Source organism: Mya arenaria, chromosome 2 (assembly GCF_026914265.1).
Source record: "Mya arenaria isolate MELC-2E11 chromosome 2, ASM2691426v1".
NCBI classification, from domain to species: Eukaryota; Metazoa; Mollusca; class Bivalvia; order Myida; family Myidae; genus Mya; species Mya arenaria.
Genome location: NC_069123.1, coordinates 6,389,364 through 6,461,452, shown reverse-complemented (window position 1 = coordinate 6,461,452; position 72,089 = coordinate 6,389,364). Strand labels below are relative to the sequence as shown.

At 33.4% G+C, this 72,089-nt stretch overlaps 1 protein-coding gene across 1 annotated transcript; it reads left to right on the top strand.

Moving 5' to 3' along the window:
* Nucleotides 1-49,855: 49,855 nt before the first annotated feature.
* Nucleotides 49,856-60,021, top strand: LOC128225259 (uncharacterized). The gene is made up of 3 exons (XM_052935366.1): nucleotides 49,856-50,034; nucleotides 53,741-53,854; nucleotides 59,130-60,021. Exons 2-3 carry the CDS (start codon nucleotides 53,755-53,757, stop codon nucleotides 59,456-59,458), a joined length of 429 nt encoding a protein of 142 aa, XP_052791326.1. The 5' UTR covers nucleotides 49,856-50,034; nucleotides 53,741-53,754; the 3' UTR covers nucleotides 59,459-60,021.
* Nucleotides 60,022-72,089: the final 12,068 nt, after the last annotated feature.

Genomic DNA, 72,089 nt, shown 5'->3' with positions numbered 1-72,089 from the left:
ACATAGGAAAACGACCACACTCGCCTAATACAGCAACATTTGTAGTTTTTAGTGGTAAACTCATATAGCGCTTACATGCATTAATGTGGACTTGTTCTACCACACATAATCGTTCTACACCCTAAATCTCTGAGCCATATAACAATACTGGTGCAACTTTGCTATCATATATCTTAAAAAATGAAGATTTAGATAATTGGCCATACTCATATAGTTTTGACAAAATAGATATTAGAATTCGTTTTGATTTGTTTGCTTGTTCCCCTGCCATTTTCGGTAGAGATAACTGCCTCGTAAAGGTGACGCCGACATATGTAAAACTGTTTACAACCTCTATTGATTCACCGCGATAATACCATTTTTCGGCTTTTGATAGTATGCCCCCATTTTTAAAAACCATAATTTTACTCTTTTTGGTGTTAACGAATAGTTTATATTCGACACAAAAGTCACAGAGTGCATTTAATAAACGCTGGAGACCACATGGGGTATCTGCTAGGATAGCAAGATCGTCCGCAAAGAATAAAGAATTTATAAGTGTTCTGTCTGGAAAAAATTGTATTCCGTTGTATTTTGGTGGTTGTATAAGGCTTATAAAGTCATTTATAAACAATATAAAGAGTATAGGAGAGGCCATGCATCCTTGTTTTAAACCTTGGGGACAATCAAAACTGTCTGATATATCACCTGTTGGAGAGCGAACTCGGGCTTTCACACATTTGTACATTGAAGTAATTGCATAATATAGTCGTCCGGCAATGCCATTTCTTAACAATATATTAAATAGGCGTATTCTATCAACAAAATCGAAAGCTTTTTGAAAATCAACAAATGCCACATAAAGCTTTCTGCCCTTCTTAGATAACTGACGTTGTGCCAATGCATATAGAATAAAAGCATTGTCCGTAGTGCGATATCCCTCTCTAAATTCGGCCTGAGACACGGAAATCTGGTTGTAAATATTTACATAAAAAGTAATACGTTTACATAAAATACTAGTATATATTTTACTTAGTACGTTTAACAACGAAATGCCCCTGTAGTTATCAGTAGAGTTTGTATCACCTTTTTTAAATATAGGGATTATAACAGCTTCGCACCATTGATTCGGGTATACTCCAGTAATAAATATCCTGTTAAAAAGATTACTCAACAATGGAAGAATATGATGTATACTGTGTATGAAGCATTCTGGCACCAAACCATCATTTCCGCCACTTTTACCAGTTTTAAGCCCTTTTATGGCTCGAATAATTTCGTCATCTCCAATGCTTGCATTTAAGATTGTGTCTGTTATTTCATTAGTTTCAATGTCTGTTACTTCTGGAAATGTCTTTTCCGTCGTATCAGTGTCTTTAAATAAATTTTCAAAGTGCGTTTTCCACTCTGCAATAGATATATTATTTTCAGTTCGTCGAGTGCTGAATAGACGCTTAAATTTAAACCAGAAAGATTTAGTGTCATTGCAGTTATCTATCCAATCGTTTAGTACAGATTCATTAAAATCTCTTTTTCTTTTGTCACAATGATCTTTATAATCCTTTCTTGCTATTACCTAAGCTTGCAAATTTATATCTGACCTATCGCTCCTAAATTTACGTAGCATTTTCTGTTTATGATACTTAAGCGATTTGCATGATTTATCAAACCACTTTGTCTTTCGAGTGTTAGTAAATACAAAAGTACGTTCACAAACTTCACTACATGCACTAGATGCACAGCAGGGGATGATCATGCCAAACATTCCTTAAACTAGGCCTTAAATGCCAGTATTTTGGCTTTCCTTTTTGTATAATGTTTCTCTCAATTATGAAGAACACTTTTGTAATAAAAAAATATATATAAAAGCGTTTTACAGAACTGAAGTGCAGATTGTCGGAGGTCATGGCGAATAGCAACGGGCAACGGATAAGCCACGCCTTATTGGGACGCTGATTGATCAGTGAATCGTTTGATTGACAGCACGCGGCATGTCAATTAGTGACATGATCATTTGCTAGCAAAAACCACATGGCCAGTGGGTCATAAAACGATGCAAAATACAGCATAAACACACACGCACGCACGCACGCACGAACGCACACACGCACGCACGCACACACAACCACACACATTTTAAAAATTATTAATTTATTTGACTGACATCAGGAAATTTTATGACCGAATGATATATAAATTGAAATAATGGAAAAAATATCCAGCATCTTTTGCTCACTAATTATTGTATTTAAACAACTGTGAGTGACATATGTACTGAAGAATGCCGATTAAATCCGCTCTGAGATCATATCTAAATGAAGAGGCATCTGTTTTAAAGAGACTGATAACTAATTAAAATCAAGAACAATATTCATTAATTTAAAGTTTTCTAATTGCATGGTATTGAAAGTTCTAAATTGGAACTTTTTCGTTCATTTTCGAAAATAATAAATCAAAATTAAATAAGCAGCTAATAAGATTTGTTTTCAACTCCTAAATTTAAAACGGCTTTTTTGTTGGCTTACTTTTTCATTGTTTGTTTCCCATTATTAACTTTATGTTTATTGATAGTGGTCGACCCTAACCCAATCATTGGTATATTCGGTTAGTGCAGTGGTAGGCGCATCCGCTTAACACCAAGACGACCCGGGTTCGAATATCGGCCTGGGCGCATGTGAGTTTGGTTAGTGGTCACCAAGCTGGACAAGTGGGTTTTCTCCGGGTACTCCGGTTTTCCCCACAACACCAGACCACACTCTCGCGCAACATCGTGCCAACGAAAGTGACTTAGTATAAGCTATCATAGTTTCCTTCACAAACGTATTACACACTGTAGCTTTCTGTTTCCGAATTACACACTACAGTGTGTGTATACCACGTGTCATATAATTATGCTACGATCGAAGGCAACATTTTGCTTAAAATTAAGACTAAAAACAAAGGTAGCTTTTGTCTTACTACACCATTTTAAATCAAACAAAGCGCAGTATATGATGCGTAAAGAGCCCCGCCTTCGTTTTACTACCGAAGTTTGATAAGGTGATTAGTTTCATCAATCACTTTCCTCGTTTTCCCATATAAGTTATTAAATTTTGCTTTTTGAACGGCGTTTGTCCTTTTGTTATAACAATACAAGCTGTCGGATCGACCTCTTTGATATGCAGCCATGGACCCAAAGTTGCTTGCGGTAAGAATTAAAGTGTCGCATCGTGCAAGTATCTGTTGTTCAAGTACTGCCGTGTAATATCCTTCACACGAAACGTTTCTCTGCATACTGTCAAATTTGTCCACGTGCACAATTTTCTTTTGGAGTGTTACTATGTTTTTAAAGAAAAAAGTGCTAGCATTCTTTATTTCATCTGAGTCCGAGGCAATGTAGATTATGTATCCTGGTTTGTCATATTTTGCTAGAAAAGAAAACACTGTTGTAATGTTTAAATGCCTGAGGCTTTTGTCAGTATCTGTTGGTATCGATGGGTTTCTGCCTACCCTCATGTGAGCACCGACCACGTGGCCTGCATGCGATGTATTAAAGAATGCATCTACAGCTTTTGTCATGCGATCGATTGGCTTAAATAGTACGTCTAAAACTATTCTTATAACGTCCTCATCACTTACGTCTTTCAACAAGTTGAGGTTCTTTGTCGAGTTATTTTGCCGTATTTCGGTAAAGGCTAACCAATTTAGTCTTATATTAACGACAGTTTGTTTCCAGTTACTAAAGTCAAGATCAGGAAGCGTCCTTCTAAACTTGCGGCCATCCATTAGTGTAAGCTCCATTATCTTGTCTCGACGGACGTTTGATGCATACGTCTTACAATGCAACCAGTTGTACTTATTTGGTTCCATAATAGTTTCAAGTTCACACGGATAAGTATTATCGATAATAAAAGTCCTGTTGGTAAGCAAGGCAAAGAGAAAAGCTGTGATAATACCCCTCTGTCTGTCTCCGAGCCCACCACACACACCCCCCTTACAGCTGTAGATAAGGTAACGCCGTTTAGCACAAGAAATGGAAACACCGTGCTCCTGTATGTAATTACTTAGATATATTTCAAAATTTGAGTTAAAAGTATGTTTATATAATGGTTGGTCGAAACCGTTTTTTACGGGGCGGTACGACGCACTTTTGCCACTGAATTTCCATTGTGATTGCAAACTGACGTCGAAATTCCATAGTTTAGAATATGATGTTAGCATAAATATCATCAAGATCACCTGAAATGATAAATGAACAAGGTTTGAAACAACTGCAATACTTAAATTAACATATGCAATATAATAACATATTATTTAGCAAAATTTGAAAATAAGTTTTAGAATATTACACCAGGAGTCTCAGCACAGATGAAAAATCAACACTTGATCTGATTGATTTTATCTTATCAACGATATTTATTTTGTTTACATATGCGACATTCATGTTTACTTTATAACATATATTTTGAGCTGTGGAAAGTTTAAACAATTGTTGATGAATGTACGATTGCCAATGTACGTAAGGGCATAAATGCCATTTTCGACACAATTCGATTATGACATCTTTTTTTTTTGTTAGATACAATCAAAATTTTGAGCTGGGGATAGCGATTTTCTTTTGTCTTCAAATTTGCACAATACTTCGGTACCATGGGCAACACACCGCATACATTTATTAAAAACCAACAAGAAGTTAAGATAACAGAAGCAAATTGCACAGCATGCATCGCACTTTCTTCACAATTTGTTTATAATATGTGAACTACCAACCTCTGTAAAAAATAAAGCTAATCAACTCGATTGTGACCCCGATATTAAATTATGGTGATGAGATAATTGGATTCCACGAGTAAAATATAGAAGTTATAAAAACTAAATACTACCGGAAATTATTATATGAAAAAAAATCAACAAACTTAGAGGCTCTATACTGAGAACTACATTAAATGTCATTATTTAATATGGTATACACAATGTATACATTGTGATAAGCCCACGTGACTTGTGACGTCATTTTCTGCTTCTGAGTCAAGCAAATTAAACGTAGGATTAAAATAGTAAACTTTTATTAAAGTCGAATCGATGGGCTGTTTGCTCGACGCAGTAGCAGAAAATGACGTCACAAGTCATGTGGGTTTACACCACTGAATGATGTTAATGATACAATATTGGTCCCGACTACTAATTTTAAAAGTCGAATCCAGATTAAATGTTCAAGGCTTAGATCTGTAGTTGATAATGGATCAACAAACGCTGACAAGACAACGCGTTGCAGATAAAAAAATACTCTTGACCCGCAAGTGCTGAGTGCCTAGAGCCTAGCCCCTTTCAGAACCTAACCTCAAATGATTTGTTAAAATAAAATCCATCTCCTCATGCTTAAATTTAACAAAAATCAATTTAACTCCAAATATTATATTATAACCAGCTCGATAAATAATTATTAACTCGTTCTTAATATATAATCTTGATTTTTCTTTTTTCGAAATAACAAGGATATGGTAAAATCAACAATAAGTTATAAATTAAACAAACCTTTATCGTCAACTTATCCACATGTATAATACCAGTGTCAGATTGTAAAACTTTATTTTATTTATAGAAGAAATTGAAAGTCGATCAAGTATTTAGTTTCTATACAGAGATGTTAATCAATGAAATGAAGTAATATAAAGTTACATCGATTACTTCTGTATTTTGTTAATTAAAAATGTAATTAATAGCATTGGAAACGATTTTTGTAAATCGGTTACCGTAATATGCTTCAACGAAACAAAATCAATAAGAACAATCCGGTCTTGAAGTGATGCTAGTTTCAACTTATACTTACAGTTATAATTACAATATACAATCCCTTTTTTAAATTAGTTACTATCATTTTCTTTAGTTTAATATATCCAGAATTATATGAAAGTACTTTATCATACTAATTAACTTTGATATTTTAAAGTATAAACAGTACGACAGCCAACAAAACAAGACACTCATATCTTGACCATCGAAAATCGATTTGCCTAGGGTGTTTTTCACACATACATCTGATTTTTATCTAAAGGTTCATGGCGCGGGCGTAGCGCAAAACGGTTGTAACAGACATTTTTTTTACGAAAGTGATATTTTCAGTTTTTTAACCAAATGTACATGGCTCTTTCTTATCCAAAAAATATTAGCTCTGTAGTCTAAGGATAAATGTTTTTAAGTCATAATTGTCAATGATTGCTTCTTAAAACGCCCAATAAAATGAAAAAAAAATGCTTGGTAAAACATAATAATTACGATCAATATCTCACGTTTTATCCCTTAAATCCTATTTATTCATTTATATAAATATTTTATGTTTTTAATTGTTCAAAACTTTGTTAGAAAAAATATAAACATATCTTTTTGGATTTAAGTATAATTGTAAGGACAGTTATTGTCAAAACAATGGTTTTCGGCGGCCATCTTGAACGGCATCTTGGATAGCAATGTTGTACCACTGTTTTCACAACTGCAACATGCATTTTCATAAATTACAGGCTTAGTCCGTTTCATTGATATAAAGAAACCCTTGTTAACATACACAAGAAATATGCCATATATTCTTATCCATTTGCAGCACTATGTTCCTAAGTGCTTCAACCGTGACAATATTATTTTTACAATATTTGTGTTTTAATATGATATACCTGCATACAAACTCTTTTTCTTGGTGCATGGGAAAAAACATTGATCTGAATAAAAATAAATGCATATACAATGTAGGATAAACTTTATATTTAGAATTTCAAATTGAACAAGTTATTTCATTTTATTAAGAATTTCTAATAACAGATAGCCTGCAGAAAACTACATATGATGAAACAATATGATAATGAAAGTTCATTTATCACAATTATGATAAGCAAATTAATATCTACATTTACTGTACAGGGCACTGTATTGGTTTTGACAAAACGTCTTGATAAAAATCATAAATGTGTCCAACCTTAATTAAAGTGACACTCGTATTTAAAACCAATGCATACACATGTTTATCAAACACGCATTTTGAGTGATTAACCTTAAACTACTTACTAAATAATGCATATAAATATTGAATTGATAACAAGATTGTAACAGTGCATTTAAAAGCTGAGAACACGCAAATATTAAATGATTTGTGAGGGCTAAAAGAGTAACAGTGATCAACTCTCATCTCATAATGCAGAAATACCGTGTTGTCTGCACCTTTTATTCAAATTAAACACAGCATCCTTCATGAGAACCATTTGTTTTTATTTTTAGTAATCTTTTTCAGTAAACTAAAACATTTGTATCAATTGTGGTGCATTTTATTTGGAATTAAGAGTGCATCTTTGAACTGAAAAGATCTTTTGGAAAAACACTCTGCGACTGATATAATAATAATTACCGATTCGTAGATATAAAATATAATCGATTATCAGATTTAGAACGTTCATCTGAAGCTTCCAGCGACGGTGACGACCTTTAGACTGCGGTTATCGCTTTGTGCTGTTTGTCGGCATTGCTGGCTGTCGGTTTAATCGCCTAAGCTGTGTATGCTTTCGTCATCAAGGGCATAGGTATTCTCCAGTTTCTCGAGCAATCATCAGCGAGAACATATTTCTCGCTTGAAATTATTTTATCCGATTATCATGATACGGTAGTTTTGAGACTGTGTCTATATTTCAAAACGTTTTAAATATAAATCAACAAACAATAAACAGCTGTGTATATAGACTATTCACGAGTTTCCTTTTGAAAAATGGAGTTAAATAATCTCATAATAAGGAAGGAAATGGTTGTCAAGACAACCCATCTAGCGCTTCACGGATCACTTTGAAATTGACGTTTTCTGAAAATTGTTCACAATTCAAATATACTACTCCGTCTGAATAAAAGAAGCCAAAACGTCACGTCAAAACATAATACGACAGTATGACGTCAGCTGCATCACTGCGCAAATTATTAACGCAATCTAACCTGTAAACATGGTTGTAACGATCAGCGGAAGTAGAGAGGTATTTCGAAGATGTCGGAAAACAATCCAACGTTGACGTCACGCACGGAGCAGCGCGCTATGATCAAACACTGTGTTCGCAGCCGGATAATTCCTACAAATACTTATATGTTTCTAACACGGGATATATAAAAGCCAGCATGTTTAAGGGCTTTGATAATTATTTCGCTGACATGGACGGTTCAGTGACGGGCATGGAAATGTGTGCGATTTAAAGCGGAGCGGCAGACCGTCAGTCGTGAGTGAAAGTGACGCAAATTAAGTACGGGACATGTTACAAGAAGACCGGCGGAGGACAGTGAGGGAAATTGGCGAATCCGTTGAGCTAAAAAGGACATCTGTTCATAATATCAAAAAAGAGTGGAACAGACAGATATTTAAGTAATGGGTTGATTGTCACCGTATGTGTGTACGTGCAGAAGGAGCTTATTTTGAAAAACTGTAAATGACGTGACGCAAAGGGACAACAAAGTGCTCCGTGGCTTGTAAAATGTACTTTTTATTATGATTGTTGTACACATTCACTTCGTGGTACATTGTTGAAACTTTCAGGATTTGTTTATATGAGATACAATTGACAGCTGATAAAATTTCAAATGCATCCTATGAGTGATAAGGTTTTTATGAATGCAGTCTCAACACTTTCCGGACAACCCTCGTATAGTTACGATAGTCAAAATATTTAAAGAAAAGCACTCAGTACGTTCCGTATTGTAATGCGCTATTTTAAAAGTATATTTAACACACAACTAACTTTAAAGTTTACCGGTGGTTTAAAAAAGGTACGTTCTGTTTTTATAACAAAAACACCATCAGCGGCTTGTTTTTTTTTTGCAAAATCAGACATTTAATTCTTGGTATTTATTTATAAGTGCAATATTAGAGGCTTACAGCCGGTTCCCAGATTTCATTTGTGTTAAATTCAACTTCAGTAGCCGTGGCCAAAGTCTTAAACCACCGTCTTCCGCTAATATTTTATCCCTTAACTTAAGCTTTATCCTACAATTTAGAGAAACTATCAACACTCTTGAGCAATTCCCCGTGTTTTCCTTCCTCTCAGCAGCAAACAAATACTTTATAAACACAATTATTGTATGTATTATTGTAAGAATTTTTATGCTTTATTGACGGCAATTCTTTTGTAAAGTTACATATACGATATGTTTCCAAATTTTGTGTCCACGTAGTGAATACATATTTTTATATATGTAATTATTTTATTGACGTTTTTATTCGAAAAAGTCCACATCATATTTCCTCATTCCCTTCTTTAAAAAATCAACAAAGCTACAACCTGCTTATTTTTCACGTGATTAGTAGTTTGTACATGTAGTATTATTAAAGCCGGCTTCTGCAAAGTGGATAAAGTTCGAGCCCCGGCCAAAACCCCAGCCTTCCCCATCTCCAGGGCTCGAGTGGATCACTCCCAACACGTGATGGACATTCGGATCCTTCCGACGCCCTTACACTCAGAAAACACAATGTCCCTCAGGTAATGTTCAATGTATTTGATCATTGCTCAGACTTAAAGTAGTTTGTGGCTAAAACATAAAGCGTTAAATAATAACACGTTTTTGGGAGGCTTAAAAGTATGTGAAGCTGACAAACTCTTTCTAGACTCAAACATTTATTTTTATCAAAGCCGGCCGGTCCAAAATACCGATTAATAAAGTGTTTTGTATAAACTAATATTGACCGTCCTGGACGCGATGATATTGGTTCGCTACGACATAACGGAAAAAAGAAACGTAAGATACAATTTATGACAAAGCGACTTTAACAGGACAACTCAGGCAACTGCTTCAACAGCGATCAAGATATTTCAAATACATGTACTAATCGCTCAATGACAAGCGTGCTATCTGTAGTACCGGAATCCGCAGACGAGTAAAAGACGGTCGAAGTGCAACGGAATATACGTCATATAGCTAAAAGCAGTAATGGGAAGAGAAGAACAGAATTATCTATTCTAATGCACAAACCTTCAAAGGAGTCGGTGTCAAGTCATGTTTTAGCCATGGAAACTGAAGATCTCCGTCACACGCCACGTTCTGGTCTCATTCCATCCGTTCAGTAACTGGCGTTATAATATATTAATTCACGATCGACGATAAGTTGGTTCCTTATTCCTTATTTCTTTTCATTTATTCGAAAAGGAATTATATGCATAAAATCACTGTTTCGTATTTTCATAACAATAAAACTACTTTGTGAATAAAATAATGCACGGAAATATAAAAAGAAAATCGAATAGTTCCCTATTCATTATTCATATTCGAATGAGGAATAGAAACTTTTTCAGTAATTCATTTTGTTCAAATAAATATGCAAAAGTGGTGTACATAAAAAGTTTTCAGAAAATCATTGTCTATTCAAGAGAGTTTTAGTTCTTAAAGTACTTTAAAAACGCTCCAAAATCCGAATAAGGAACAGAATTCTCGAAAACTACTCAATTTTCAAGTGCTTCATATAAAATTATGCTCATTTTTTTGACATAATTGAACATTGATCTTATCAAATAAATGAATAAATGCGTTGTTTTATTCAGCGTGATGAAGTGTTTCAAGTACTTGATAGCACACAATTAGTCGAATAAGAAATAAGGAACTAGGACCCTATTTCTTATTCGAACTCGAATAAAGAACAGAAACGGTGAATTTTCAACTTTTTAAGAAGGTCATCTTGTAATAAAAAAACTATACAGAAATGGTCTACATAAAAAGTTAACAGAAATGCATTGTCAATTCAAAAGAGTTTTTGTAGTTTTAAGTGGTTTAAAAACGTACCAAACTCCGAATAAGGAGCAGAAATCTTGAAAACGTCAAAACAAATCCCTTACAAGTTTTATCACCTTTCGACAAAATAACTATGCAGACGTGGTCTATATTAAAAGTTTATAGAAATGCATTGTCTATTCAAGAGTGTTTTAGTGCTTAAAGTGTTTTAAAAACGCTCCAAAATCCGAATCACGAACAGAATTCTCGAAAAATACTCAATTTCCAAGTGCTTCGTATGCTTAATTTTTTTAAATATCAATTGCATATTGATGTTATCAAATAATTTGAATAAATGCGTTGTCTTATTTAGCGGTATGGAGCGTTTCAAGTACTTTATAACTCACAATGAGTCGAATAAGGAATAAGAAACTAGACCATTTCTGCATAGTTATTTGATCAAAAATATATTTTACTTGAAAAGTTGAATATTCAACGTTCTGTTCCTTATTCGAGTTTAAATAAGGAATAGGGAACTAGTTAAATATCACTTTGACTGCAACGTTGATGTTACTTTGAAAGCAAGCCAAAGAATGTTAGTTAAATCTTGGTGAGGAACAGGGGGGGGGACTATATTAGTATAATAAGATAATTACATAGAAAATTTAAATTTGTTGACTAAAATACCCTGCCTTATTTGAGCTTCTTCAAATTGTCGAAACGTCCTCGGCGAATATCGGGTTTCCTTCTATTAGAATTACATTAGCAATAGACTTGCAAGATGAAAGCAATGCTCATATATTTTAATACACATATGTTTATCGCTAACTGTTATGATACTACCTAATTGTTTTAAAGTTCATTAATTTACACTACCCTTTGGCAATGACAGGCACTTATCAGTTACAGTTTGCTGCCACTGAAATACTTTTTGGATTAAAAAGTGTTAAAAGCACCGTGTTGATAGACTTGGTAGTCGACTCTCAAACGGACACCCAACCGCCTCTAGAAGGTCAAGGTCAGCAATCAAACGAGCCGAGTGCCTCAGCAGAAGCGTCTAGTGGTACGACAGACTAGTGGTACGCCGGGAAACGGCTATAAAAACATTGACAATAGTCATAAACAGCCGAGTAATGTTAGAAATAAAAATAATGCTAGCTTTTTCACATTGAACAAGGTACAAAATGATTTCAAATTATTGTCACTAAATGTTTGTGGCCTTGCGACTAAACTTTTATGTCCTGACTTTGTATCTTTTCTCCAAGGTTATGACATTATTGGCTTACAAGAAACTAAAACGGATGATTCAGATGATATACATGTGCCGGGCTTTGAAGCACATATTTTCAATAGAAAAAAGTTGACACGCTACCGCTCTGGTGGTATTGCAATATTAGTAAAGGAGAAAATATCTAAATATGTAACTATAGATAAAAATAGTCATTCGGATGTTATTAAATTTTTCACCATATCACATAATCTGTACCGAGACATTTGCAGTAAATGAGCCTTATTTTTAAATGCAAAATGAAATATTTCGTTTCTATGGAGCTGATAAAAATATATTATTATTTGGAGACTTTAACTCTAGATGTGGTAGTATAAATGACTTTACTATGCTCGATGATTTTATATCTGAACTTTTTGATCTAGAAATTATTCAAGATGAAGAAGCAGAAATTGTACAGAATTTTGATGTATGTGATATACCAATTACTAGAAACTGTATAGATCAGAATGTAAACAATTATGGGAACCAAATGATTGAATTTTGTAAAAATAATAACACTTTCATATTAAATGGCAGAATCAACCCAGATTATGATAACCCAAAACATACCTGTAAAAATGCAAGTACAGTAGATTACTTTATATCTACATCTGATGTATTTCAAAATGTTATTGAGCTCAAAATTCTAGATTTTTGTTCCCTTCTTTCCGATGTACACTGCCCAGTAGAGCTTAAGCTTAAATCTAAATATACCAACAGCCCAGATACACATACGAAAGCCAACAAAGACTCAACAACTAAAATTGAATACTGGGACCAGGAAAAATCAGAACTATGTAGCATCAATATAGATCTGACAAAAGTAGCTGAAATGGAGATGAAACTTGATAATTTAGGAACTATACAAAATATTGATCAGACATCAGTTAATAACATCACAGATGATATTGCACATTTATATACAGATTGTTCCAAGGTAACATTTGGCACAGTGAAAACTAAGATTGCTAAAGAAAACACATATAACTATAGAAATCCGTGGTTTGACTCAACATGTATAAATACCAGAAATAAGTACCACAAAACAAAAAGAGCATACAATAAATACAAAACACAGGCACTAAAGGAGTTATTGAAATCAGTAAGCAAGGAATACAAATGCTATCTCAGAAAAGCAAGAAACAAACACAGCAAAACAAAGGTAGAAAGATTGAGGAAACTTAAAACTAAAAACCCGAAACAATATTGGAAAATACTTAACAGTGGAAACAAGGGCAAATCACCAACAGCTTCCTTAGATATGTTTTTACAATTTCTTTAAAACACTTAATGAAACAGATAGTTATACAAACACACACAATGAAAATAAAACTACGGAAGAAGACACAATCACAAAAAAACAACAACAACAATATCAACAACATCAATTATGAAATCAACAACCCCATCAATGAGGATGAGATCCGAAAAACGGTCCGACAACTTAAGAATAGTAAAGCCCTTGGCATTGATAACATAGTAAATGATAGTGGTTTGACCGATTAGCGCTAGGTCGGCGACATCGGTCACTTGAGCCCATGTCGGCGATAATCGAGTGTTATTTCTGACATCGCCGACGTGTCGTTGGTCGCCTTTTCGGTAGTTAGCTACTTGGAGTACTTGCACTAGTTTTTTCTCTTTCGTGTTATTAAATTAGCTCAAAGGAAAAAGGAGACAACTCTTGCAAGCAAGCATGGCTGCACCAGATTCGCCAACGAGTGCCGCCAGCGAAGAATTGTTGCCAGAATTGTTTGCATACCCGGGGGGCAAAACCAAGTCCATTGCATGGAAATATTTTAAATTTAGGAAACAGGAGAACGGCGATCTTGAACTGCGAAAGGCGGTGTGCGTTGTGTGTGGAAAAGAATACGCCAACAAAGGTTTGTGTACTGCGTTGAAGTGGGTGGGGTATTTCCCGGTATGTGTCAGAGAGAATCTTATTACTAGGCATCAAAACTACCCAAATCACGATATATTTTGAAAGCATATATCAAATGTACATTGTATGTTTAATGAAAATATTTATTTTTTAAAAATGTGAATTTGATAAGCATTTTTTAGACCGAAAGTTCAGCCCCTATATGCTTATCCAAATCCAGGCATTTTCCTTTTATTGCGGGACAAACATACTCATATCTAGTTAAATATCGCAAATATTGATTATTATATCAAATAATATGGACTAGGAGTTTTCAGATCTGGGACTACAATGTTTGCAACTTAACTTTTGATTTTTTCTATTGCAAAAATTTTCATATTTTTCTCCAGACTATTCTCTTGTGGATTAGTCTTAAAACAGCTTGTGAAGTGAAGGATTAACCTTTTCCTCCACAAGCTACTTTAGGACAAACTCTGATGAAAATATTGAAAATCTATGCAAAGGAAAAAATACATATTTGATTTGCATTGAACTCATAGTAGGAAATGGAGTTCACTTGTATGGAATAAATGCTTCATTTCGTACAATATTTTCAATAACAATCAGTTACAGAGGCGCTCAATGGCGCTTCCGTGGAGGAAATGGTTAAATCTTTGCATACGCTAGAAGCTCACAAACATATTTTTGAATCCGAAAGGCTCAACCGATTAATAATCGATGTCTAATCGGTTAGTCTTCCGATTAAGTCCGATTAATCGATTTTAGTTTTTCCAGCCGATTCCAATCACTAGTAAATGAACACATCAAATGTTCACTAGACATCATGATCCCTATATATGTAAAACTTTTCAACATTATACTTGATACAGGAATCATTCCCGAAAACTGGACAATAGGACTAATAAAACCAATATATAAAAATAAGGGAAACCCACAGCTACCTGAAAACTATCGACCAATCTCATTATTAAGCTCATTTGGAAAACTATTCACATGCGTCATAAATATCAGACTAAATAAATACGCTGAAAATCACAACACTATTCATGAAACGCAGGCTGGATTTCGAAAGAACTTTTCAACAGTAGACAACATTTTTATACTCAAAAGTCTCATTGATTTAGTCCATGCAGAAAAGAAGAAATTATTCTGCTGCTATGTTGATTTTAAACAAGCATTCGACTCTGTTTGGAGAATAGGACTGTGGCAAAAAATCGCAAATGAAAACATAAATGGAAAATGCTTTAATGTTATTCGTAGTATGTACAAAAATATAAAGTCAAAAATAATCACTTCAGAAGGCTCATCAGCATTTTTAACTGTATGGTTGGAGTACGACAGGGTGAAAATTTATCACCGTTCCTATTCAGCATATTTCTGAATGATCTCCATAACTTCCGTGAATATAAAGGAGTGAATGGTATACAAGTACATAATGGAGCAGACATATACTTGAAACTATTTATCTTACTTTATGCGGACGACACTGTCATATTCAGTAATAATCAATCGGACCTATAAAATGCTCTCGACAGTTTTAAAGACTATTGCAAAGATTGGAAATTAAATATAAATGTAAATAAAACAAAAATTATGATCATTTCGAAAGGACGCAAACCGAAAAATATGTCATTTAAAATAAGCCCAGAAGTGGTTGAAATTGTTGATGAATATAAATATTTAGGACTATATTTTACCAGATCTGGAAGCTTTGTTAAGACAAAACGCTATATTGCTGACCAAGCAACCAAAGCCATGTTTGGCCTACTTAGCAAAATCAAAACACACTGGTTACCATATGATATACAAATTGAACTCTTTGACAAAACAATAAAACCAATACTCCTATATGGCAGTGAAATATGGGGCATTGGAAACTGTGATATAATTGAGAGAGTACAGCTTAAATTTTACAAATACATATTTGCGCTGAAAAAATCCACACCTTCATACATGATATACGGAGAGTTAGGTTTAACACCTTTGACAGTTGATATTCAAAGTAGAATGGTATCTTATTGGACACGAGACATGGACAATATCAACAATAATAGTACCACAAAACTATCATCAAAACTCTACCAGGTCTTGCACCACTATCATTCAACAAATCACTTAAAAATATCCTGGATAGAAAACATCAAAACTATACTTTGTCATAGTGGATACTCAGGAATATGGTACAGCCAAAGCTTTATTAGCAGTAAATGGTTAATCAAATCTTCAGCACAAAAATTAAAAGACATATCTATCCAACGTTGGTATAGTGACATTGAAAGATCAACACAAACACAAATATATACAAACATTTAAAAACTGAATTTAATAGAGAAAAAATATATAGATATACTACCAGCACACTTGTTAAATTAATACAGATGCTTAAAATACATGATTCCGAATTAAGAAATGTAGCAATTTTCTGCAGCAAACTAATACAATACAAACAATAGTAAATTGACTAATTACTCTGTATACGTTAAATACGAAATGGAATTGCAAACTTACTTGTGCATACAATCATACCATTGTTTGATTTTTTATGATGCTCTCTTAATCTTCTATGAGTTTGATGAATAGCATGTCCACACCTTAAGATTTGTATTTACATGTATATATGTATACTCCCAAGATGAGAACTGCAACCTGAAAATAGAAAAAAATATGAACTGTTTATAGTCATATGTATGTTTTGCAACTATACAATTCATCTATTGTATTTGTCGAATAATTTGTTACTATGTTTGTAATGTATAAAGTTAAAAAAATATATATATATATTTTATGACAAAAGCCTCTGTGACGATGATATATGTTGTACCATGTCTAACTGTTTAATGATTGTACATGTGTATAAAGTTAATTATTTATATATAACTTGTAGTTATACAGCACTTGATATTGTAGATACATGTAATTGGTTATTATTTAATGATTGAAACGTCTGTGACGATGATATATGTTGTGTCTAACTGTTTAATGATTGTACAGGTATAAAGTTAATTAGATATAATTCGATATTCTACAAAAGAAAAAAAAATAAAAATAAAATAATAATAATAAAAAATAATAATAATAATAATGATAATAATAACAATAATACAAAATTTATATATATAATATATTTAAAGATACAAACAAACAAAAAATCGAAATCAAATTAAAATTTATATTATTAATAAAATTTGGCATGTCAACAATTGTAATCAGACATGGTGACGCAATCTTCATGGGCAGGCTGCCAAACTATTTAGAAATTTGATTTGTGGAACAGTATAGCGGTAAAAACACAAGAAAACAAATAAAAGAAAACTTACCTTTTTGTTAACCTCTTCTAAAGATCAACCGGATTAATCCTTTAACGGTTAATCCTTGTAGTTCAATCAATTTTCATTCACACGTAAAATAACATGTTTTTCTAAATCGGATTTCCTGTACTCAAATATGATGCCGCATCAAATCTGGTTACACTCAACTAAATTGAGGAGATTAGTATTTTTTTTTTTTTTTTAGTGAGCCAAAGTTGTTGCCCTTTTATAAATTGTTCGAAACATACATTTATTTTTATTTTTTTTATATTTTTATTTGTCTTCTACATGTACGGTACTCTATTACTACAATATCCTTTTCCAAATTTATTTTAATTTGTTAAAGTATAACAAACAAAAAATAAATAAACACCTAATAAATAAAATAGTCGTACCCTATGTGTGAGCACGTGAACGTAATATTGTATATTTTTTGTGTATATGCTAATGCTGCCCTATATTGGGCCTTATGCTTATAAGAAATAAAAGTTTGAAAAAGTTTGAAGTTTGGATTCGATTCGTTATGCCTGTGAACAAAATTAAAAAAGAGTAAAATCAGGTTTATCGTGCCGACAGCCTTTCAACGCTTTAAGCTCCTTTATATTTTTTGTTAAATTGTCTCTTTAGACAATACATTGGCGCTTCTTGATTAAATGGGGATTTTTGCCAATGATATCGGAATGGAAAGTAACGGAATGGGTAAACCGTGGGTATCCGGCGATGCTCAAAATGTTAACCTTTAATTATAGCATTTTCCAATGAAATCGTGTTATAATAATGCTGCATTAACGAATGAAAGGAAATAAAAGTCATTTATCTTTATTTCACACTTATCATTCACAGAATCTAACTGCATTTATTAAACATTTAAATTATATCATTGGATTTTATGACATTTTCCAGTTTTCCTGTTTTGTTTATACAGTTTGTTGGGAATGTTTATATATTTTCGCAACGTCCTTTAGAATGCTCAATAACAATATCAAGGAAAAGTTTAACCATGTTTTTATTACCTTACACAAACGAATATCAGCGTCAGAATTTGCTTGGATATAATCGATGCCTGGATTATACCATTTGAAACCATATTTAAAAAAAGGCCAAATGTACAATTACTGTCAGTGAAAGACAATGGGAGAGGGTTTGGTTGGGATAAAAGGATCAAACTTGTATTAGATACTATCAGAGCGGGAGGCTGCCTGAACCAGTACAAAGCACCGACCGTGTAAAACGCTATGGGCATTAACTGGTTTAAAAGCTGCAAATTCAACATTTGATTTCGGAGTGGAAAATGGTTCATCTTTAAGACATAAAGTCCTGAGTTTGCTGTTGTTTTTTAGGTTAAGATGATTGACCACGCTAAAATGTCATTTCAAAAGCAACTAGTTAATTCCATTGACAGTCGGTATCTTACCATGCAGTTTTCCTTCTCAAATCTATAATAAAAAAAAAAAAAATCGTACTTTAGTTTGCAGTTGGTTTTATTCCCGATGGAAATGCATGTGCAAAACATAGACAAACTTCATTAAAAGTTTTCAAAAACTGTCATCTAGGAAATAATAAATCATTAAAGCATCACACAGTTCGATCTTAATTGAACGTAACATTTAATCAAGAAATTTAGATCAATTTACTTAATATGCATGGCTGGCTTTTAGCTGTTTGTGTTTTACACAGCAGATTCGTATTTCCGGTGAAAATGGCAAGTCTGAAATTTTCCGTCTGTCACCAAGGCCCCAGCCCTCATACATGATGAGTCACGCAACACCTCATATCTATATTCTTTTGAAGTTAAAATCCGGCTTCCGCTCGTGCTATCGGGCTGATTTTTTTAAAATCATGACAGTTATAAACTAGTCAGTAGGTAACTTAATGCAAGTGTCCAATAAATAAGCTTTACATGTGATACAAATACGTATGTGCTAAATCTTGTAAATTAGTTCGTTCTTGCACAATTGGTATGTATTTATTGCTAATTTACATATTGAACTCTACACAATAGTTTAGAGATCAGGGGTTCGTTTCATTATAAATAATACGGGCTATTTCGAAAGTAAATAATCTATGCTTGGATTTTTTATTAAACATGTCCAAAAGGTTCTAGCAATTTCCTTGATTTAAGGACACAAGCTTTTCCTGATATTACTTTGTGGTCCAGAAATCCGCATAATCACATAAATGCCTGTGTATACAAATGCAGTAATTGTGTTATTACCTTCATTGTACCTTTTGATCTCGTCCCAAAGACAAATTAGGTTTACAATTGTGTCGTCCGCCAGACAAGTAGTATATATCGGACATTTTGTACGCTTCATTTGCAATGCACAACAGTAAACAGAAAGGCAACGTTTTCTTTGCCTTTTCTTTATATAATAGTTATTTTCATCAGTATGCATTCCTTTTTTTGGCAACCATTATCACGTTATGTTGTCTGCCCTCTAATCAAAACGATTATAATTTATGATGGATATTTTTTCATTCAAGTACAAATACGTGAAATAATACTAAAGCCCCAAGCATCAGCTTAATTCGTATATCACATAATCACTTAGAACTATTGAACTGTTCTGAAAATTAGAAAAACAAATACCACACGGTGTGCACTAGGGCATTTAAAAAGAGTTACAAAAGTTTCCATTGTAAGCAGAATGTTGACAGACAGGAACACTATATGACCTCAACGTTTTAAAATACACATTGCTTTATTCAACAGATACATATTTAGATATCCAATAAACTTGAACTTATTTAAGGGATAAACACGATTTTTAAAAATTGTGTTGGTATTGGATCTTATAACAAAAATGTGTACAGACACTCTCCTAACTAGCATGAGTTATTTATACTTTGCCGATCGTTTGCGCGTGCACTGCCTATTTAGAGAGAATATTAACAGCAAGAATGATCCTAAACGATATCATCTATAAACCTACTATTGGAAGAGCATTCCACAGATCAACAAAACATCAATATTTGTAAAAGATTCCTTAACAAGGCAGACTTGGAGAAAACAGCAATAAATTGTCGGCGCTCGGAAAGACGACAGTAAATGTTACTTTTGCTTCATGATATTGGCGTTTTTGTCTCTGAAACGTGTTAACTTACACGCTTTTAAGGTTTCTGATACAGTTTGTTAGACATGTGGAATACAATATCACTACATCCGTTAACATGATAATGAAGAATACAAGATAATAGCTATAGCGGTTTTATTATATCTTTAGTTAAGTTATTTCGTTTCCTTTACTGTGTTTATATGTGTTCATATATCATTGACAGATCTTAACTGTTAATTGCATGGTTGGGCGTTTCATTCCTTAAATGGAATATCTCAAGGATTGCCAAATAGCCACTCTCGAAACATATATTTCCTCGACTGAATGCAATATTAATAAGTAGTAGTCGTAAAACCATATTTTAGGAAGCTTGCACCATGCACTAATTTTGAATGATTATCAAAATCAGTCTTTGAATATTTCAACTTTGAACAGTGTAACTAAGGCATTTGGGATAAGAAAACAACACCAACAGGCTGTTCATTTGTATGCCAACATTACAGAAATAGGGGTGGGCATCAACCTAAATCACAATCTGACAATCTTTCTTGTTTGCGGTAAGATTTTGCCCTAACGTACTGAACGCAGAATTATAATTGATCTGGATTTCCAAAGAAACCATTTTTAGCTCAGCCCATATATATGTCAGATACACGCTATACACAACTGTGTACAGTATGTTAAACCGCAGTTTATTCCATTCCAAAATTAATTACAGTCGGCACCATTTTTATACGCTTACCTTAATTGACTGACAAAACATATTTTTTATGATTTATTAAAATCGGATGTGCGAAGGTGAAGTTTCTAACATACGAAGCACAGGTTCGTTTGTTCTTAGTTCGACCGATGTACCCATAGGCAATTCCGACTTAATAAAATTTAAATAAAGTCTAAAAAATAAATCTCCAACACAAGTTAGAAACGAATCGGCTTAAATTGTTTGCATTTCTGTTTACGATATAGTAAAAATAGGCCTCCGATCGAATGACAGAAAAGTCATATGAAGATGACCTCTTTCGAGTAAACTTCAGATCTTAATACCAGCGTGTATATGGATACATTTTTAATAAGATAATGCTAATTCATCATGTTCATTGTGCCAGAAATGCATGCTTTTAACAACATTGAAATATAAGCAACCGTTTGTTTTCACTTAATGTCTCATGCCTCTGTGTTTTATTTTTGTACAAAATGTGAACTTATAACGAGTGTTATGAGCATAGACTGTAAAAATGAGCATTGGCAGCCTACCATTAGCCTAAAAACTTCACAAAAGTATAGGTAAAAGATTGTGCATATTCTTCTCCTAACATTAAAAGCTATGAATGGTACTTCTAGTTATTATGGGGGGTACCAAAAATCCTAATTTCTTCTTTCAGTGATTGAATACCTTTACACTTTTGCAACCATGATTTTGTATAAAACGAATGAAGAATTACTAGATCTTATGGTATATCATATACGGAAAATCGTTTTCTAAAATACGTATTAGTAATGTAGTAGGAAATCCAGCGCCGTCAAGTTTTACTAGGTTAATTGTAGGCTGTACGACTGTATTCATACATTGATTTTATTCATGTTACCGTTAAGTTTTTTTAGCAAATGGTAATTTATATAAGATTATATATTATAATTAACGTTCAAATTGTTAACAATATGTAAACCGTACCTTTGACTGTGTCCGTGACAAGGTGAAAAAAGAGATGCTTCTAATCTATTAGTCTTCATTTTTTATTTATACCTTTATTTCTTTCACAGCGATAATCAGTCAGGAATAAAAGCAATTGGATATAAAAAATCTTATAATAAGAATGTTCTACAAAAAGGTTCTGAAAACTGTTGAAATATTTATTACCTTCTTTTTGAGTATACAAATGACGAAGTAAGTTTCTTCGAGAGGGAGTAGCCCTTCTGGCACCTAACCAATCATAGCGCCCCTACCTACTTAAAGTGTTCCCCTTACGTAGTTGGCATAATGCTGTATCTGGATGATTAGAAGGTTATCACATCATTTTAAATTAATCAATATTAAAGTGCTTTTAAAAAGAGCTCTATCAGGAGCAAGCAATGTAGGAAGTAAATTGAATGGTAGCAAATCCCTTGTAATATAAGGCCTTTGTAAAATTGAAACAAGAAGCATACTAGAACGCATATCACTTTAAAGCATTGTATAAAAATGCTGTTTCATACATAGAATACCACTTTGTATTTTTTTTCATTTTCTTCTGTTGCTTATTAGATGTCCTATTTCTCAACGCTTAAATTTATCTATGATGATTTGTGTTTTTAAAATATGTGTTATAGATTTAATTAAAACATTACGACATATAATAAGTAAAAGGTAATGAAATTGTTGTTACCGACTAGCTTACTCAAAATATGCTGCCCTGCTCTTCGCTATATTTCTCATATAAACGCACTTGTAACACTACTTTTTACGTTTGTTTTGGTAATATTCCGCACTCGTGAAGTCTTTTTTCACAAAGGTTTCTTAAATTGCTGGCCGCTGTCAAATGACTAATTTCGCTTCATTATATTGCAAGTGAAATAATTTATAGGCATTAAAGGCGAAAAAAGATGCTTTTTTGTACTTTCAAGCTTTAAATTAAGTAGAAACAACATATTGAACAAACACATAAAATTATGATAATCAATTGCAATTTCTTTTTAAGAACCTTGGTGTTTTAGTACATATCAGTCACGTTTCCAAAGTCTCTTATACCTTTGTGTCAAAAAACTAGGAAAATATAAAACAAAAAGAGATCTGATTGATAATGCTTAACAATTATTAAGTAATGCAATTAAACAATATCGATAGTAAACTCGTTTAGAAAGATAATAACAAGTCAAAGTTAAACAATCTTAATGTGACTTTGCCATCAAAGGAAGACTGACGATCTGCTCTGATTTCAGAATTGTAATTAGGAATTGTGTCCGTCATTGAATTAAAAATTAATCAAATGTTCTATTAAAATAACGTCGACTTAAGCATATTTATAACTTCAGCTCACACATATTTCATAACTCTGTTTCTTGAAATATTTTTGTATAAGATTGTGTATGAACATGCCTATGGTTTTTGATTAGCTCTTTTACAAACTAAATTCCTAAGTGTTAACTGACCGTGCAAAAACGGTAAACCCGAGATATAAATGGTAATTTTGGAAATAAAGATACGTTACAATCATACAGATTTTAATTCGTTGGTACCAGATGTTACCACAAGCGAATAAAATCTTGCACTTCATTCAGATTGCTATCTAAACTTGACCTTTTACATTGATGCGCTCTTATTTCCCTGTCAATTGATGTAGAACATGGTTGCGTTATAACTGAAAGAAAATTGGTCATTAATTAAAGATAACAAGGGGAAATATGTTTATGGAATCGTTACAACTTTTATGTCCTCAAAGAGCATTATTATATTTAGCTTTAACACATGTTAAATGCTTAGAGTTAACGCTTTTTATTTAGACTGTTGATTAACAAAACGACTTATGTTTCAGCAATGCTTACAAACAGTAGAGCCTAACCACTTGCAGTATTTCACGAGGAAGTTTTAACAGAGTTATAGTTATATTTGCTTGCACGGCCTTCAAGTGTTGTTTTCTTATCACAATCGCGTGAGGAACACAGCTCAAAGTCGACAATTCTAAGACAGATTTTGATAAGTATAGACATTTCGTGCATTGTTTCGGAATTGTAGTTTTACCTCTACTGCTAACTATTTTCAACAACTTTATTCGGTCTAGGAAATACTTTTTTTCCGAAAGTGGCTATTTGGCCATCCATAGTAGAGTCTCTTAAAAAGTGAATCACTTAAATATGCAATCCATAGTCGAGAACTGTTAACCTTTAATCAACGCCGAATAATAAGACCCGTATAAAAAAAACTTGAATAAAACAAATATTGTCGTTTGCTGATGTAATGATATCGTATTCAGCATTGCCAATAAGCTGTATAAGACACCGTAAAAGTGAAGAAGTTAACAAGCGCCAGAGACAAAACCGCAATACTACGAAGCCACAGTAACATTTGCTGTCATCTTACCAAGCGCCTATATTTCTGTTTCGAACTCTGCTGTGTCAGGAAATCTATAACAAGTATTGATGTTTTCTTGGAACTTGAAAATGCAACAGTAAGCAAACATAGACTTATTCAATATCATTTTTAAGTAAGTATCCCTCGATGGTATTATTCGGGACTATTCTTGTTTTTGATATTTTCTCTAAAAAGGCAGTAAACGCACATGCTTCCAGCTAATTTAAACAGTTTGTTCCTGTGCAGAGTGGTACTTGTGCTATTGCTGATACAATATTAAAAGCATATGTCTGGAAAACATGATAGAACGAGCAAAAACACCATTTCAACCCATTATAAAAAATGAAGTCTGTGTTTTGACATGATGAATACTATACACGATTATTAAAAAGCTTTCCTGATGCAAATGTAAGTGCAGCGTAGAAGATGAACAAAAGCTAATTGATTGTGGCAATCTAACGAAAAATCAGCCAGTATCATATAGCCAGCGTGAATCCTATAATGAATCATACATGGACGTGAAAAACGATATTTGTGCTGAGGTGACACGTTTATTTGCTATGCATGGCTCGTTTCAACTACATATTTGCCTGTCTGTTTGAGCATTCATATCAATTATTTGAAAGTTTGAGATGTTCAAACCTAGCGAAATTGCTGATTTATTTATTTTGCTCACCTAAAGGTAAACGACAATGGTCTATTCAAATGTGTAAACAAATGTTAAAGCAGTGCTGAATTTAAAGAATGATAGTAGGCTGACCAAAATCTTAGCCGATTGGACTGGTCAATTATTCTCAAAACACTGGAAGAATCTATCGAATAAGCGTTACGTATGGTACACACGATATTTCGCCTCGGACGAATAAGACAAACTGACGAGAATATGGCCATTCTTAACAAAACTTCACTGTAAGGCGTTAAGGAAACGTTATGGGTCGATATTACAAAATCAATTTGGAACATTATGCACACATGTATAATCGTTTTATAGTGTTTTATGTAATTGGTCCACGTTGTTATTCTTTGTTCTTTATTGTCTTGTCCACCGACGTCAATATGTTCTTGAAACTCGATGGTGGGAAAGGTATTGGATACTCATGTACTTCTGAAGTGTCACCCCTCAAGGAATTACTTCAAATGTTTCACAATATTTAACGCGACCAAAGAGCTCCTTAGTACATATAGAATAGACGGTAATGGTGGTATTATCCAAGATATTTTAGAGTCCTTTGTTCAAGGGTGACATGCTTCATTTATTGATACCCATTAGTATTTCTATTTTGGCAACTTCTATTGGTTGATTTAGTACGTGTTAACCGACTTGTTCAAGATTTTTAGCATAATAAATATATTTTAAGATTTTGTTTATGTTTCCAAACACCAACATTAATAGTGCATTATTATGCGGCACCATAAGTCAGTCAAGGACATCAAAAGAATCATTAAATTAATGATAAATTCAGTAAAGTAGTTTACTAATATGTGTGTAAAGGTTTCGTTTAAGTACTTTACTTTGCTATTACTTTGTTTATATATTCCGATGGCAAGTTTTTGGTCTCAAATTTAAAGATAATTGTACAAGTAAGAGTTGTATAGGTTGCACATGAGAGGAGCGTAAACCTATGCAATTTATAAAAAAACATTCAAATACACTTAATCTTAAGGATTTATGGGTAAAGGGTTATCTCCTTACAAAGAAAATTGCTCATCAAATTTTTTTTATTAACATTGCTCAAATTATTTTAAAGTCGACTTATATTTTTAACAATGATGCAAATTTTGATATATATTAAAAGCGGTGGCCATGTTAGGTTTCTAAGGGTCATAACCTCATTTATGAGCGAACATAATAGGTTGCTTTGTTTTTTCAACATATCTGAATTGCTTTCATTGTTTCATCTGTGATAAAATCATTCAATAAACATTGAAATTATTTGTACATAAATGGCAATCTTGTTGACCGGCCTTACCGGATCATTAATCATTCAAGGTTGGTAGCGGTAAGGGCGCCCGCGTTTATCCATTTCCCGTTAAGCTTTAGTTTAATGATAAATTAAATGAGTATTTTGTAAACACACAACTCATGTTTTTACTGGCTTTACAACGTTAAGCCATGCGATTTTGGTGTTGATATATTTGCTCCCATATACGTATTTTTCCGATAATTTATCGTGGACTGCAAATGGTTTGTATGATATAATTTGAATGCAGATAGCTCTACTTCATTTTAGGGGAATGCTTACCGGTTAAGAGAACCTTTTACCTAAAACTTATAATGATATTACCGAAATAAAAATAATTGTATTGTGTTCAATGAGAAAAAGTGTTTTCATATATTACTTTTTTGCAAAATATATTGATGCAAAATTTTGCCTTTCAAAACTTTTATCTCTTCTGGTACTGTGTAACATGTTCTCTCTTCAACTCTATATTATTTCGCGTTTTATTTTCAGATCAAAATTGTGACGACATTTTTCTATTTCCTTTAGAAACTAAAGGATCCCAAAGGTCCATTTTACTCAATGTCTCCTTAATGTAAGTCTGATTGAAATGTCAAACGAAACATCAGGTGCATATTTATACATATTAGTCAATTTTCCTACCAAGCATTAGGGGTATGGGTCTTCTAATTTGATCTAAAGTAGATACATGGTTTTTTGACCATTCTTTTCCATGCTTAAGGTCAGTGAAATGTCAACCAAAACATCAGGTGCCTATTTCAACATATTAGCCAATTTTCCTACCAAGCATTAAGGGTATGGGCCTTCTATTTTGATCTGAATGAGATACATGGTTTTCAGACCATTCTTTACAATGCTAAAGGTCAGTGAAATGTCAACCAAAACATCAGGTGCCTATTTCAACATATTAGCCAATTTTCCTACCAAGCGTTATGAGTGTGGGTCTTCCATTTTGAGCCAAATGAGATACGGGGTTTTCAGACAAATTTTTACAATGTTAAAGGTCGATGAAATGTCAATCAAACACCAGGTTCACAACTTCTTATGTTTCTTCAAAAGGTAAATGGGTGTATGCATTATACTTTCGGGGTACAAATTATGAGATACATCGGTTTCAAATTATTTTGTACAACGTCAAAAGCTAAGGATATGTCAAACAAACACTAGGAAAAGATCTCTTCTTTTGTTGATCATTTCTTAACTTGTTTTATGAGTCACTATGTAGGTTTTATATTCGAAGCGATACATTAGTTTTCAGACCACTTTCACGAACATCATATGCCTTTCTATAGTTAAGGCGACTTTCTGACATGTGGGATTTTTATTGGCATTTGATTGTTGAAAATATAAGAAACCAACCCAAATACACTTAGATTCATTACACAAGTATGTCAAGTTTAGATGCCTGGTAACTTCATAATATCTTGACACATTTTATGTTATACATGAATGCATCATCCCGACAGCAGCGAATGAGATAAATGGACAGTATACAGGTTAGAGAGTAGGCAATTATAGCAAGAAATGTAGGTCATCGGTTTATCGTATTGCGAACGTATGAGGCAATTACTCCGAATAATAATCGGTTATGTGACCAGTGCTTACACCAAATGTACGATAAGTCATATGCGACAACATTCCGAATTAAATATATTCATAAATACTTCTATGCAAATACAATTATGACATTTCAAAACAGCAAATTCAAATAAAAGTTGTTTAAACGAATGTGAATTACATCAACATTAGTATTCAAAATTATTAGAAATACCATGTTCGGTTGAAAATGTTGAGGTCATTCATATTATTGCGCGTCATGACGTCACTAAACAACTACGAAAGCGTGTTTTGGTACGATGTTCAAAATTATGTTTCTAAATTTTTATAATATTTGAAAGTTTAAGATATGCAAGAAAAACTTATCAATGGAAACATGTATAAATGAATATCTCCGAACTTCGGTAACGTTGTAATCAATGTTTGCACGTGGGTCATTTTTTATCCGTGCCAAAACACATGACCTGTACTTATCTGCTACTTCTGTTTGTTTACATATTTGTACATGATCACTTATTTTAAATTTGTAAACGCCTAAGACCTTTACATATCACTTCACATTCTACGCTTACATTTCTTTATGAGTGTATTCCTTAGGGAAGATTGAGCACAAGAACAATTAACAAGGAACACAAGTAAGAACATTATATTACCGAAATTAAAGATGTATAGGCCGTTATTCATTTTTGGTATCATTGCATTATAACTTTATTCTTCTAAATTGATTCCAATTTTGATAAGCGTTCTTAAAGCTGCACCGTCACAGATTCACCTTTTTAAATTTTGTCTTGGAATAAGCAATTTTTTTTGGTAAATATCTGCAAACCAGTGTTTCAAGACTGCTGACAAAAGATCTAATTGCAGATTTACATATTTCCGTCTGAAAAATAGTGTTTTATGGCTAAAAGCGTTGCTAGCGATTTAAGAAAAATGCATAAAAAATCAATTTTTGAACATAAATGTCTGCAGTCTATTTTTGTCAACAGTCTTATATGACTGGGTTCCATGCATGTTCTTATAAATTAGCACGTTCTAAGGCAAAAAATAAAAAAAAGAAGTTGTCAAAATGTTCAATCTGTGAGAGTGCAGCTTTACCCCTGAGAAATATTTATGAACAGTTCAAGAAATATTCTAGAATTGTTCTGGAACAAAGTTCCATGAACTGCTCATGAACTGCTCAAGAACAGTTCAAGTACATTCAAAGAAATGTTAAATGGAACAAATCTTTAAAAACATAATGTTCTTAAAGTGTTCCTGAAAAAAGTTTCAAGAACTGTTGTTGAACAGTTATTCTTAAAAAGTACTAACTGTTCTTGAACAGTTCTTTTTAAAATGTTCAAGAACTGTTCTTGAACAGTTATTCTTAAAACGTTCAAGAACCTGTTCTTGAACAGTTCTTCTTAAAACGTTCTTCAACATTTTAAGAACATATCAAGAACTTATCATGAACATATAAAGTAAATTTTGAGAAACACCTTTCTAGAGTTGTCCTAGAACAGTTCATGAACAGTTCGTAAACTGAGGTTTAAGGACTGTTCATGAACTGTTCTAGGACAGCTCTACAACAGTGTTTCTCAAAATGCACTTAAAATGTTCTTTACAGTACTTGAAATGTTCTTAAGCATACAAATTATTCCTAAAGGGCAGATGTAATAGCAAATACATATACAAATTGTGCCTTACATGGAGAAGTGTCAAGTCAAAACACATATCTTATAGTTATAGTTAAATATTTCCCTTTTAATATCATCTGCTTAGCGCAAGTATAGAGTTACAATACATTTTATACAGCTCTAAATGTCTGCATTTGGTAACATCTGTGACATTAATTAGAAGCAATATCCATATAACATGTCACAGGGTTACAGAACACAATCTAACAGAACTAAAACATTTGGAAGATATTAAAAAACTAAGTTATGCGATTAAACACACATTAATCTATAATACCAATTCACTACATCTTTTATAATGGTTTAAGAAGTTCTAATGAAACAAGACCAACCATTACAAAATATGACAGTTCTATGATTTTGTCAGGAAGTCCAGAGTCCAATTATAACAGTTCCACTTTTTATGACACATAACATTGCCAAGTGATTCAATCATTTTAGATAATGATGTTTCTTCTTCTTAAGGTCTTTTTTGTAAGTTTCAAATTAATTTAAATCATTGCAACTTGCAAATGTTTTAAGCATCTAGTTTGAGTTAACCTTCACTATACAGGAACAGTTTTCACTTCTTCTTAAGTTAACATGGCGTAACTAATTTTTTGAACAGTTTCCAAAATGCATCTGTATCAATATCGAGGCCCACAGCAACTCAAATGGAGTTGGTACGATAATTTGATTCTAGAAATGCAGTGAGGATATATGTATCTCCCATTTCCTCCTTAATTCTTTCTCAAATGGCGGTTGTCTTCCTCCATTTTAGTCTGTTTTCCCTGAAAAATATATGACATTGAATTTAGATATTGATAATAAGCAGCAAGTTTAAAATATATAATTAAAGTCTTGAGTCATATGACTGCTACGAAGTTTACAGTTAAAGCGCATTGCTCTCGGAGTTGAATGGCAATGTTTAAGAGAAATGGGTCCTTCCGGGGAAAAAATAAATGTATGACTTTGTATTAACATCTACACTCACTTTTGTCAAATAAATATGGTATTTTTCCATTGAGATCCACTATGACGCTTTCATGACAAGAATAAACTTCATAAATTTTAAAATCTCTTAACTAAAACCCTTACCGGTAACTCTTGTGTCATGAACAAGTGAGCACCTGCAGAAACTGTACAGGACATGTTGGTGGGTTCGGGCTCTGTAGGGTGGCAAAGTCAATAGGGGTCAGGCGTACCGGTAACGGAGAAAGTTGACAGAGACAATTATTCTGGTGAATATCATGAGGAATTATGAGTAAGACATGTTTTCTTCACCCAATCACCCAAGAACATTAAATGAATACAGACACATATCATAAATTATAAACTGTCATATATTTTCGCGACTTCTTTAAATTGTCTCTTTTCCGATGAAATGAAAGTATTACACAATTAAAACAATTACAAAGTGATGAAGCAATACAATAAGCACTCATGTTTTTTGTAAATAGAAAATGTAATTTAAAATAAGAATTTGCAAAATGACTATTGACATGCTCTATCCCGAAATCACAGTTGCTTGGTATTGTCATTGAATAATGTTGTACATTAAGGAGTCAAGTGATAGCTAAAAACTCACAAATTCGTCACCGTGGTCAAATTACCTACTCAAAAATTGAAAGGTTCATACATTATCGTCTGCAGAAAGGAACTTCCGGTTCAAATCAAAATGGCGGCTTACTGTTGTCTTTCAGCTGTGTTCGCAAATTTTGTCAGTGTTGAAGACACTTAATGGACTTTGAATTGCTCTAGAGGATATAAATCACATACATTAATATATCATACCAGCTATCAGCCTATGTGCTACATTTTCACACTGTCTAATAGTGGAGATTAAAACTACTGTTTGGCACATTGACGTCATCGCAGACCAAAGTAATAATAATGACACCAGACATTTGCTTAATTTTATAGTTAATTAACTGTGAAAATTAACAAACATATACACGACTACGAATGCCTATCAATTATATATGTACAGCATGGTTACTAAAATAGAGGTTGTATGAGAAAACTATTTCTTACACCAATACAAAAATATTTCAGAACCAGTTGTTTGGGTTCATGAGAAATTCTTCTTTTGTTTTTCAACACCTCTTGAGAAACATATGACTGATCAGGTCCGTTAAAAGTTCATCATTAGTTCTTTAACTAAATCTTCTTTTTAAAACAAAACAAAACGCCCTGTTTATGAACTGCTCTTCGATGGTTCATGAACCTATGTTCTTGAACATTTGTGCATCAAACTAGCCTACTATTATTCATTCACAACCAATATTTTTTATGAAGTTTATCTTTTTATTTCTGGTCTACCACGGACCTGGGGGCGTGGTTACAATTGCCCGAATGGTGCATTAACAGCTAGAAAAAATATTTTTAAATGCAATCTTCAAACTAAAAATGCTTAATTCCCACGAGCTTCAAGAGGGAAAGTCCCCATATGCCTATAAACAGAGTAAAGTCCTGAAGCCAAGGGTTCTACTGTGTCCCCCGTGGACCCACAGAATAGCATGTATTAATAATGTAACCAGAATCCAAACTAACCCTTATGCCTTTTCATACCTTTTGAACTAAACTTGATTTAATTTCATTCATTATCTTAATTTTCTTAATCCAGTCGTATTCCACTGACATTTTTACTGGGGGCCGGTACTGGATAATACAATTCAATAAACAAATCCGTAATGTTCTCAAACTGTTCCTGAAATACTTGGAAAACATTTCAAGAACATAAGTTTTCAAATGTTATTTCTAAACTGTTCTTAAATATATTCACGGTCATTTGTAGAACATTTAAAGAACATAATTGTCTTGAACTTCCCTTAAATTGTTCTTAAAATAAGTTAAGAACAGTTGTGGAATATTTAAGGGACATACATTTAATTTCATGAACTGTTCCTAAAATGTTCAATGAACATTTCAAGGATTATTTAAGAACTTTTTTGTGTTCTTAATAGATGCAAGAACTGTGCTTAAACTGTTTTCTTGAGCAAATCAAGTACAAATGTTCTTGAACAACCAACATGCACAATTCTGGAACTGTTCTTATTGTTCTAGAATGGTTCAAGAACAGTTCTTAATAATAAGAACTGTGTTTCGCAGGGGTAATGTTAACTTTAAAATAATAAAATATTAGGACTAAGTATTTGCAAGGATCATAAATCGTTTAGAGTCGGGATAAATAAAAAACGATTGATAAAAACTATCTTATATTTCCAGTGACGCTGAATTTATGTATTAAAAAAACTCTAATAGAAAGTATACGTTTTCTGGTATCATTCGTAGGAGCGTGGACCAAACACCTAAGAACCCGTAAACGAGGATAAAACAGTAATTGAGAGCTCACCGTTCGATCTAAGACAAAAGAGAAATTTGGTTTATAACGTTCTTCAGCCAGACAAAGTCGAGCAACTTATTTTAATTTTGTTTCAGAGAATTTTCAAAGCTAGAAAGCTAACCGTCAATGCCATTTAGGAGATGATATTGATTTGTACAAATTATTTTCTTAAATGGAATATTATGTTGTCCTTTCAAATAACTGATAGATAAGTATGTATTGAAACTATGTCAGTATCTTTTCAGAAACTTTTAAATAGAACCGTAAAAGGCGATTAATAATCATAGCACTTGCTTTATAATCAATAAAATAATACAAACTAATGCTATAAAGGTCTGGATATGTAGTCACGGTTTACACTGTGACCATTTTTTCCCGAACATGGTGGTTAAAACATTTTGTTCTTAGTGTGTTTTTTAGCCGAGAGATCATAATTATGCAAGTAATGTTCAAAAACATCGTAGTAAAGGATTGCACTGAAAGAAGATAAACAACTTACAAAAAAAACACTTTCCCAAATTATTTCATGAGTCGGTGAATTCCATTTCTTCAAAGCTCTCCGTTAATCCCGCAGTGCATTTCCGTTTTTGTTTTTCTTCAATCAACAAACCCGCTAAGTCTGTTTGCACAAAGGACTCGTAAAATGCTTGATTTTTTAACTTGAAAGTGATTTAGATTGCTTCATTAGATTGCAAGTGTAATGATTACACCAAGGAAATTACGATGAAGGTATTCTCTGTATTTTCAGGGTTTTAACAATTACGTGCTGGTCAAACAGATCATCCGAAATGATCATAAACAAATGAAAAACAGGATGCTGCATGCAAAATAACGCGAGTAATTAATTTCTGAAAGGGAGACCTAATACCTACACGTACGACATCCACGTCCAAAACTTGCAAACAGCTAATGTTTTACATAAACAAATAAGTTTTAAAGTTAGCATCTGCTTTTAAGTCAACGAAAAACAAACAAAAAATGATAGTTTAAGGTATAGTTCTAAAGTCACGCATAACAATGTGACTTGCGTTTTATCAATGAGTTGGGTAAATCATACTGTGTTTGTGAAAGAACGTTACCATGCAGATCAAATGCAAAACGTAAGAATTTAGAATTGGACAGAAAAGCGGTGAAAAAATCATAAAAAATCATTTCAAAGTGTGCTCAATTTCATTTCTTCGTAGTTCTGCCTAACTCCCACTGGTCGCTGTGCATTTCCGTTTTCGTCTACAATCAACAACCCCCAACTGTGTTTGCACAAAGGACTCGTTAATTGCTTGATTTTTTTTACTTTGAAAATGATTTGTTTTTCTTCATCAATTTAAAAGTAAAATGAATTACACACATTATATTAAGATGAAGGTTTTTTATGTGCAGGGTTTCAATTCAATACAAACATCATGCTGAACAAACAAATCATGTGCAAATAATCATAAAAATAATCCAATAATGCGCAAATGATATCTAGAGAATCAATATATCATGGAAGTGGGATTAATATAATGCACCTACGCCATCCACATGCAAAGCTTGCAAAGAGCAATCTCTATTGGAATAAATCTGGGTTTTTTTTAATAAAATGACCATTGCAAAACGTTCACACCCCCGCTATCAGCTTATGTGGTATGTATTTTTATTTTAAGAGTCATATACATATACTCAAAGATCTCGAACTCACCGAAAATAAAGATAACTACAAGAAGAAAGTCAGTAAAATAATTGACAGCATGTTCTAGAAATATGATTATAATGACTTTGAAAAGGTCCCGTGAGAAACAGCTCGTTTAAACACGGTCAATTATCAACTACCTATCTCAATAAATATTGTTATTTATACTATAATAATTGATTTTAACAATATCATCGGCCGGATAGTTACCCTCTAAGGTTTGTTTACAGACAGAGCATACCAGAGTTCAATTCGTTTTCACAGAATCATTGCAGATTCAGTCAAAGAAAACCGCAACACCTCAACATTTCGTCAGAAGACAGTAACTATTATTATGACTTCAAAGTATTTGTTATGTTGAATTGGTCACGTTTTAACGTATACCAGTATGGTTTCTTAAACACTTATATGAAATGTAACTACATCCACAAGCATACCTTATAAGAAAAAAGTGATAGAATAGCTTTAACATGTCGGCAAAATTATTTATTTCGCTGATGGAATATTTCTTTACGCCGAAGAAACACATGCACATATTTTATTGTTTATTATGTTTAGGTAATTATTGTCAACTGAAGTAATAGGTAATTTGTTTTTCAAATTATATTCAGGGCTTTGCAAGAATTATGTTAAATTTTAGTTTTAGTAATTGTATATGTTTATACGTGTTGATTTCAACTATGACAGATCTTAACTCATTGGATGAATTCATCCACTTCCAAGGATTGCCAAATAGCAAGTCATGGAAAAGAATGTTTTTCCGGATCATTTCGGGAAAGCTACATTTCCGAAGGCGTGCAACTTGTAAAATATGACTATACGTACCAATGTTTTTAAATACTTATGAAGAGTATTTTCAACTGTGTTACTAACGCGATTGGATAACAAAAGTATATGGCCCGCACGTGCATACAAACAAAGCTTCTTCATTATGAGTACTTTCATGTGACAACACTACCAGTAGATGCGTTATCATGTTTGAAAAAGGCTTCCCGATGAATGTTTGCTAGCATGGTTGGATCATTGGTTAAGTTTGGCCACAATTATTTATACTATATTATTATTGTTATCATTTTATTGTTATTATATTATTAATACTGTTGTTTTACCACAGTGTTCATATCTTAAGAAAATTCAGTCACATAGCAAGAATGATAATGATAATAATGACAGTAATTAATAATAATAATAATAACATCTTTATTTTAAGAAGGTAACATATTATGACAAAATTACAGTGTCAAATATAAAACATCATATTTTTCAATATGGCCTTCTAAAACAAAACATAATTATCTTTACACGATTCACACATGTATACATACTATTATTGAAATATCATCAAATACGATAAACAACAAGTCATATAAAGCATTAATGCATAGTAAAACATGTTAATTATGTTAAACACATGTATACAATTTATACATGTATACTATCATTAAAATAGTAAAAAGGATAACAACACATCATCATATAAAGCAGTAATGAATAATAAACCGTGGTCAACACACGAAATTCATGCCCTTACCGCCAAACACCCAATTATTTTACAATAAGTGAGGAATATAATAATGAATATAACGTTTAAACAAATTGCTTACACATATTCAGTCGGAGTACAAGGCTTTACTACAATGTTTTAATGATTATTCAAAATTTAAGTTTTATACTTAAATTTGAACGTTGCCAATTTATGGACATTTCTTACTTCTATTGGTATTTATTCCATACGTGCAAACTGTAATATGAAAAGGAATCCTTGAGATAATTCGTTCTAGGCAACATATTGCCAATAAGGTTCTTTTTGAAACTGATGTTAGGGTATAGTATTCATCATTTGAAAAAAGTTAAAAGCTCTGACATGTGTGTTAACCGATTGCAAGATAATGCAGTTGATTATTGCCGACCTAAATCTTAAACGACCGATTGACGACAATAATGAAGAGGATGGTTGATTTGTTTCAGTGTATATGAGCAACAAAAATAATTTTCACGAAGTCATAGCAAGGCATATGGAAAGTTTACAGTGTTGCACTTTTCAATGTAGTTGTAATTCTAAAGTGTCACTCCTCCGTACTTCAAAAATAGCTCACAATAATGTACGCGACTAAGGAACAGCTTCATACATTAAAAAAAGAAAAATGAAGAATTTGTGTGATTATATCCTTGTTATTCCTTACCACTGAACAGTTGATATCAGAGAAAAATGAAATTTGGATTCATTTAGGGTTTTACAAGGCCAGAAACCTACTGTTTAATTAATGTAATTCCTTTTACAAATATGATATTCATTTATGGTATACCAAATTATATTTATTTTTGGCATATCAAACTGATGCAATATATATGCAAAAAGCTACAGAAACATGCTCAGTAGCAAACTTGTGTGCCTTAACCTATATGTGCAAACTTTGAATCGTCATTAAGAAATTGAAGGGTTTTAATATAGGTTTTAAACGAAAGCATTATACATAATACAAACATGAAAACATATCCGAATTCGAAGCATTGTTAGCATAATGTACATTAAAGAACATGCTTTTTTGCAACCATTTTCACGCGACGTGTTTATTCCCAATACGGTGATATTCATTTCCCGCTATATCTCCTTTTATCCTACTCATTATAATGCTTTTTGTTTTATTTCAATCTGCCAACCTGCTAAGTCTGTTTCCACAAAGGACTCATAAATTTTTGTAAAATTGTCACGTGAAAGTTATTTATTTCGAAACAAGTGAAACAAATGAGGCGCATAAAATGCGGATGAAGGTGGATTTTTTTTAATTGCAGGCTTCAAATTCCAAAGAAACGTATTGCATAAACACGTTTAAATGATAATTAAACCGTGTCTTTTAGGAATTTCGGTGCTTGCGCAAATGATAATTTATTCTAAGAAACCAAGGGCATCTACTGGATGTTTAAGAAACATAACTTAGTGGGTAATCAAGAATATCGAGAAGATCTAGGTAAAATATTTGAAGCAAAATATCATCCCTTCGCAAGAATTATTTTGCTTATGTTGCCACTTACAGTTGTCTTGGAGATGTGTACATGTGCATACAGTTGTCTTGGAGTTGTGTACATGCGCAAACAGTTGTCTTGGAGATGTGTACATGCGCATACAGTTGTCTTGGGGATGTGTACATGCACATATAGTTGTCTTGGGGATGTGTACATGCGCATACAGTTGTCTTGGAGATGTGTACATACGCATACAGTTGTCGTGGAGATGTTTACATGCGCATACAGTTGTCTAGGAGATGTGTACGTGCGCATACAGTTGTCTTGGAGATGTGTACATGCGCATACAGTTGTCTTGGAGATGTGTACATGCGCATACAGTTGTCTTGGAGATGTTTACATGCGCATACAGTTGTCTTGGAGATGTGTACGTGCGCATACAGTTGTCTTGGAGATGTGCACATGCGCATACAGTTGTCTTGGAGATGTGTACATGTGCAAACAGTTTTCTTGGAGATGCGTACATGTGCATACAGTTGTCTTGGAGATGTGTACATTCGCATACAGTTTTCTTGGAAATGGGTAAAGTGTTGATAAATAATTCAAACCTTAAAGGAATTATCGTAAATCGAAGTCAAGTTGACGACTAATTGCCAGCTAAAATGTTACTAAACAATTATTTTTACTACATTTTTTCATGTTGTTTTTCTGTCGCATTTTTATGTTTCACGTCATCGCCGAAATTTATGAAAATCATCCATTTAAATATTAATAAATAAATGGTCGTTCAAAATAAGTGTATTTGAAATAAATGGGACGTTGATTTTATTCATATGAGGTTCATTTCGCTGGGGAGAGACTACAAATACTTACACAATTATGTGCGACGGTTTTCGAGTTAACCTAACCTTTTTAAATTACGTCTAAACACCTTTGACTTTCTTCCTGAACGGGTCGGACAAAGAGTCTGACAAACGTCATTTATCTTTTCACTTTGCACCAAGTTTGCCCTACAACAACGGAACATTACTGTTTGTATGATAATCTGAATAAATAGATATCTAATTAATGCGATTTGCCCCCTCCCCATTATACAGATAATGATAAATAACAAAATACTATCAAAACGGTTAAACAGCTATTTTACCGGTATCAAATGAAACTCACTTAAACTGAACTGGTTGATATTAGCTAGGCATCAGTGAAGCCTTTCCTCTCATGTTCTGATTATGTAAACTAGTGTATAAACCAATTCCAATAAACTGTATAAGAAACCATATATCAGTGTAAGTCATCACGTCACAGAGACAACGAAACAACACAGCAAATACCATGAAGCCCAAGTAACATTAGCTGTCATTTCAACCAAGCGCCAAAAATTTATTGCTGTTTTACCATGAAGTCAAAGTAATATACATTGTGTACTGTCATCGTAATCAAGCGCCGATAAGTTATTACTGTTTATCGAGAACCCTGCTGTGTTAAGAAATATATAACAACTATTGATATTTTCTGGGACTTCAACAGTAATGCCCGGCGAACAAAGATTGACCTTTTGAATCTTCTCCTATAAATACGTCTAAGGAAATTCTCGCCTCGGTGGTTTTTCAGAATACAAATTATTATGCAGATTCCTATAAATCGACAGTTCACGGAAATGCCATCGGTAAATTACAACCAACCTTTAGTGAAATAGGGTCATTAAGTAGATTTTTGTAAAATATAAACTGATTTAAAATACTTCAATAACGACTCCTTGTCCTTTGAAACCAACTATTATATTTAAACATGTGAAAAAACCAATTGCAATTGTTGAAAATAAGTTTCTATGGAATAAATGAAGGCTTGTGGCTAGCGTTGAGTCTTTAAATTCTCTTTATAAGGCTACGCATGTTTACAGACGTATACTGGAACAAAAGGAGGTAATATTTTTCAAAACACTTTCAAATAGCTATCTAAAGCGTGGTGTTTACATGTACATTAATCAACAATCGTTGTATCTCGTTTACGATTATTTGCAAAGGTGTGGGTTGGTCTACGCGACATTTTAGTGTTATAGAAATCTTTGTATTTATGATCTTATAATGAGTTGCGTTCTAATGAAGCAAAATATCACTTTCCTTGTAGAAATGAAGGAGCAAGACATTTGAAACAACATAGTACCAGATGCTTGTATAAAAATCAGTCAGTAGTAACTTTTACGATATATTTGAGTGTGTGTGTGTGTGTGCGTGCGTGCGTGCGTGCAGTGCGTGCGTGCGTGCGTGCGTGTGTTTCTTTTAGTTTTTGTTATTGGTGCATTAACTTACAAATCAATAAGTGCCATGCAGATAAACAACATCACTTTTCCAATATTTGCACATTCCTAATTGCACAGAACAGTCACTGTACCAAATATACATAACACGCGATTCTAGCTTTTGTATGATTTCAAAAATACGAATAGTGGGTACGGTAACTATCATCAGTAAATTGTAATATAACAAGGCATTTTATTCTGATATTGTACTCAAGAAAAATCTTTTTCAGGATACAAATCTCTTACATCTACCTTAGGTATGCACATGTTCTTTAAACTGCGATTGATATGCATATTGTATTTGTCTAATAATGTGTAACCATTCATTTCTGTGTGTAAAATTGTAATGGAAGACGCATAAAGCTTTATTTTGTCCCTAATCCATTGAAAGTTAAAAAGTAGAATTCATGAAGAGTGCCTATTTATTTGACATCATACGTTGAACATGTTTTCGGCTAATGATACTGGTATTCAATTGCCGATTATACCTTTTAACTTCTGTTGGGATGAATATTTGTGAAATGGATATAGCTTCACATCACTGCAAGCTTTTTTGTTTAAAATGGATCATTCAATATAAGTTGTTGTTTGTTTCAAAATATTCATGTTTAATAAATCTTTTTCCAAGGTTACATGTGATCCAGTGGCTGTCTCATTGTCTGCAAAAGCTGATACATTCGCCATTCTGCACAAACGTTTAACATCGTTGAAACATAGTCCACATCTTATCAGAGGCAATAAACACATGTATGCCTATGATGTCCGAATTCAAAATTTACTGATTGGAGACTCATGACTGACTGGCAAATAGATTTCTCCCTAAACTTACTTGCTTTAACATATTATAAGAACGAATCATTTCAAATTAACTCTTACAATAGAAAGGAACGATAGAAAGTCGTTGGAGATGGTCACAACTACTAAGCAGTTCCCATCGAAAGCCCATTGAAGGTCTCATTTCATAGTATCTATACGCCACTGGCATTGCAAAAATGTTCAAGATATTGCATGATGGTGTCCTTTAGCAAAGATTGCATACAGGATTGAAGAACTTACACAAGTAAGAACATTATATCACCAAAATTAAATTTTGTGTCGAACGAATAAAGGTTGGTCATGAAATTGGTTAACTTCATAATCATTTAGCAGATATAACCTCCGAGTAAATTCGATCAAATTTTGTGTAAATAATCAAAAGAACAGAGTATAACTGGAGCATTGCAAGGGCCAATAGTTTGTCCATTATCCATGAATGTGCTTCTTAAGCATGAGTTCCACAATCTTAAAATATCAAAAACCTTCCTGAAAGATAATAATAATTTTGATGTTATGAGCGAGGCAAAAACCATTTATATATTTTTAGAAACCTTAATTTTGACCCAAAACCCTTACAAACGCCTCAAGCTAGCTATTCAATAAGCTACCTATGAGTCATGTTTCATCACTATCAATCAATGCCAGCTTAAGTACTTGGGCGGAAACCAAATGTTTAACAAAACGACTTCTTAACGGAGAGTTTCCCCTTTACGGTTTCTAACATTAATTACTATTTTAAACTCACCTGTGTATATTCAAGTGTGCCCTGCTGTGGTAAATCTGTTTTGAGCACAAATAATCTATTCCCGTTCGGGTATGTATTTTTCCATGCTTCCGTAGATTGGAAATTCATGCAAAGACCTTGCGACAATATCGGCTTATCAGTGTTGTAGACGCTCAATCTAAACGATATAACACACATGTTATACCAAAGCATTCATTTTTTAAAAAATCATTACAAATCGTGAGGTTGTCTGACTAAATTATCTTGATAAATCATCGGCTAAACGAGAATTCGAGTCCTGATAGGATGAAGGGGGGAAGGGGCGATAACTATACATTGTTTGGATGAAGAGGGTAAGTATTCATCACAGAAAGAGATCATACGGTATGCAATGTTTAGGAATTCAGTTTGCAAATATACCACAATTACTGCAAAGCCTTATCGTAGTTTGTTCTGGTAAACAAAATGGTATATTTAGTATCTAAAACTATTGTGAACTACGTTTTAAAGGAAACTTTGTGTCTGTTGTGATGTGTCTATCCGAAGCACCAGATACATCCCGTTGTGTCCCGTTGAACAAAGCATTCCTCATGTTTAAAACAGCCCACTAAAGGGTCACATAGTTTGGTTAGAAATCTTGGATATTGGAGATTCAAGAAAAAAGAGTTCCTTTATCTCACTCATGTATAAGAAACAATGAACGCTGTACACTACAGGGTCTATCACATAGTTGAGTTAAGAATCGTAGACATTGGGGATTCTAGAAAAAAGGGTTTCACGTAACCATACCGCTTAACGTTCATCCATTCGGGGTTTATCGAAAACAACCTCGGGTGTACGCCGGTACATCAGTAGAAGTAGTTCGTAAAATTTGAACTATATCATTAATTAAATGTAGTGTTTAAGCTTGTATTTGTTGATCTAAGTTTAAATTGATTGCCACTAAGTGTATTATTGCAAACATAATTAAGAATCCCAAGAGTAAAGTTAAGTTCAACTGCTAAATTTAATAACTACGTAACCTACTAACAGCGAACTTAAAATGTACAGATTTCTGACACTGTAAACCGTCCAAATACATCATAGATTGTTTTCAATAAAAATGGCCGAGGAGCTTCAAACGAACGCTCATCAAAGGGCTGTTGGGAATAATTAAACTGATAAATCAGTCTGACAAAATGTTCGAAACGTATGTCTGTCGTTTCTATAATAAACAAATGAGGCGACAAACAGCCATGATACCGGTTTCAAATCAAAACAAGCTCAGCTTATGTGGTATATTTGAATCGTTTTTTTACAATCCATTTGATGGCATTGGATGATAGGTATTATCGTTTTCTCCGCATGCTTGCGGATGTCGTAACAATGTGATCAACAATACCAATAAATTGTATAAGAAACTGTAGAACCGTGTCAGTAACAAGACTTTATGACAGAAACAACGAAACAATACAGCAATTAGCATGAAACTTAAGTAATATTTACTGTCATCTTTCCAAGCGCAGATAATTTATTGCCTGCACTGTTAAAGTATCTGTTACAAGTAATGGTGTGCTAAGGAAGTTAATTAAGTATGCTCCAGTTAGCAAAAATCTTATTTTATAAACACGCTTAAGAAAAAGGTTCAACTCGATGATGTTTTAAAGAAATATATTTATCTTGCATTTATGCAATACATGAGCAGTACACGAACAAGCAATAGAAAAATTCGGCGTATAATTTTTTCAGGTTTCAATCCCAAAAAATAGGATAGGTTGGTCGGAAATTATTTTTGTTCTAGTATTGATTGTTTTATTTTTAGGCAAATTGTTTCTTGAGATTTTTCTGTCACTCAAAACAGTAAATTATATTTTATATCATCATAATTAGTAAAACTGGTACTGCTTCAAGCCAAAACACATCATTTTTATTTTTTAAAAGAAAAAAAATCAAACAATTGATACAAAATAGTTTTCATGGCAATTAAATGGTTAGGGTCGGGGCAAAACATTTGTTATGTTGGGAAAACTGAAACAAACATTATCTTCACGCCATATTAACAACTTTTGGTGAAAGGGAAATCAAATCAAATAAAAAAATAATCAAGAAAATTCAAATTGAAAAATACCAACTCAGTTATCATAAACGAGGAACCTTCAAAATGTTATGTTTAATCGTAAATACCATACAAACTAAAAATCGCAAAATTAACAAGACATTGCATTGACGAAACGCACAAAATACACCCCACTGTGCAAAGAATCATATACAAATTATGTAGTCGTGTTATGTGTCATCGAAGGGCTTCAGAGTGCTCTCCCTTAAAAACTTACTTAAGGCACTGACACATTACGCTGCTTAAGACATTTCTAGTATATGTCTCCGCCCTGAAGGGCGTTTGAGACTAATAATAATACAAAGTAACAAGGACCTATATCTTGTAGACCAGAACTATCAAATTATCAATTATGTGTCGAAAGACTGACAATGCCACCTTAATTAACTTTGCTGGAAAATCGTCGTGGAACATTATTAGATTTGTATATGTGATTTCTTCTGAAATCCCAATTTTACAAGCAATATCGCAAACTACTTATAGGTTATCATGCTCAAGGAGGCAACATCTTTTACATATGAATGGGTTTAAGTCTTCCCGCACAGTGGACTTCTTTAAAGCTGCATTCTCACAGATTGACAGTTTTGTATTCTTAACAGTGAACATATAAGAAAAACTGCCAATGTCTGAGAGTACAGCTTAAATACTTGACAGACCAGCTTTAAATATCTACTCATATTTTTTTTAATGAAAGTCTATTTATATCGGTTAGCTCATCATAGTCGTCAATTGCTTCAATTAACACACTTAATTTCTAATATAATGATTTAAAATGGATTTTTTCTTCATTTCTACATTAATATTTACCATTTACTCGGGTAACCTAAATAAGGTTTTACAAAAACGTCACCCAGTGACAAACGTTAGGCATGAACATGTAAAAACCATGTATTATATTTCGCTAATCTAGCAAACGTTTGACCCATATTAACATATATCAATAGATGCTATATGTAATAATATGTCAGAATACTGGTCTTCATGTTGTTTTGAACATTTTATAGATATGTGTCACCTACTAGGTCACTAGATCAACTCATTGGAAAAGTTGTTTTTTTCCTTGTCGTAAGGTCAATACCTTTCAGCCAGTTGCTATGAAACTTTGTCAGAATACTTGTCTTCATGATGTCTTAAATATTTGTGAATATGGGTCGTATGTGCATGAATGTTATTTATATACTAAACAGATATCGGAACAATTGGAAATCATTCCTATGTCATTTGCAATTGATCTCTGAAACTACTAATGATAAAGATTGCAATTGTAGTCCTTTCGAAATTTTATGAACTGGGGCCGTATTCAATACGCAACTTAGACTGAACTTAAATCTAAGCTTAAAAACTAAGTGTTTTGATTGGTCTATATTTTAAGCTGACAAATATGCTAAATGGAATCACTGAGACATGTCTAAAGATAGGAATATATTCAATATTAAATACTGGCCCTGCACTATGATATCTTCAACTTTTAGGTCGCTTTCTTACCTCGTTTTGATTTGAGAGACTCAAACATAAAATCTATACACATGCATTGAATAAATCACATTTACTGTATATGTACACTGTACATGTATAGTGTGTTGGCTAGGCCAACTAAACTATTTAGTTTCTCGGCCATTGCTGCATTTATATTTTTATGAAAATATGTATCCGTTGTTCGTTTTTATCCAAATTAAGAAAATTAAAGAAAGAAGGTTGCAATAAATAGTTTTGAGGAAAATCACATACATAGCAATTTTACTTTACAAACTATGTCAAATATGGTGAGAAAAACATTCTTCTGGCTATTCTCACATACTTAAAACATTCAATTTATTCAGTTTTGAAATAAAACAAAAAATCTTATAACAAAAAATCACCGATACCTCCCGTTTTATGCCTAGAAAACTTAGCATTAGATACGCTTGTCCTAGGCCATACTATAGCGTATGTGAAATTGAATAACACCTGTTAAATGCATGTAATGATTACCTAAATTAACACTAAGAAAGGACCATGTTTCTTTTGGTTATACTGTATGCTTTTCATAGTACTCTATGATGTCCTTAACAAAGTTCTGTTCTGAGAGCTAAGCAAAGGTTGTATCTATAGGATTTATATATATTGGGTTCTTATGAGCATTAAAAAGACATATTTTAAAAAAGTGTATTTTCCCCTCTAAACAAAACTTTAAAATGCCCCATCTTCATATAGTTGTACATTATAAACGAAATATTATTTAAAATATGTATTCATATTTCCATGAACTAGACATACACTTTCGATAAGCTGATCGATGCGCTACCTTAAGACATGACCAATATTTCTTGAACATACTTTTCGAAGCAAGTATGGCAAATCATTTGTATCAGAACATTTTGAAGTTCCCTTGTTCATCAATTAAGTTACATTTATTGCAATTTATTACCGTATATCTTTATGGGACAAGAGGGTATATGCTTCTATTTATGCTCGCGCTCGAGCGAGGCAAATTCGGAGCATACGATTTTCAATTGAATCAGATTCCTATTCGTGTATATAAGCTTTCTGCAATGTAAATATAACACAATTGATAGGGACTCTGGATGGAGAAAGCGTAGTAATTTTATCGGGTGAATAGGGTGTTCAAACCCTTCTACGCTAACCTATATATATAATTTATTATATATGTGTGTCATCAAAATGACGTCTTTGACGGATTAAATGAATGTGAAATGGAAGAAATGAACTGTGGTTATATAACACTATTGGAACTAATGCTAGCCACAACTGCCTCAGTTAAGATGTGCAAATAGATCGCGTTGGAATTTTATTTAGCAGTTAAAAGTTATGACTTAACTCTTTGGAATCTTAATTATGTTTGCAATAATACACTTCACTGTCAATCAATTTATACTCAAATCAATACATATAACTCAAAAACACTACATTTTATTAATGATATAATTCAAAAACATACGAACTACTTCAACTAATTACCGGCATACATCCGAGGTTGTTTTCGATAAAAACTGATGACGAGTTCCGAATGCCGTAAAATATAATACAAATCGGCAAAGAATTTTCTGATGGTTGACACGCCCCCTTCGGTGGTTCACGCTTGATTGAATGTCACTGGCAAACACAGTTTGTATTCAAACGTTAGACAGAACCAATGGTAATGTGTTATTGTTGTATATGAGTATAAACGAATTTAAGCGTTGTACAAGTCATTTATGTATGGTGCTTCCGTTTACAAAAAAAAAATAGTGATACATAAATTTGTCAGGAAATATTTCAATACATTTGCAAATCCCGGAATAAACCATCGAGTAATTGCATTTTAAACCGCGTTTATTATCATTTCCGCGTGTAACAAAGTTCAGAAAATATTGTTTACGACATTTTGCCAAAAATGTGTTTGTTCACGTGACGTTTTATTTAAATTAAAATCCTACGCGTATAATCAAATCACTTTATTTGCATTTCATGCATATTATTCCTTTCACGTGCATTTAAATGAAGCAATAGAACACATCTTCATGCAGCACTTTTATTGTGGAATTAAACGAGATTGATGAGAGCAAATAAAAATTTATATTTTAGGAATAAGCAAGTCACGTGATGATGGGAGTTAACCACAGCTCTAACTAACATACACGACGGTTGTCCAAGAACACCACAGACAACAACTGTTAATAACACGGTTAATATGGAATCAAATATTACTTACAATTGAAATCCATGAAAATGTTTGATCTCGTGTTCGGTTATCTGACGATTAAATAGCAAACGCTATTTTATGCATTTTGATTGAATGTTTTGTAAAATCTTATTTTAAAGCGACTGAAACAAGTTAATGCTTGTATGTATAATATTATTATGTTTCTATACGATCTAAATATAAATATTATATAATACAAAACACAATTGTCTTCAAGTGCAAGGTAAGCCAGAGCTGAGCTTATTAAACTATTTTCTGGACGAGTTAGATAAGAACAAATGATGCTCTGTACGATAGTTTTTTTACAAAAAAGGTATTTTACCAGCCATCAGCTCTCCTGATATTTATGATAGTTCCCGTGCAATATACATTGCGTAGAATGTGTAACAACAGTACATAATCAAACCTGTTTATCTTCAAAGTAACCTTGTCTTTTACCGTTAAGCAAAAGGCTGTTGTGCATGGTGATATTCTCTTATAAATGCACATCACTCATTCAAGCTGTGTGTGTTTGTTGTTGAATCGTTTTTGTTTTTTTGAATAATATGCAATATAAAAACTGCAAAGACAAACAATCCGGTACCAACAACCCCCTTAAGAGCCGAAATCTGTCCATGTTAACTGAATTCAAGTTCAGAATGACTTTATTGCTAGGCTCTTCTCTGGCTTATTGAGCCATCTGTTTCTTCCAGAATATCCTTTTGGAGATCTGTTTCCTAATGAACTTGATACTAGACATAACGTATGGTTTTCCAACTTACATTCTACCGAATTATAAAAGTATTATTTCAATCAAAATATGGCTTGTATGAGTTGTTTAACGCATTGAATTCATTTATGCATTAATGGCGTATAAATTTAGATTCTACTGATTTAAACACAACATGGATGGATACAATAGTCTTGTGATTATAAAGGACATTGTGACATAACCATAGCTTTACAAACAAAAAAGTTGAAACATGAAACAGACGGCATAATTCATGAGCATGATTCTCCTTTATTGTTCCAATACATGGACTATATTCAAGCGTAAACAAAACGTGTCATAAATTGCAATACTGGCGCTAAACAAACACTCAACTAAAATGCATAATTGATATGTTTACGCAGAGCTAAATTGATGCCACGCAATTGAATACAAAATTATATTGCTGTCAACGAAGTTCCGGTGACATTTCAATGAATTCTCAAATTGTATACTTTAGATCTGAATAGCGTTATAAACAAGCACAGCAACGAACATTCTGTTTTAAGATTATTTAGTTGTGGTAGACTGTAAAGGTCACCCGGCTAGCTTGGTGTTAGAGGCTTGCCAGCTAATGCACCACGTTCTTCAATGTCACTTTGGAAAATGCAACATTTTGTAATACTTCAAAACACACACATATCACAAACTATGAGTTCATGTTAAAACTATATGAATATGTTTGTCTAGAGTTTGAGTCTTTCAACAGTTAATCAAATTCAATGCAAAACAGTTCCCAGCAATTGGCTGATGAAAACTATGCTCCTTCTGTTTTTTTTATGTCCATTGACCTCAAATCTCATTTTAACTGCATTTTGCAGGCAACAAACGCGTCGACATTTCATGCAGGATATATTTCTACAGTATATTCTTCAACATTTGAACATATACAGGGGTTATATCAGTAGCACGAACGGATTGAGTGGCCAAGGGCCAATGACCAAACAACGGTACACACAAACATCTTACTGAACTTTATATAATTTACTACATAATCGTTGATCAATAACTTCAATTGTTTACTCAATTTGGGGATAACACTCGCAGTCTAGAGAAAACCTTTCCTTTGGGTCCAGACATACCATGTCCAATTTGTGTCGAAATAAAATTTACACTACAGGGACGTCCTAACTAGCCAAACAACGAAACCTGCAGACAAACACCTCTCAAAATGTATAAGCACTGCTCGCATACAGGTAATATGTATCAGTTCAAGTCAGCAGTCTTAAACCTTTTCTTTCAAACCCCCATGGAATATAAATAACTTATATTTACGCACCAAACCATTCAGATATTTTACTTTTCTAGCATTCTAAATTAAGACAAATCAAAAAAAGCAAAATCAAAGTGATAATTATTTCATATTTCTAGCTCAATCTCTTTAAAGTAACAATATGTATAAACGACCTATTGGACGCTAACTATGACTTCAAAGTACGGTGCGTCATAAGTCATGACAGCAGAAAATTACGCGCACAAGCAATCCCAAACCAGCTGTTATATTGTCATTGATGACAGGAATAACAGACAAAGAGATAACAGATAGGCAACAAGATATACAATACGCAACAAAACCAAAAAAATACTCTTCAACCGTTTGTTAATTATTGTTTGGGCTGCTTCTATGGAATGCTAGAGTTTACTCTCAGTCAAAGTTCATGTAAAATATTTTCCAGCAGTTTTGAAACAGACTCTCCTGAAATGTACCTTCTTGACTCCAATTGTTCCAGTCCAATAGTCTCAAGTTCCTCTTAGCAGAAAACATTCATAGGCAACACATACAACAACAATGGTTGGAGGCGCAAGCTTTATCTCCAACTGGTCATTATATGCGTTCGAACAAACCACCACTTCAGTTTTCTCAGATTGCTCCCGTTTTTGGGAGAAGCCAGCCAGTTTCTCCAGTTTGCAAGAGGCTTAAAACAATCTGACAGGCGTGTATTGATCGCTGCTTAAGGTGAATGGGGAGAAGCGTTTGACGACATACTAGGTATTATGTTTCGTGTCGCAGAAGCTGTAATACTATTGGTCCGTGACTTTATTTGCTTGGCTGATATAACAGCATCGTTGGTGAAAGCGGAACCGACACTTAAACCGGTCCTCGGTCTGAATTGTATGGGCTTGGATGGACTTGCAGGAATGTACAGGATTTCTTAGAAGACATGGAGAGCTCAATTGAGAAGGAATTAATCATTTGCTCTTAAGAAACAATTGGATAATGACTTTGTTACGTTTGGCACAATAAAAAAAGGCCATGCGCAATTAATCGGACTAATACAAGACTTAACGGTGAGATTGATGTTATTAAAATATTTTTCTCTTATTTTTTTTTAATAAAAATTAAGACGACTTTTTTAGAAAATCATTTTAAGACTAAAAATCTATGGACGTCAGAACATTTTTTTATTAAGTTATTCATAATACATTAAGCATGACGTTTGTATGTTTTGGTACATATGCCTCGGTACGAACATATTTTTTTTCAAACATGGCATTTTTGTCACATTTGTTCTTCTGCGCATTAAAGCCTGAAAAGAAAATGATGTAATAAGTGTATCGTGTGGAATGACCTAATTGAATCTTAATTCAAAGCCCTTTTATTCTGTTTAATTAAATATGTGCCTTTTCCTTTCAATCAAAGACCATGATGGTACATTTAAGGTAGCACGCCCCTAATGGGCACCATTTCAAACTATGGTCAGTTTGATAATTTCTTATCGGGTATCATGTCCTGGATTCAAAAAAAAAAATTAAAAAAAAAATACCGTCAAATATTTTTTTTATTTAAATTTGAATTACACTACCCCCATTTCAGAATTGTCGATAAAACGACATCACCCGACAGACAAGAACTTTTTTTTCTCAACATTTTGGTAATAATTTGATATCAGAGTAACAAAAATATATTTGCTTTCAGAAAACGTACATTACTGATGGCATCACCAAAAATATAATCATACTCAACTGAACTGAAATAGCCATATGGTATTTCAATTTTGACATACTGTTTTGACCGCGTAAAATTGGAACATAGATGTATAAAAGCAAAAATAACAAGTTCTAGGAATACTCATGACCTGCTCTTTATTATTAAGTATCTTTAATCTTTTGGGAACATTATGCAAAAAAATCAAAATATTTTACCGTCTCATTTAAAAAAACAAAAAAGTTTGTACTTCCCAACCACATATTTCATCCATGCCTTCAAGTTATGAAATCTTCATAAAAGCTAATATTTATGTGTAAAAATGTGTTTAATTACTTTGTAATGAAAATACAATATTAACTTTTGTAAAAATAAAATTCTAGCTAATGAAAACAAAGATGAAAATAATAAAACAAATATTTGTGCTTCTGGCTGGATTCGAACCACTATCTTTAATTCCCAAAATATTTGTAGTCCTGTGCTAAACAACATAGGCTAAAGCATTAAAATTGAAGAGTATCAAGTGGAATTTTTTATTATGGGAGTGCTCCCTTAAAAGACGTTGCGGTATAAAGCGATGCATCAAAGGCTTATTAAGTACAGATCAACCAAGTGATTACCAGAAATAAAGAGACAGACATAAAAAAACAATTGTCGTCTGTAGATTTCCTAAGATTTATCTTGTCTTTATGTTCTTATGTATGAGTCACATATCAAGTTTGAGAAAAATCTTGTATAAGCTTCCTTCGCTATACTGTTTTTTGGGAAAAAAGCGAATGGACTTGCTTTTCCTATGCGCTTGTTTGGCTTTCTTCATTGCTCTGGCGTGAAACTCCATGAGGAACGGTAGCATATCAATTGAAACAGCATACACTGGTGCCGACATTGCCAATTACGTACCTTAAACAATGAGGTGTTTATCTACACTACCTTACTGACTAAATTGTTTGAAACTTTTAGTTATTTACAGCTATAATAACAAATATCAAATGCCGTACACCTATTTAGTTGTGTTTAACCATTTATTTAGTTGTTTTTAAATCGATGCCTATAAATCGATTACGATCGAGCCTTTATGCTTATGTCAAAACTACCTACCGTATACGCCCAGCTATTTGAAACCCTTTCTGAAAAAGACTTAAGGTATTTTAGAGGAGCTAGCCATACAAATCTCTTTCGTCTAGTCAATTATAAATGGATTCCATCCAAATCTTAAACAATTCAGTAACCATGTTATCAAATATAATTTTCGTGAATCAACTGCCAATCATTTCAGATTACCAACCCGAAAGATTGACCTTCACTTGGCGTGTCAATATATATTGATTTAATATATTGTCCGTAATTGGATAAATACCATTAAAATAGCGTTTTAACTATTCACATTAACATTTAACATTTCTCCGTAATGCTGATAATTCAAGGGTTACATGTCGGAATAAATGTAATTTTCTGCCGGAGCAGAGAACGACCATTTGATGAACACCAAATCAATACAGACTGTATTTTTCCAGTGGCTTCCTTTAAATCTTCAACAGAAAGAAATTAGTTTTATTGACAGCACGAACAAGTCAGTGCAAATTTGAATAACAAAATATTTATGTACGCACGTTATGCAAAGCAAGTTTTTATGGAAATCGATGACATTGAAAACCTTAATAAAAGAACAAAATCGTTTAGCCCGGTTTAAGGTCTCACTTTTTCCGGCGTTTTATTTTGTGTGTTTTTCATTACATTCATGTTTTATTCATTCAGGAGATTACTTTCAATCGGGACACGCAATGTCAAAAAGTAAAAATAAATCAATATTTAAGAGAGATGAAGTTTGTATTTTTAAGCTAAATGTCTTCCTTGCAATGATGTAATGTATGGATAATAAATAAGTAGTTTCTTATTAAGCTGGTGCAGAATAATGTGTTCTGTGAATGTGTCCTTTGCAAGACAAAGTGCTACATCTTCAACAATCGATACCCTACATTTGAAGTTAAAGCTCATGGGAACCTGTATATACTATTACAAGTTATGTTAGCTCTCCTTAAATGTAGGCGCATTCCTTTGGTCTGTCTTCCATCTGGAGGGCATAAGTCACTTTCAGTGACTGATCTTGTTTCAATTGACGTTTTTGTTACGGGTGTATCGGTAAAGTGTTGTGAACGTTGAAAGCATATGGTTGAGACAATGAAATGAGCAGCATTAAATGTTTTTTGGTTCGCTTTTTAACTTTGCTTTAAGTATTAATATTCCCCGTCCTACTTCCTGTATAGTTTTAAATATAAAAGAACCGTTTGCATTTTCTTGGAAAATTATTGGCAAAGAGAAAATGTCCTGAATTTTTTATGTAATATCGAAACTTCTTACAAATACATATATTTTCAGAACATTCAGAAACGTTTATATTTGTTTGCCTCATCCCTGTGGCTGAATGGCCCTTTTGTGATTGTATTTGATTCTTATAGTTTTTATTAAATTAAGTAGGAAAATTTATCTTGGCAAATATGAACACAAATAAGATAATTCACAACCGTTTCGAGTTTCCTTGGCTTAGTTTATCATCCTGATATTTCTTTGTTTTAGTTACTAAATACATTTCCAATACATTTCCTATTTATAACGATGATTATTTTATACATCTGATACTGATGGGAACGTCAAAAATAAAAATGAACGATTTTTCTTACATGGACATTTATTTAAATTTTAAGACAGAAAAGAAATGAGGCTTCCTCGAAACGTTTTAAATTCAAATTGAAAACATTTAGCTCAATGGCTTTTGGCGAATTGTTCTGTCGTTGAAAACTCATCTAATATCTAATATACTGATGAAAATACGTGCAATATAAATGTAATTGTTTGTTAAGCTTACATAATTTTTGAGACGTATACATTTCGTGTCTAAGACAAACTATTGAAAAGGGAAAACATACATTCGTTTAAACATATTGACAATGTACATATCTGGTAAAGACACTATTATCTAGAAGTACTTTTGCTGTGACCTCACACAACGAAAATCAGCTCAGCATAAACATACATTTTATCTTTTCTAAAACATCTAAAACTGTGTTTCAGGTATATTCTTCGAAATGGTGCAGTTATTTTACTACGAGAATCGAGGAAAATGTTGCAAAAAGTTTTTGAACCATGAAGGTGTTCCGACAAAGGTTCATTTGTTCCCATACGAAGGTAATTGTTTTGGTTTGACCTATATCATACGTATTGAATCTGGTTTAGTTCCTATCTCTGTTTCTTTCTATCGAACTTCTGTGTTTCGCTTACCATTCGGGCCTGGTTATCCTAACAGCACGGATGTTTGTTCCAAAGTTTAAAATATCTGTTCGGAAAAATCCTTCGGTTTACAATTATTTTAATTATTTACTTGACTTTCGTCTTAAAGTAGCGTAATGAGACACAAGCTATTAATTGAATAATGGCGAATGAAATTTCAAAATAGTTCAATTACCTTGAAAGTATAGTATGAAAATAGCAAATAGAGAAACAAACTCAGTAACCGAAAGTTTAAACATACACCAAAACCTTAGAGAGGAAACTAAGCCAAACCGGAAGGTTTTCACTGTCATTGGGAGATCGGGTTATGATCCGCTGTTTTTTCATGAGTGCAGAACATAATTGACCAAGTAAATTATCGCATTATGTTTTTATTTATTATTATATCTATAATATCATAATTCACTTAGCAATCGAATCGATCCTGCGATGCAAATGTACGTGCATAAAACAAATTAAACAAAAGATGTTTGTCAAACATTATGACCCCCCCCCCCCCCCCTGAGCGCCATGTTGTCAGGATTATATGGACAATTTAATGAAATATGCATGGACCTAAATGACAGCTGATTTGTTGCCGTTAAGGCAGTTTTAAGATTATGACCATTAAAGTGTGAGGATAGAGTGTGTTATGACCATGACCTTTGACTCTATGAACTCAAAATCCAGAGTCATCAGCTGGTCACCAGAAGCCTAAATGTCAAGTTCGAGGGCCATGGGTGCAGGCATTGTCAAGTTATCACACATACAAGTTTTTTTTCGTTCAAGGTCACTGTGACCTTGACCTTTGACCCAATGACCCCTTAAATCATCAGGGGTCATCTACAAGTCAGATGCAACTCCAAGTCAAGTTTGAAGGCCATTGGTTCAGGCATTGTTGAGTTATCACTCGGACAACCTTTTACCATTCAAGATCACTGTTACCTTGACCTTTGGCTCTATGAATCCTAAAATCAATAAGGGTGATCTACTGGTCAGGCTTAACATCCATGTCAAGTTTAATGATCATAGGTTCAGGCATTGTTGAGATATCAGTGGGAGAGGATTTGTTAACTTTTTTGCGTTAAAGGTTACTGTGACATTGACCTTGGCCTGATGACCCCAAAAGTCGATAGGGGTCATCTACTGAGCAGGCCCAACCTTCATGTCAAGTTTGATGACCATAGGTCTAGGAATTGTCGAATTTGCTTTCAAGGTCACTGTGACCTTGACCGTTGACCCCTAAAATCAATAGGGGTCATCTACTGGTCAGGCCCAACCTCCATGTCAAGTTTGAGGGCCATGGGTGCAGGAATTGTTGAGTTATCACTCGGACAACCTTTTATCATTCAAGGTCACTGTGACCTTGACCTTTGGCCCAATGACCCCTAAAATCAATAGAGACCATCTTCTGGCAAGGCCCAACCTCCATGTCAAGTTTGAGGGCCATGGGTGCAGGCATTGTCGAGTTATCACTCGGATAACCTTTTACCATTCCAGGTCACTGTGACCTTGACCTTAAGCCCAATGACCCCTAAAATCAATAGGGACCATCTTCTGGCCAGGCTCAACCTCCACGTAAAGTTTGAGGGCCATGGGTGCAGGCATTGTCGAGTTATCACTCGGACAACCTTTTACCATTCCAGGTCACTGTGACCTTGACCTTTGGCCAGATGACCCCCAAAAACCATAGGGGTCATCTCCTGGTCAGGCCAATTCTCCAAGTCAAGTTTGAGGTACATGGGTGCAGGCATTGTAGAGTTATCACTCGGACAACCATTTACCATTCAAGGTTACTGTGACCTTGACCTTTGGCCAGATGACCCCCAAAAACAAAAGGGGTCATGTACTGGTCAGGCCCTATTCCAAGTCAAGTTTGAGGGCCATGGGTTCAGGCATTGTCAAGTTATCACATGGAAAACCTTTAACCATTCAAGGTGACTGTGACCTTGACCTTTGGCCCGATGACCCCCCAAAACAATAGGGGTCTTCTACTGGTCAGGCCCAACCTCCAATTCAATTATGAGGGCCATGGGTGCAAACATTGTCGAATTATCACTCGGACAACCTTTTACCATTCAAGGTCACTGTGACCTTGATCTTTGGCCCGATGACCCTCAAAAACAATAGGGGTCATCTACTTGTCAGGCCCAACCTCCAATTCAATTATGAGGGCCATGGGTGCTGGCATTGTTGAGTTATCACTCGGACAACCTTTTACCATTCAAGGTCACTGTGAACTTGACCTTTGACCCGACGAGCCCCAAAAACAATAGGGGTCATCTACTTGTCAGGCCCAACATCCCAGTCAAGTTTGAGGGCCATGGATTCAGGCATTGTCAAGTTATCACTCGGACGACCTTTTACCATTCAAGGTCACTGTGACCTTGACCTTTGGCCTGATGACCCCCCAAAACAATAGGGGTCATCTACTGGTCAGGTCCAACCTCCATGTCAAGTTTGAGGGTTATGGGTTCAGGCATTGTTGAGTTATCACTCGGACAAGCTTTAAAATTATTTTACCATTAAAGGTCACCGTGACCTTGACCTTTGATCCGATGACCCCCAAAATCAATAGGAGTCATTTACTGGTCAGGCCCAACCTTCATGTGAAGTTTGATGACCATACGTCCAGGAATTGTTGAGTTATCACTCGGACAAGCTTTGGTCTACCGACGGACCGACCGACCGACCGACATACCGACATGCCAGTGCAAAGCAATATACCCCTCTTCTTCGAAGGGGGGCATAATTAAAAAAAATGAAATTGCAGTACTAGGGAAATCATCCATCAAGCATGCGTTAAGTTCATTGTAAATAATTAATGGCCATAACATTCGATCTTAAAGGAGTTGTTGCACGCGAATATACTGTAGCAGAAATTAGGATTGTGATCATTAACCTTGCATGGCTGGTTTAAACCTCGCATGTGTTTTTCTTTTACAATTAAGAATATGCCTATTCTAAATCATCTCGAAAATACTGAATACTGATTCTTTACCACACGATATTCAGTAAAGTTACTGAATAATGTTTAACATGATTACTTGTTTCCTTTAAAGCCGAAAAACCTGATTCAGTTATATAAATAGTGCGTATGATCACATGTTCCATGGTATATTGTATTATATAATACTTGTTTGTAGTTTAAAAAAGTGATATCCTACTCAAAAATATATAGCAGTTATGGGATTCTAGCGCTGGATGTTATAACAAGCATTGTATTTGTACAGAAAGTGTGTCCGTTAGTATTTTCAGAAAAATGAAAAATGGTGAAGTGAAGGAAGCATTTACGCATTTATTGAGTTATTAAGAGGTTCTATTTGTTATCAGGGAAATTTATCCGATTATAGCTGTTCATATCTCTATTATATTTTAATGTTCAACTAATACGAACTTGAGATGTATTTAAGGATTTCAAAGCACATCTCTTTCAACATTTTCGTTTGCTTTAAACAACACCCATTTAGAAACCACTCATTTTCTTTTATCACGTGTAGCTTAGAACACAGAACAAATACACGCCTTTAAGACAGGAAAATACCGTAATTGTGATATAACCTCTGCTGTTTTCTTAAATAACTCAACGTTTGATATTCGACGTGAAAGAAATGTGGATGACAATTATGACTTCTATAGCTTGACGATTTGTTGTAATAAGCTTGTTTTTTTACATTACTGTGGGATCACACAAAACATAAAAACTACTTATGTAGTTATATATTATGTTATAATTTTATTGGATATCAAGTTTATCTTAACTGAGTTTCAGAGGAAAAAGGTCGAGGAATTGCCATCACATTGGTGTCGTTAACTTTAAGTCACGTGCACACTCGCCAATAACGGTAAAACTCGGTAATGGTTTCCGAATGACACTTTGTACACACGTTCCAATGGACAATACATAGATGTCATATCAAGTATATCATGTATATCAAGGCCCATGCATCTGACTTTAATAATTGTCAAGTAATGATTATTTTACGACTGAAAAAGGGTGCATGTTAAATCGTCGAATATGAAAATGTGTTCGATTGCTGTAATATTCAAATGATGCAGACTATAGTGTTAGATATTCCATAAGCGGAATACAAAGTATTGCTGCACATAAAACATCTTCGTATTAAAAGGCCTCAATGTACACGCATATTAAAATGACCGGGTATATTTTGAATTTATTCGTATTAAATCAAAGTGATTGCAATGCATTACCGTTTTCATAAGATCCTCATTCCGGTTTGTACGTTGTTTGCACAGTCAAGTGCAAAAACAGTTCTAGACAGGTTGTTACTTCGCCGTAGTTGATTGCAAGTGAAATGAAGAGGCAAATAATGTGAATTCTGGCGTTAAGGTTTGTGTAAAAAGACTTCAAATTCAATAACCATTATGTTTTGAACCTAAGCATGTTGCGCAAATGATCATAAATATTTGGGGCCTGTTTATACGGTTAACAAAGCACACATAGAACACAGTATAAATTATACGGCCAAACAACTAAATCTATAATGTGTTTGACAGGTTAAATTAAGGATCTTTTATACATACGTATACGAAAACTACAGAAACAATTCTAGCTGTCCAGTTATCGAATGTTTAAACATAATCCACGTTCAATAAAACATATAAGAAAAATAGTCACAAACGACAAACTCAAACCAGAAACACTGCGATACGTTTATTTGACGGGTATATGGAACTAAAACATAACAGCACACAGATACACTCACAAAGCAAAACAACTTGTGTAAGATGGGATAAATTCTTTACTTTGCAGTCTGTATATTAAGTTGAAGCGGTTCTAACAATAGATGTATGAGGTTTTCAAATATCACAATGTCACTATTTGTAAACTCATTTTGACCATGTGTCTTTTTTATTCACAAAAAAACAACAACACTGTACTGTCCGTTTGCATTGCATACATATAAATGACCTTAGTATTATATAGGCAGTTAAATATTAATTAAAGAGAACACGAGAAACGTTGCTAATTAAATTTGTATTCCCTTGTACCCAATGAGAGCTTCGTTCGAAGAGCGTTGATAGCAGTTTATATTAAAGTTATATTCCTAAATGTTCATATTATGCTAAAATATAAGGATTCAAAGCACTTGCTCCTTATAAGGAAAACCTAAAAAAGTTTGAAAATACATTGTTTTATCTTGAGTATGTGGGTTTTTTTTGCCTTTTTCAGGTTGGGCACAACCAGCAATGACGTCATATTGGCTGCTGAAAACATATTGGTGGAGTAGGTCACGTGTTAAAATCACAGAAGTCACTGGGTCCCAAACGCATGAAGTAAAGGGCAAAATTCGGTGCATCAAAAATGGTTCTATTGTCATTTCCGGTAAAATAAAAGACAAAACAAACAGCGATTACAGAATGTATCTCACATCGAATGTTGATAGTGCTGATTTCCAGCTTGGCTATTGTGTGACAGGAACACTAGAAAGGGGACGGAAGAAGTCGGAAAAGGGACTAAGTCTGACGCATTATGCCATGATTAAACGAAGAGGGTACTAATATGATAATTTCAATAGTGTAGGATCGTGTCGGACTTTGCTTTAATTTTTAATGGTATTTTTGTTAAAATTGAATGTTAAATACCATATTTGTTTAAATTGATCGTTAAACGGCACATAAATATTTCTGTTAAACACATATTATTATGTTAATTGTTGTTGTTAAATGTTTTCAATATTTATTTCGATATTGTATGTTGAATTAATGCCATACATTGAGATTGCTTTCGCTTTTCTTCGATTGTTGTTGGTTTTGCATATGCTTGTTTGGCAATTTATTGAATGCCATAAAGGGCTGAACATTTGTTGATTTAAAAATTGCTGTTCTTACATTGTTTTGTTTTGCGTTTACGGTTTGTTTTGTTGGTTCATGTTATGTTTATAATTGTTTTAATTTGCTGAAAAGCGGCAAATATGCGTTTATAACCAAAGCAATGAAAATCAGACTAGAAACAACTTTACTTGTTATTGCCAACTGAGGTTTATTTTTGAAGTCAATGATCTTTATTGCACTTCGAATATATTCTTGAAAAATGTTAATTTGTATCTAAACAAACTGTTCATAAAAAGCAGAATGAATACTTGTTTACAGTCTGTTTTATTTTGAATAACATACAATAAAAATATTATTATACAATTTTTATTTAACAAGGATAGTATACTTTCAGATTATGACAGCTATTGAAATCTGAATTAACTTGCTTTTGAAAATAGAAATGGGGAACTAACATTCAATGGAAGTGATCTATTTCAATCTCTAAAAGCCAATCATAGCTTCTCTGCACTTCGAACAAGCACCTTACAAATACCGGTAATAAAATACCATATCTTCTCATCACGAAAATGAAACGGATGCATTTACAGACAAACCATCGATGAAGCTATCACTGTATATGCAATATACTTGCAACAATGTTAAATGTGGCATTTTGTGATAAATCAAGTACAATAAGATTGATTCAGAAATATGGATGTTAGAGTGGCTACGAACCGATTCAGGACAATAGGCGAGAACACGAGCTCATCATTGAACACTTTGTGGTCAAGTGAAATAATAAAAACGAACGAGATTCTGAACCCGCTTGCTAAGCTCTCGCTTTTGAAACAACACATATTTAACTTGCTCAAAACATGTCCATGATCTCTTTCGAAAAATCATTTTTAATGGTTTTATATTCGTGCTTGAGCTGATATGCACTTTCTTGGAAAAAACACAACGTGAACTTGACTAGCATATCGTTTTATGCATTAGACTGAAAGGATTTAAAAACGTACAAATAAATCTTCCAACAATAAATGGTAAATGAGGTTTAATATTGATTTACCAGCAAATGTACTCTTCAACATCAGAGAATACTGTGGACGAGCGCATAACCCGGTTTCAAAGCATCATATCGCACATCAATCTCAACACTCTTAAACAAGACATTGACTCTTTTCAATTGTAAAGAAAACAACTAATGGTGCTTTCTAGCCTGAAAATCCGATGCCCAGTATTATATTGTGGTATTCGTCGCTTTCCGTTTGATGTGCTTGATTATTAAAGTAAAGCATATATTTTCAAGATGGCTGGACATGCAAATTCAATTTGGTATCTTCAAATGATTGAAATCTTCTAAGCCAAATAACTTTATTTTTTAAAAAAAACAGTCCCAAATAACCTCGTAATTGACAAAGTAATTGAACTGCTTTCTCGATGGAATAGTACGTTGAAAACGTAACAACTGTATATAAGATAGCAGTGTGGGGCAAATGAGTCATCCAGTCTACGTTCAGTTCATTAATAATTGGCGGTCATTAATTTCGATCAATGTTACACATATGATACTTGCAGAGATTAAGATGGTGATCAATAGCTTTGCATGGCTATCTTCAACGTTAACGCTGTCTGTCCTGGCCTTTGATCGTAAACATTTATACTAATTATTTATCTTGTTTGAGCATTAGCATTTACCTGACGCAAACTAAATAATCGGATATTCACACACGATAGAAACGTTTCAATACATGAAATGTATCAGATTCGACCGATTTTAGATTTTCTTCGTTGATCCAAGGTACATATTAGCAATCATTATGCATAAAATATAAACATTTTGTTTCGATTTACGCATCTACAAATAGTGTTGGCAGGTAGACTCTGTTTTTTTTATTTCTTTAAATTACTATTCCTACATGATCTTCATATTCTGAGACTAAAAAACATTACTGAGATTTACGTACTGTTAGCAGAAAAACGTTGAAAAAAACAACTTAGTACGCCAAGCTTGACGTTTGATGTAGAAAGTAGTTACATAAAAAGAACCAAACTTTAACGTTTTGATTTTAAGTAAAAAAAAATTGAACATGTACGCATTTCCGACTGTTGTTATTTTAAGTTCACCTTATGACGTAATAGCAGTTGGGCCAAACTGTTTATCTTTACATTATGTTTTAATACTAGGTCAGTGGTAACAATAATGTATTACACGATATTATTTATAGCCAGCACCTGAAAGCCCAATGATGAGACTGATGCAGTAATTGTGTTATTTTCTTCAACGTTATTTACAATCACAAATCTTTTTGCGTTCCGTCAAAAGAGAAATATTGTTAACAATAGCGACGTTTGAAGCCAGACAAATTGTAGTTTTCAGCAAACATTCTATTCCTTTGGGATCTCCTAAAGCCAGAAATCAAATTCATGTTATTTCTGTATAATGTATTCATTTTCCGATTCGCATATTTAAAAACAATTAGCCAGACTCTACAACTGCATGTTAGTATCAAACGATCAAATATAAAGCTTTAACTTCAAATTAACAAATTTAAATGCAGAGAACAATTTGCTATTAAAAGTTCTTGACTGATATACATATGCACTCATAAACACATGTGTTCTTTATTCTTCAAGTTGTAATCTTATTCATTCATTATCAGAAGCGTTTGTGCAATTTTGATAATTATTAGATCAACCTACATGCTTTCATTTGTTTATATTTACACCTCAACGTCCATTCCTTAAATGAACTGCCTTTCGGCAATTGCGTTCATCAATCGATGAACGCAACATCTTCGGATATGTTTGGATCGCAATTCATCGCATAACATTTTACATGCAATTTTGATCTTGTTATTGTTTGTATTGTGTCATCAGATCTCGTAAAATATAAATCAACATTTTAGAAAGTGCTAAGTTATTATATTTTAAACGTTTTGTTACCAAAAGTGTTTTAATTTTACGTTTAAAAGTGATTTGAAGTGGTTGATCTTTTCCCGCGTTATTGTGACGTCATTTGAAAAAAAATGTTTCCGGTAACAGTCGGGTCGTCCTATTTACAGAATAGGAAAGAACGGATTACTGAAAGGTAATCCGAAATGAAATGAAGTATTTTTTAACGTTTCTTGAATTAAATAATGAACTATTGGTGTAAATATAAGGAATGAATTGCGGGGTTGATGTCATTATCGGGGATATGAACGCAATTGGGCTGGTCAAAGTACGCGCGGAGTCCTTCGGACTCCACACACTTAGACCAGCCCAATTGCGTTCATACCCCGATTGTGACATCAAGCCCGCAATTCATTCCTTAAATAAAGGATCAATAATATTTGGGAAATTGTAACCCCAAAGTGCATTAGATTGCAACTGAAATACTGTTAAAGGTATAACATGAGAATGGTGCTCCTGAATTTCTTTCACATTTACTAGAAACAACCTAAACATGCGCAAAGGAAATGATATTATTATAATAGTAATATTTATGCGAAAAACTCAGTTTTAAATGAACACTTTGACTAAAAGCGTCTGATATACGTCTGAAATGGCGTTACAAATAGAGTGTTGTTTAGAACAAATTATCTATGTTAGAGCACGGGCGGCATTTGGGCTCGTAGCTACTGGAACTATTCCATACTGATAACAACAATAATCATGAACTTCCTTAAGGACATTCTATAGAGTTTAAGCATTATACGTAGAGTATTTCACATAGGTCTACTAAATATTATCTTATGTGCATAGAGCATTCTAAAGGGCGATATTTGTTAACTGCAGCATTACTGATTAAGTCCCAGAAATTAGCAATACTTGTTTCACTTGTTTCAGATGCCTTTAAGCGAGTTTCACGAAAAACAGCAAAATCTTGTCACCACGCGAGAATATGGCAATAATTATATGTAATTGGGCTTCATGGACAACTCGAAAAATGTTCAATAACCTTGTAAACGAAAATTATAATATTTCAAAACCAATCGAACGCATGCATTTTAAAAAATGTCTCTCGAGTTTCAACTACAATTGATTTTAGACTAATTATTACAAATTTGGACGAGGTAAGTGTCCTTAAACGATCAGTAACACACTGTGAGGGAACCGGTTAAAAAAGAAAACGCGTTGGCGCAAAATATGATGGGCTTAACTAAAATGCTTTGTTGGTATCTTCTTGTTTAAAACCTTCAATCACATCATTTGATTGGGGAGGGGGTGGGGGCGCTGAGTGGATTTTCTGTACTATTTAAGAAACAAAAACCACATGTTTATGAAACACGGACTGTAACTGCAACAAATTTGCAGTCCACAGTTATAATTTAAAACCGGGCCTTGTTACAATGCGGTATCTACTGTTTTTGATTGTTTTTTAAGAAAATTAATCGAGCAAAAATACCAATTTCACCCGGGTTTAAAAAAGTAAATAAGATTGACAGTCTGTATATTGAAATACTGGAAATATTGTTAGCATTTAGGTTTCCATCTAAAATAGGTAGAAAAAAACCTAATAGAGCTTCATAATTAATTTAGTAGTTGAATTGATTTTCCAATGCAAATGTACGTGCAGAAAATAAACAAAACGATGTATAAAATTGCAACGGAAGGGAAACAGTCAGGCAGCATGCGTGAAGTCAATTATACATAATTAAAGCGCCACACACATCGAGTGTTATGCAAACGTAACACGTATATATGCTGTCGCAGGAACTAAGGTCGGAATCATTAACTTTGCATGGATAGTTTAAAGCGTTAATTTGTCTTGCACAACTAATAGGCATTTCCGGGGAATATGGCCGTGCCCACTCAAACTTTCCAAGATGAGTCAGGCAGTAACATGTAACTTCTTTTTCATGATTATATAGTTTATGAAAATAAAATTATGACTTATAATATAGTGTAATTTAATTCTTTAGCTTTAGATATAATTACAAAGCTATATCAATCGCAGTTTTAAAGGGACTATTGGATGCCCACATTCAACTTAAATGGTATGCAACATTACGTAAGTAAACTAGACACGCGTTTTGATGAAATGTACAAAAAAATGCATTTCCAACGTCAATTATTTTATAATTTTAATGCTTGGGCATGCAAGAAAAATATCAATTAAAAGTTTAGGAATAGAAACATATGATACATATTATTAGTTTTCTTTTTGTCATTTGATCTTCAGTATTGAAGTATATCATTTCGATGGTTTAAAAGGTTAATATTTAGCAAAACAACATCATTATCGTAATCGTCGGAGCACTTCACGTATCTGAATCGGCCGCTGGCTGTGACGGGGAATATTGACTAGGAAAGAACATGCTCAATAACATTTTACTTTGAGCTAAATGAAGAAGGGAAATGTTTACTGGCCAACAATTCGTGATGCATTTTTTTAATTGCGATATACTTGGTGCATTTGGATTACTCCTCTTGAATGTATTTAGAAATATAACACAAAAGTGTAGCGACCATGAACCTGTTTTTCAATAATCATAAGCACATATTTGTAACCAGAACAAATTTGCAACAGTAGTACAATACTGTTTAAAATGTATCTTAAGTACAAAAAAGGATGAAACAGGACCTAAGTCTTGAAACAAATTCCATGATTATAGGAAACATGTATTTTCCGATTATCTTTTTGTAGCCAGGAACCCCGAACAACCCACATTAGATGTAAAGGTGAAGGCAAAGGCAGTTATAATGTTATTATCCTTCACTGAAATTTATAACCACTGAATCTTTTGGTCTCGCAGCAAAGAGAAATTAGGTTTACAAGTATGAGTGTCTTCCGTCAGACATATAGTTGGTACTGTTCAGAAAATGCTTTTTCTTAATATGATTTTCTTTGGCACAGACATGTATTTCACTTTTGGCTGCCATATTTGTTAGATATTATTTTCATTAAAACTAAACCGATTATGATTAATCTTTTCAATCTGTTTCACAACATTATGACTCTCATTCCATTCCAGACACTTTTTTCTGGCTATGAATATGTTCATGGTAGATTCCAAGGAAACCATGAGAAATATCAGAATACAAAAACTATTAAGATAATGTAAATATGGCACCAGCTATTTAGTCTTAAATTTTAAGGTCTGAGTCGTTCTACACTTGTTATCATGTGGGTTTTTTCTAAATGTAAAGACTGATATGTCTTGATATTTCACTTTAATCCCTCTTGCTGTGCATTTCTATTGTTTTCTTTAATCAACAAAAGTTTCATCTGTATTCCCAAAGGATTCATATTATTCAGGAATTCTGTAACATGAAAGTGATTTATTTTGTTTCATTAAAGTGCAAATGAATTGAATAACACAAATGGAATGCAGATGAACGTATTTTTGTATCTGCAGGATTTAAATTCAATCTATTCAATCTAGTACAAACTACTTGCTGGACAATTCAAGCACAAAGGATAATACACAAGTCTAACAAATGCGTAAATAATATAAAAATATATGATGGTCAGAGATTATTCTGAAACTAGTGGCATTCACATCAAAAAAATGCATGGCATGTTATTTAACATACTAAAATAAAGCATGCAATACTCTCAACGCCTTAAACATTGGATCATTGACCTTAAAATGTGTTGGACAAATACTGGAAGTAAGAACATAGAATTATGACTGCATCCTCTAGACAGAGGAGTTAACAAATTGATGTAAAAGAAGGAAAGCAAATTCGGCCTGCGCCATTCAGCCTGACTAAAACCCATTAAAATAATGAATGGTTATAAAATTATATCTTTATGCAAACGTGCCACTTATATATATATAATATGTTGTCGCAGGAATTAAGACCGAGATCATCAACTTTGCATCGTTGGTAACAACACTTTGGCTTATAGATCTGTTTTGTCCTCAATATCGTTGATCTAAAGAGAGCATATTAATTATTTCTCAGGTTTGTACGAATAAAAGATCTGCTTAATCGTCGGATATTCACGTCGGATTGTTTAGTTTACTGCGCTGAACGTAAGTAAATCGATCGCTTGTTTGGCCTGTTTTGGATGTTAAAATATGTATGGACGCAAATTGCAGACGATGACTAGATGCCCGTCGGAACCTCCGTCGAGCGGCATATCTTGTTTTACACAACACGTAAGGATGCATGTGATTCATAACATTAGATAATACATTGAACTAAACGCTTGTTTTTTGCTTGTAAATGATGACATATAGTTACATTTTGCAGGGGATTAAAACGTTGTCACCAAGGTCGACATTTTTTACAATATCGATTCGTTAACTCTTAACCATACATCGGCGACAATCGAAGACAATTGAAATTAGAACATTCGATTATAGAAATAAGCGGAGTAACCGCTACCGACTACTCGTAAAATAAATGTCATGGAAATATGTTTTGTTTCTAGTTAATGCCAGTTAATGTTGAAATGTTAAGGTGTTAGTACGTTAAGTTATCTGGTCATATTGTTATCAAAATAGTAAGTCACTAAGTACCTTATTACAAATTAGCGAACATAAACCTCTTTCTTAAATAATCATAACCATAAGTTGGTAACCAAAGCATATTTGAAACATTAGTACAATACTGTTTAAAATGTGTCCTACTTGCAAAATATGATGAAACAGGACCCAAATCGTAAAACGATGTCCATGATTATAGGAAGAATGTATTTATTTTCTGATTCTCTTTTTGCAGCCAGGAACCCAGAACAACACACATTAGATCTAATGACGAAGGCAAAGGCTGTTATAATATTACTATCATCACTAAAAGTTATAACCACTGAATCTTTTGGTCTCGCAGCAAAGGTTTTCAGTTATGAGTGTCTTCCGCCAGACAAGTAGTAAGGTACTGTTTAGAAAATGCCTTTTCTTTAAATGATATTCATTGTCACCAATATGTATTTTACATTAAGCATCCATTTTTGTTACATATTGTCTTTATTAAAACTACAACGATTATGTCTACTCTTTCAAATAACTTTTCACTCTGTTTCACAACATTCTGACTCTCATTCCTCTCTTTTTCTGTCGATTAATCTGTTCATGGTAGTTTCCGAGGAAACCATGAGAAACATCACATAACAAAAACAATTATAAAATGCAAGTATAGCACCAGCTTTTTAGACTTAAATATTAAAGTCTTACTCTTTTTATACTGATTATCACGTGGTTTGTTATTCCCAATGTGGAGATTATTTCTCTTTAATCTCTCTTGCTCTGCATTTCCGTTGTTTTCTTTAATCAACAAAAGTTTTGTCGTTTTGCCCAAAGGAGTCGTAATATTCAGGAAATCCGTTACATGAAAGTGATGTATTTTGTTTCATTAAAGTGCAAGTAAATTGAATAACACAAATGGATGCCGATTCGCTTGCACTCATAAAATTGTTTTTTCCTCATGATCTTTGATCTAAATGAAGCATATTAATTATTTCTCAGGTGTCTGTCTGCTTAATCGTCGGATATTGACGCCGGATTGTTTCGTTAACTGCGCTGAACGTATGTAATTCGATCGCTTTTTTGGCCTATTTTGTTGTTAAAATATTGTTGGACGTAAATTGCAGATGATGCCTTCATGACCCTCCCTCGAGCATCACATCTTGTTTTACATAAAACAACACGTAAGCATGCATGTGTTTCCATTTTATAGCATTGACATCAATAGGTAATACATTGAACTTATAGCTTGTTTTTTGCTTGTAAATGATGCCGTATAGTTGTATTTTGCAAAGGATTAAAACATTTTCACCAAGGTCGACATTTGTTTGCAATATCGATTCGTTTACCCTTCAATACAAACTAGAATAGTCCATTGAAAAACATGACTTGTGATAAACGGAATTGTGCTTACGACGACTCTGCCATTTACAATTCGCAGGAGAATACACGATTATTTTTTTTCTTTTAAAATAAATACGTTGGTCAAAAATATGAAGCGTGTTTTCGTAAGTTATCATTTGATTATATTGGTCCAGTCTGTAGTTATCTTGTCCTTGAACTGCCTTGACTTAACCTTAGCGCCAAGAGTAAATGGTTGAGTACGTTTGCAGTTTTGCATGTTGCGTAAATGGGATGTTATGTGTGTATTCTTTCTCAAACGTTACTGTAAACATAGTTTACAATAGTGTGCGAGACCAATGAACACATTTAATTATGGCATTTAAGATATTAAAAAGAACAAAATGCAGAAACTGATTTAATATCTCTGCTGTAATTAATATTCAGTTAATCGTAGATATCAGAGAAATGGGAAATTAATTTGCAATTATGATTGTATTCAGCCAAAAGTATTGCTGCCATCGGCTACTTTTTATAATTCATTTGGGTTTTCACAAAGCTAGAAAGCGACATTTAAGGCATTTGTGGTATACCAATTTGTATTTTCTTTTTGGCAGCTTCTTCTATTGCATCTTCGATGTCTTTTGTATTTGCAGGCAAAACATTTAATAGAAACAGTATTGAACAAACACGTGGAACTGATCATAAATTCGTGTTTTTCTGCTTGAGCTAATGCTTATAAGGCCACAACAAATTGACAATTTGTTCTACAGATTTTGCCAAAAATAAAACAGTCGGAGCGAGCGAGCAAAAAAAACATTTTTTTAAATTTTAAGGCAAATCAGAAGCGAGCGAAAAGCGAAAATTAAAAAAAAAAATATTAAAAAAAATGAATATTTCTTACCAAATGTATCATACACTTATGTCAAATGCTCTCAGTTATAAATGGAAACGTTTTGGTTGTATCAAATTAAAATCTGTCTCAATATTTAACAAATGGCAATAAGATCCAGTGCTTTACTATTAACTTTCATTGACCAAAAAGGACAACTATTGTATTAATTCCGTTCTAATCTTACTTACTATCATAAAAAGACATTTTAGACCAGTAAGAGTAATTCATCATTTAAGCATTTTCAAATATGGGGTCAGGTCTAAATTTGAACCCCTTGAAGCACTTGATAAAATTGTAGTGACCTTTACATGATAGAAGATGGAAAATGCAAATAACACAGAGAACAGGATTGAATTGTGTGACAATATAATTGTAAATTATAATAGAGTTAATGTTTGAAGCAGTATTAAACAAATCTGCAAATGTGGCACTGGTCATTATATCAAGTGCAGGTGGTGAATTAAAAATGTTTCCGTTTTAAGACCTCGCCTTGACCACGAACGTATGGTTAATTGGTCCATGCCTTGAAAAAAATAACATGACAGCCTCCATAGCTTCAATGCCCGTAAGAAACAGGGCACTTTAATAAAAGGCCACTTTATTACTACCGAGAAAAGGAAGTAAATGCGATAATAACAAAGAATTGAGAAAAATAAAACAGTCATTTTACTTATAAAAGGTTTTACTTTCTGATTTTACTGATGTTATTATAAAACTGTATGTGTAAAAACAGACTGTTTCAAAACCATTTACAAGTCCTACTTTTTATTTGTTTATAACACTTATGAGTATAAAAAATTATGAATACTGAGAAATGCGTTTTAGAATATAAAAATTACTCACGAAAACATGTTCAATGGTTGTAAGTCGTGTAGTTTTGCACTCAAAATCTGATTTAGTTATTATTTTGCACTAAAGTTTGAGTACAAAACAATTAATTACTTAAAACTCACATAAATAATTATTTCCGTTGACGCTGTGAAACTGCTGTTGTTTACCGAATAATAAATAATACATTGACTATGACACGGATTTTCACTTAAAACGTGTATTTTACATTACGGAAACTGAAAGAAAGTAAATTGAAAATACCGGAAATGAATAATAACGGCGCGTCCTGCAAAATATTCCCGACAAAAAAGACTGTCAACAAATATCAGACGTTTTGGGGTTATCAGGACCTGATTTTGTCCTGACACGAAAAAGTTCGCTCGCGAAGAAAGTGTAAAACATTAAAATACCTTCAAAAAAAAAAACGAAGTCGACGTTGAAGGTTTAAATTCTTAGTAAATGAAATTAAGAAAATAGTGGAAATTTAGAAGTAAACAAAAAAAATCCGCTCGGCCAAATTATACATGCGGACGATTTTTTTTCGATTTTCGAATGTTAAAAGCGGCAAATACGACGAACAAATGATCAATTTGTTGTGGCCTAAAGTTCAAACAAAAAAGGGTATGTTCACTTCCTGCTTTAACTATATGATTGGTATGGCGTACAGTAATGTATAAAATTCGAAACTATTGCCTTTAGCCAACTAGGGACGTTGCATGGCATAAGCATTACACTATACAATGTTAAGTTATGACTTTTCTTGCATAATGCCTTTAACGATTTAAATATTCTCTATCGACACCCTTCTCCAAGACGGTTATATGCGGCATGTTTCCCATTTTCTAAGAAAACTGTATGCTGTATGTTACCCATTTCCAACGCAAAAGTCTGCGACATGAAACACATCTCAAAGAGAACTGTGTGCGGCAGGTATTCCTTCACCAAGATACATGTATGAAGCATGTAACCCAACTCTTAGATAACAATAAGCGGCATGTTCTCCTTCACCAAGATACATGTATGAAGCATGTAACCCAACTCTTAGATAACATTAAGCGGCAGGTATTCCTTCACCAAGATACATGTATGAAGCAAGTAACCCAACTCTTAGATAACATTAAGCGGCAGGTATTCCTTCACCAAGATACATGTATGAAGCATGTAACCCAACTCTTAGATAACATTAAGCGGGAGGTTCTCCTTCACCAATATACATGTATGAAGCATGTAACCCAACTCTTAGATAACATTAAGCGGCATGTTCTCCTTCACCAAGATACATGTATGAAGCATGTAACCCAACTCTTAGATGACATTAAGCAGCATGTTCTCCTTCACCAAGATACATGTATGAAGCATGTAACCCAACTCTAAGATAACATTAAGTGGCATGTTCTCCTTCACCAATATTCATGTATAAAGCATGTAACCCAACTCTTAGATAACATTAAGCGGCAGGTATTCCTTCACCAAGATACTTGTATGAAGCATGTAACCCAACTCTTAGATAAAATTAAGCGGCATGTTTTCCTTCACCAATATACATGTATGAAGCATGTAACCCAACTCTTAGATAACATTAAACGGCATGTTCTCCTTCACCAAGATACATGTATGAAGCATGTAACCCAACTCTTAGATAATATTATGCGGCATGTTTTCAATCGCCAAGACAACTGGATGTGATATAGCGGATAAACTCGTTGTCATAGAAAAAATATTTTCACTTGACCGGCTTCTCAGTCAATTATTTTCTACAAATTTAATCTTTCCATGGCTGATATACGACCAACAGTATTTTAGCAGTATTGAGAGCTAAGATAGTCAAAAAGGTGTATTAGCACTGAAACGACTTCATCATAGTTAAAAATTACTGGGAATGGCGTTTTGAATTTATAATATATCACAC

Coding starts and splice junctions, on each gene's coding strand:
- LOC128225259 (XM_052935366.1), top strand. CDS start 53,755: ATGGTGCAGTTATTTTACTACGAGAATCGAGGAAAATGTTGCAAAAAG. Junction 53,855..59,129: donor TCATTTGTTCCCATACGAAG/GTAATTGTTTTG, acceptor TGCCTTTTTCAG/GTTGGGCACAACCAGCAATG.